This window comes from Plectrocnemia conspersa, unplaced genomic scaffold (assembly GCF_051122295.1).
Source record: "Plectrocnemia conspersa isolate PC_06_02 unplaced genomic scaffold, ASM5112229v1 ptg000002l, whole genome shotgun sequence".
In the NCBI taxonomy this organism is placed as follows: domain Eukaryota; kingdom Metazoa; phylum Arthropoda; class Insecta; order Trichoptera; family Polycentropodidae; genus Plectrocnemia; species Plectrocnemia conspersa.
In genome coordinates this window covers 26,573,055-26,645,143 of record NW_028277166.1, presented here as the reverse complement: position 1 = coordinate 26,645,143, position 72,089 = coordinate 26,573,055, and the positions used below count along the sequence as shown (strand labels likewise).

Below are 72,089 nucleotides of genomic sequence, written 5' to 3'. Positions count from 1 at the left end.
TAATTTAAATAAATCGTGCTTCTCATTTTAATTTTATATTATAAAGTTGATGGATTTTTGCTAAAAGCAAGAGTTGTCCCTTTTATAAGTATGTACTTAATATAATATTTCACTTTTTAATGTATTTTTTATATAATACTTTGTACCAAAAATATATTGAAAATGCTTATTGGAACTCGGAATTTTCTGGTTTATAAATTAATTCACAAAGTAATTAATTTCTTACTTTGCCATTTATTCATGTCCTTTTTTATCTCCTATAATATATTTACACTTAATCAAATTCTAAGTCTTTCTAGTATTTTTTAAATAAAAGTTAATACCTGGCACGTTCTTTATTGTTTTTTCACAAAATATTTCATAAGATAATTTGTAAAATATTTTATAAAATAATTTTCAAAATATTTCATAAGATAATTCGCAAAATATTGCATTAAAAATTACTATTAGGTATTCCAAAAGGAATGTCATTTTAAAAAAAATATTTTTAATATCTGTATTTAGTATCAACACAGATATGATTTTCTTAATGCAAAGGAATTTGCATTAAGAAACTCTTAAACTTGGCTAAACAAATAACAGCAATCTTATTTTGTTATCAGCTTGATAACTTGCACAAGAACACAAAATCTCTCTCGGTAAAATCAAGGTACTTGGCTGAAATGTTTTATTTAACCACCATACTCTCTAAACCTTGCTCCTTCGACTACCATTTATTTTGGTCGATGCACTTCCTAGACGAAAAAAAATGCAGACTATATGAAAAGGGGGCTATCAGAATATTGAATGCAATTAATAAATGACTGGAAGGTGAGGAAAGGTTATGTTAATAAAAAGAAATTATATTTCGAATCATTAAAATAAAATTTATATTTTAAAGTGTACTTAGTAAAATATCATTAAAATTTAATTATAGGATGTACATATATTGCTGTTTAAATCAACTTCAATAAAGCTATTTAAGATAATTAAGATAAAATTAACGATATCCTCAAACTAACGATATAAAAACTTATATATTTTTATTATTCCTATAAATATACATTAAATATTCATTTTTTCTTTATATATTAAAATGTGACAGAAAATTATTAAAATAAACAATATTAATATTATTTTAATGTTTAAAAATTGTTCAATACATATATAAAAAAATATATATTTTAATTTAATAAATAAAATGAATGAATTTAAGATAATATTTGTTTTTTTTTAAATCACTAGTATTTATTACTTACAGTAAACTCAGTTAAAATTTAAGTTATTGAATTAATGATTGTTTTAAATCTATTAATTATATTGTAGAAAGTCTTAAATATTTTTAATTAGATTAAATTTGATTTTATGTTGATTTAATTTATTTTTTTTACATTTTAATTTTATGTAAAACTTTTAATATGTTATATTTTTTTTATTAATTAGTAATACGTATTATGTTACTACAAATTTATAATTTTAATAGTATTGCATTATACTTTGTAAAGTTGTTATATAATTTATTTAATATAATTATCACGTGCTATTTTACAATCAATTAACACTTTCTCAACAATTCCACAAAAAATCTTATATAATTACATTTTTTCAGAATCTTCTGTTTCATCTTTGCCAGACCGCTAACACATAGGTAATAATTGCAAGTCTATTGTGTGGTTAATTGAAGACGTTTCACCTGCGTTCATTAGCCGACGTGTCGGATTTGCGAAATTTGCACAAACACTGATTGACAGCCTAATCGGCTCCTGGGGCGATTCTCTAATGAAAATGTCAAATATGCAGAACCTTGGGCGTCGTGAAATAAAATATAAAATAATTACGAGATTTATTGATTTTTGTGCGGAGTCAATTTTGCATAACAAACGACTTTATAATTGCTGTAATCGTTACTTATTTACGAATAATCGCCATAATCTACCGGCGATATGACAAGCCTTCAATTTGGAATGTGATTTATTGAGCCTCTGGGCCAGTTCCGTCTTCTTCTGGGGTTTAAAACCATTAAATTGAGAAAAAAAATGTATAAATAATATTTACTCAAATTCAGCAATTGTAAAAATGACTTAATTGCAGTATTTACAGTTATTAAAATATTTTATTAAATACGAATAGCCTTAATAAATTTTACAGTATTTTTTACTGAATTATTTTAATAATTTAGCTATGCAAAATACTGTCGTAAATAATAAGCTTTGTACTATTTTATTAAAAAATTAAACAGTTTTAAAATGTAGATTTACGAATTTATCAATTTTTACTACATTATCATATAATACTTAACATAAGTCTAAAATGCCTATTTAGGATTGGAATTCTCTGGCTAAATAAAAGCGTTAGTTGTTGTACAATCCGAAAAATAAAACTATAAAAAAATATATAATCAAACTATTTTAAATAATTGATTCATTGTTATATAGTATTTGAAATTAAAATTATACATTAATGTATATTTGTAATGCACCGCAAAAAACTTGATTTTTGACGAATTAACAATTCATTATAACAAATTAGCGGTACTCCATTCCCTAGTACGCTCACTTCTGAGTACCTATTAATTAAAAAAAAAACTTGCCTACTAAATATAATAAAAAATAAAACTATAAAAAATATTAGTGATATTTTTTTTTCTATAAAAACCACAAGTATGGGTTTCGCGCTATAGTGCGTCGATATCTAATCCCTACAATGATCATAAATTTAAAGTTTTAAAATATTTTATGACAAGATTTTAGTATTTTATATTTGAAATTTATAAAATATTTTAACTACTTTATATAATTACTTGTATTGATACTTAAAAATATAATTTATATTATGTTAATAATTTAAAATATACATATATTTATTTATAATGAAAAAAATATAAAATGTATTTTTTTTAGAATTTTTTTTTTACATTGATACAAAAATTGAATCACCTTATAGCTAACCAATTAATTCACGTAATAAAGGGTACAGTTTATACATAAGTTAATTAAGTTCTCACATCAGCAATAATATTTTAAAAACCCGTTAAATAAAATTTGGTTTTATTTATACACACATGTTTTTTATATTCATGTAATGTATCGGAAAATCCCGATATAATAAATTTCTTGGAAATTTACTCCTCCTTCGAGTATTAAAAATGCCTTCATTTGTATTCAATGCACAAAGAGAACTGCTTCTTAATATATTTTTTGTGATAATAAAATAAATACTACATTCTGCGTATATAAAACAATAAACTATTTTTAATAATTTAATAAATTATAGACCCATATCTGAAATACAAGGGAACAACTGGGTCAGACGTTGAATAAGTTATATTGGATGATATACCACTGTTCAAAACTTTCACTATGGAATAAATCACTGATTTAAAAATCAAATAATAACATTGCTACACTGGAAGAAGTATTATACAAAAAAATAATAAATGGAATGCCATAATCTTATTATAACATTAATTAGATCGTTAAATCGCAGTAAATTGTAATCATTTATGCAATAGTTGTATATAATCGCATTTATTACTAAGTAGTTTTACGATCTGGCATTTTTCTTTAGGCCAAGTTTATTCTAATGTAAAATATTGACGTCTTTACTATGCTATCATCAATATGTTTAATTATTTATGCCTTAAGACGAATATCTAATCGTTAAGATTAAGAATGGATTACGGATTTTTCCGTCGTTTAAGTGATAAGTGATGTCTATTTTTAATCTATACATAAATCTATCCGAATATCGAATCATTGCTGTGTATATTTTATTTATATAATTTTATGTGCATTTTTTCCGCTTTCCTCCACCGTTCGCCGGTGAATCAACGACGTCTTTATTCGGCTATAAATTTCGTACGCTTGTTAAAATTCTACTGAGCACGCATTGTAATGTAATGTAAAAATTTACATATATTCCACAAACTGTGGGATAATTTGAATAAAGTGTTTTATTATCGGCGGCGCTTAGAATGCATTGGGCTTAATAAAAGTTAGGCGCAAAAAACTAAACAATACAATTCGGCTATATTTATATAGGGAAAAAACAGGTTTTGGAAATGAATGACTTTAAATTTATTTTCAATTGTATAAAAGTAACAGGATAGCTTTTAAATTTGCTTTTCGAACAATGAACTAAGCAGTTCTTTGAATGAATTTTAAATATGTATTTGTATACAATTCCCAATTACTTAAGATTCATAAATATTTTTTACACATATTCTTATTTAACTAAAGTATGACTCTTAAGCCTCAATGTACTGATTGAATGAAGTCTCTATTTATGTTTCACTCTTTGGAATTTTTGATTACTAACATGGTCCGAATATTTTTCTCTTAAACCTCTCGAGACGTTGCTTATTTCTAATAAACATTTTTCATTCTATAAGTATAATTTAAATTTTATATGTACAAATTGTATGTCAAACATGAGAAATTAAACTTAATAGATAAGTTTATTGCACTCTTACAATCACACTTGATTGTTCTATAACCGCTAAAATCTATACTATTAAATAATTCACAACAAATATAATTTATTTTGCATTCTTTGGGTTAAAATTGAGTTTTTTTTAATGAATGAATTTTTAACTTTTAAGAATCTATAGTGAGGTATGAATTTATATACATATACTAAATCTTGCTGCGTTGAACAAACATGATAATACCAATTTGTTGTTTTCAACAATGTTTTTATTTTTAAGTTTTTCACTCTGACTTTGCATTTAAAATAGACACTGAAAAAGCAGGAATAGATTATTTAATAAACATATACAAATTACCACATACATACATATAGAAAAATGTAGGTACAGCTATCAAGCGGTGGAGTTAAATTGGCAGGTCTTGGAAGTCGGAACGTCTTTATGGAATGTCGAGTTGAATTATTGTTTGCTTGTGATCCGTAGTTTTTATGGGTACTTATGAGTGATTAGCGTTATTGATTAATGGATGTACTATTAGGTGGTCTATGAAATATTTTCAATAATTAACGCAATAGTTTAGTCACGAGATCTCTCTTCTATTTTTGCCTTTCTTTCATATTTTATAATGGTCATTAAAATTACCTCAATTTTTTTACAAATTGTACAGATGCTTAAAACTCACATGTGGTTAATTTTATTTTAATAAAATACCTTTAATTATAACTCAAATACATTAAAAATTATTTAGATTATTTTTTAAGTATTTTTACCATATAACTATGTATTTGTATTATAAATTTTAAAATTACTGTCAATTTATAATGGATAAATATTACATTTATGGCAGTTTTTCTTTGTGTTTTATTAATTATTTTTATTTCAATAGCAAACCATTACATAGTGCTTTTTTAATTTTTATAACTATTAGGTATTTTTTTTATTAAGAATGAATTTTATTTTTAATCCAAAATACATCCTAAATTTCAAGCAATAAACGTATCCATAAAAAAATACCTCAGGGCATTTTAATGAATAAGTTGTCTGTAAATATGTAAATGTAAAATTCGTGTTAAATCATATTTAACAAACAGCATTAGATATTGTTAAAATTTGTATTAAATAAAATCTAAGGTCTTTAAAGTAAATATGAACTTTTTACTAATAGGTTTATAATTGCAATCAAATTCTTTAAACTGGTAATGCAAAATGTGTATTGCAATACCAATAAGAATATTGTTAATAAAGTTTATTGTAATCAAAATGGTTAATTTTGCACTAAAAAGTAGCCTAAAGAAGTCGTGTATTTTTTTAATTAACGCTTTTATATGCTTGTTGTTTAAGTTTATATAATATTAAGAGCGTCTACATTATATTAATTGGCAATAAGAGTATCATTTAAAAATGTTTAAAAATGCAAGAATTTATCTAATAAACGTCGTTTTATGAATTTCTGCTTTAAATTGAGATTTCATAATAATAAAATATATTTTAATGCGATGTTTCCTTTTTCTGATATCAGCAATCGTGAATTACAATGGTCAACCTTTTTAAAGATTTCGCATAAAATCTCCTTGTCGTACCCTTTAAAAATCTTATATCGCTTTTTTATTATTTTATTTTAAATTCTAAAAAATATATTAAATGTAATTAACAATTATTATTTCATTCTTAAAAAATGCATAAAATATAAAGTTCTAATGAAAAATATTTAAGGAAATTTCAACTTTGAATTTAGAAAATTTTTGCCTTACAAACATGAAAGGTCCATAGAAATTTTATACCTATCGCTTAAGCACATTCGTAGCATAGCCCTAATTTTTACCCTTAACCAAATATATCTCACCCATATCTCAATTATTTAAAAAAATATCTTAAACTGATAATTAGAACCAAAATCAAAGCGATAGATACAATAAAATTTATATATTAACTTCTAATTTTTAAGTTTCTTAACCCTTTGAACGCGGAAATCGACTAAAGTCGCCCAATTTTTTATCTCTTTACGCAAAAATCAGTAAAAAAAATGTTTTTCAAGAAAAAACTTTTTTGTGAATAAACATAAAATATCATTTTAAATAAATAAAAATTAAAAAATCAGAACATTTAAACAAAGTATCAATGTTTTAAGCACTGTCATTTTTAATAATAAAATTCATTTAAAAAATATTTCACCAAAATAGTTTTAAAAACAACTGACAATTTTCAAAAGCTTTTAATTTGAACTTGAGGCAAAAATCTTGTTTTATGGTGTAATTTTAAATTTAACAATTTTATAGTTATCCTTTTTTTGCTCAGAAATACATTGTATTCGAAAACCACTAACTACTGTCATTGTTTTTCCTTCACCTGTATTGATATTATGCAATTATTTAAAAGTTCATTATTTTTATTTTTACATTTCTGCCCTTGTATCTGCATTATGCAACTATTTTTATATATTTGATATACAACAACTTTTGACAATGAAACCGCAATACATAGTAGTCAAGTTATCCGTCAGTTATAACATCGATCGGTTAAAAGAAAACCTCTTTTACTGCTCAGCGATGTATTCAATCCATCAAGACGTTGATATATGGTTATGTAACTAGTCTTTGAATACGAAACGAGATGATCTCGGATGCCAATTGTGGGTAAAGTTTGATTGATTGTACAAAACGAACTGTGGAGGTTATCGACAACAATGATGATGATATGGGTCATGAGGGAAAGTGTATGCTTATTGCATTGTTCGATTTTGAACGATCGTAAACATGTGCTAAGATTATTATTTGTGATCGTAAAATGTAATATAAACATTATACATTGTATTTACATGATTATGTAAGACGAATATTTGATGATTATTGTTTTGCTCGTTAAATTTATAGTTTATGTATAAATTGTCAATTTTGTTTTATGATACAATAAAAGTAAAGCTATCGTAATAGCGATTTATTAAAAAATAACAGTAATTTGCTAGTAAATAATTTTAATGTAAATTTAATGGCATAATAAATGCGATTTATTTAAAAATAATAATATCATTTCTGGTATTTAATTATATGAATGAGTTAAGGGGTTAAATTAAACGGTTTCGAATCAACTATCCTCTTCGTCGTTTCTTCTTCTTCTTCTCATCCAAAGCAACATTACCGAGAGAGACTCGGAGAAGAAAATAAAAGCATTAAACTTCTCACAGGCACGTTGGTATGTGACGCATGCTCAGACATTCCTGAAGCATATCAGAGCCGTGGCGTCCTTCTGTTGCTGTTCAGCAATCTTCTTCTACTGTTCTCTTGGTCAATCACAGTAGAAGATGATGGGAAGCGGATAAGTGACACGTGTAAATTTTATGCGAGACATGTACTCGTACGGGTCGTAAAATGCAACAATGACACTTTTACAGTTAGCGTTTCCTTTGACGGAGCAAAACTTTTTATTTTATCATTTCTTAAATGATCTGCTTAATATTATATATTTTAAAATATTAAAAATGTGTATATGTACTAGTAATTATAACTAAGTTAATTAATAACAAATTAAGATTGTTTCTATTATACTTTAAAGAGCCTTATAAAAATATTTTAGGTTGTAATAGGGTTTTAAAAAATACGTATGAAACATATGCCGAGAATCAATGAATCAGTATATAGCTTAAGAAGTTTTATAGCCTTATATTTATTTAGGTTGTGGAGAAAAAATATTGAACTAAATGTTAAACGAATTTTTGACTTTGAATTATTTTCTCTAAGTTAAAGTGTTAAATAAAATAAATTAAAAATACTAATGACATCGCTAAAATCAGAATATAATTTAAGATGTAAATAATCATCTTATTCTTTATAGCAAAAACTTGTTGAACATTTTAATCATATATCTTAGAATGTTTCTTACATTTTAAATTTACACTTAGGACTGGTCAAATTTTATTCGAATAATTTCTTAATTGCGTCTTAAACTTTATTTAATACTAATATTGTTATTATTTTTTTATTTTCAAAATCCAGGTATTTCTTAAAAAAATATTTATTTATTATTAAAATCAAATTTCTTAAGTAAATTAATTTTTTAAATTAAGACATTATAAAAAAATAATGTAATTTAAGATGTATATAATCATCTTATTCCTTTAGGCAAAAACCTTATTAAGCATTGAAAGTATATGTTTCAGAATGTTTCTTAAATGTTTAATAGAAGAGTGCACTTATATCTGACAAAGTTTTATTCAAATTATTCAACATATTCTATGGCGGCCACATGTGCCACACGAACAAAAAATTCACTGAAATTCCAATGATGCGGCGAGATAAGGGATTGCTCATAGATGCAAGCTTTGCTAAATTCAGAAAATTAGGGATAGGAAATAATGATCTTACGACCCACACGTTGCCGAAGATGGATGTATGAGTCGCGCACTACCACAGAAAGCACTCTATCGACATCCCCACATACTGCAGCCTTTAGTACTGCATCGCAGGGACTAGGCCGATAAAGTGCCTGCGCCCTCCATACGATGACGTCACTTAAACACCCCCAGTAAACGCAGAATCTTAATAGCACGACTCCAAAAAGCTTATATATTTTTTATGTATAAATGTATATCTAATGTAACGTAACCTATAAAAAAAATTTTGCGCTTTGATATAGTTGAATATCATTTGGCACGCCCCACATTAGATCCTATAAGTACTTGAGTTCATATATATGCTACTTTAAACACATTTTTATAATATAATGTCGTCAAAAACTGTTGTTTAATTAACTATTTTTTTTTGCGGATTTGATAATGACGAAATAAATATAAAAAAAATGTTGCATTGGTCCACATGCTAACAGGGTTTTTGAATTTTGTGGTATCTTTTTACGTCGTGAACTCCTCAGTCACTATTAAAAGTTGTAGTGGCAACACATTCATAAACCTACTTTAAACCAACCGCACACCAATTAAGCTGCGCTCGCTCATCGCCCGACCAACCCTTTCGACTCGGCGGCCTCGAGGTCGAAATTTATAACCGCCGGTCGGCCTCCGAGGGTCACACGGACCCCGTGAAAATATTTCAATTATATCCGAATGTCGGATCGACAATTACCCACCAAAGGCCGGGCGCCCCGCTGGGAATCCGTTTCAGGCGCGGCCAGTGGTCAAACTTTGGCCACGGCTTCTCCTACCACACACCATATAATAAATCCCCACTAAGTCAAAAAAGTAAAAAAAAAATACATACAAGAGAAGCGGGTCCAAGATTAATTTGACCCCGGCTGCTGACCTTTGTTCTACGGCACCGGTGGCGGCCGCTTGAGGAAATTTCGTTACGAGAGTAGATGTGGCCAGATCAATTTGTACCATAAATAGAGAAAAAAATGTGGATAAATAAATAAAAACAATGGAAGGCATGTTTTCGTTGTATGGTTGGTAGAGGTTAGGGTAAAAATAGAATTTTAACTTAATAAATATATGGGCGTGGACTAACAGCTTAACACTAATGCGCTTTGAACATATTGTAATAACAACCTTAAACTAGGAAATATACATATAAATAAAATACAATATATATTATTAAAAATAAAACCTAACACTTGGCTCGCGAGCCGCATTCGGCTCAAAAATTATCTTATTCACTGAATTTTTTACGCTTGATTATTAAGTTTTATTTTTTAACACATCTGAAAATAATTTACACAATTTCTTAGCGTTTTTAAAACATTTTAACGCACGCTTGCTTGGTGTGGAGTAACATCAGTAACACAAATTTAAAAAATATTGTTTATACTACTCTCAGGAAATCAGATACAAACGTTTAAAAAACTGTTATACTTACCATAGAAAATAATAGAAAAAATATTTAGCGTAATCAAACTAATCCAAATTCATTAAAAACAACTTAAAAATAAATTTCATTTTTTTAAATTCAGAAGCATACATTTCATTGGTTTCATATATTTAGTTAAATATATTTAAATTAGTATTTATTAATTTGTTTCTTATTTTACTTTTTTTCTCCAACTCAAATTGTAATGCGTATTTTGCCTTAAATTGTAATCAGTAAAATAATATTTTTATATTTTATTAAAATATTTTGTAATAAAATAATAACAGGTGTTCCATCTAATAGTATCTTTGTAAATTTAATCATAAAAATAAACATTAAATAAAAATAAAATAAAATATAAATTGCGTTTTAATTAAAAATATATATGTAAATAATAAGATAAAAAATACTTCGATCGATTTTTCAACTTTCGTAAATTTCTCTAGAACTTATCTGAAACATTTTTGCATAGTAAAATATTCATATTGTGAAAAATACTCTCTTTACTATTATCTGTTTATTTTAAACCAATAAACTGAATTGTTACTACTATAACTTTTTAAGTAGCAATAATTGTTTGTATCATTGTTAAAATATAAATTGGTTCATTACCTATTTATAATATTCCATATACCCTTTAACAACATCAATGTTTTTATTTTTTGATTGATTTAATTACTATATATGTATATATTGGCGGACTGCAGTTTATTGAAAGGGTTTAAAATTAGTTACATATTATCGATTGTATAAGATATATGCAAGATATGCATCTCTGCAGATGTCTCGTTCAAGAATCGAATGACTATCGCTAAATTAATATATCATACACGAGCTTGTTTTCTGAGACAAATCACTGTTTGAGAAGAATAGAAGGAAAATATGTGATGCCCCAATTAAATAATCATAACTTAAATAAGTATTTATATACAAAATTTAATCGTATCTTTTAAGCATTAATATAAAGTATAAAATACAAGTGTGAATACATTATTCAGGTACCACAAATTTCACATGCCAAATCACGGTATCTTTGACTGATTTTTATAGATATTTAAACAAACCAAATGTTACATCTTAAAACATGGGAAAATATGGCAGGGTTATTACATTACATTTATCAGTGGTGAACGGTAAACGATTTATTGAATTTAAAACATCTTGTAGATGCAAAGAATCATTAATTTATGCAGACCGTAGAATCATTTAGTAGCTCTATGTATTCTTTCTTAATTGTCATCGATAAGGGTTGTTCCTAAATCATATACATATATGTAATTAATACATTTATGACCGATTTTTAGGGACTTTTCTGGGTGTGCTATAGGTCGAGAAAAAATTCGACACTGATTATAGGCTGGAACGTGGGATTCGAGGTGAAAAAAATGGTAGTAGTAGATTGTGCAACTGGCGAGACGGCGAGATTGCTTCTGCGGTCGTCCAATAAATAGCGTGTGTATCATCATCACATGAAGATCGTGATGAAATGTTCAATTAAAATTTTATCGCACGAAGTATGTGTGGATGTCTAATGGAGGTTCGTTTACGATTCACAACTGGGCGTTTCGGAAAAGTGTGCTGAACGAAAAGCCTTAATTAAGAGCTGTGTTTCGGTTTTGAGGTCTCTGTGTGGGGTCACATGGGAATGAGTGATAAGTCACATTGTACGACTACTGTGTCAATGGTATAAAATGAGTTGAGTCCCTTGACTTCGTACAAAGACATAACTCGATTCATGTATAATTTTTTTTTTATATTTTCTAAAATAAAATATAGCTTTCGCCAAAATTTTAATATGTCATTCTTTTAGTAATTCAATATATTTTGTATGCTACAGGTATAAACGTGTGCAGACGGCATATTAGGTGGAAATTGACCGAGTTGATTGACACTGATTTCGGCAGCGCAGGTGTATTGTGCAAGACCGTCTCTCTCTGCCAGAATGCAAAATGTTGCGGCTGAGTCACGTTCATGGGAAAGCGGTCAGCGAGTCACGATGGTGGTTGTCAACATGTAAATACCCATGTCAACCGTGTGTTTTCGTACTTGACATTAGCGACGGAGAACCGATGATTTTTTTAAGTTGTGCGGGAATTTATGTCATTGTGAGTAAATAAAAACGCTAATTTCTATTTGTTTTTGCTTCGAAAGTTTGAGAACCAGAGAGTTCAAAAGATCGTGAATTGAAGGATTATTTACAGTTGAACTAGATTATTTAAGCGAAAGCTTATTAAAACGTACACGATAATATTTAAGTATTTTTATAGTAGCTATGTATTGTTAAAATTAAACATAATAATAAAAATATGTAATTCGTATTTTTTAAATATGTATATCGTTATTTTAGTTTTTTCAGAAGCACGTCAGTAATGCCTGCACTACACTATCTGGAAGTTGCTTATTCTAATACATTTTGCGAGCGCTTCCGAACATTGTCGGCAAAAGGACCGGAGTTGGAACTGCTCTTTCGAGCGCAAGCGGTGAGGTACTTCCCCTTTCGCTCTCTCGCGTGTTAAGTGACGACAGTGAGAGAGATAATGATATGTTGTTTCGCAAACTGTGATAGAACGAGTAACTCGGTTCAATTTCAGTATGCGCGTAGGTGTCCTATGGTCAACACGCATGACGAGCGCTGCATCGTAGTCACGTGGTTAAATTATAATACCACATGCTTATCGCGTACTTAAACAGACTCTTACTGACATATTTGAATATTTTATGGGCACCAAAAGGGATTAATTATATTTTTAATAGTATATTCTTCTAACAGATATCGTCATTATATTTTTTTTATATAAAATTAAATAATTAAAAAATAATTAGTGGTACTTGATTTTGTTAAAAAAAATCGTTTTGGATATCCTTATGTATTATTCTAGATCGGTTTATATAAATGTCACATCATAACGAATTCTTATTTAGAATCGATGGCGACAAATTCTAGGATAGTCACAGATGTGGTGTTTGTATTCTGAAGTATCATTTTTATGCCTTATGGCATTTTGCAAAAGCCGACAAAAATTTTGCGTAAATTGAGTATTTACGACCGAAAAGTTTTCACTGATATTGTATTGGTGAGGGCCCACACAAACTTTTATAATTATCAGTAGCGTAATTTTAATAATATGACAATTCAAAAATTGCGATTATTTGGCACATTTTTCGATCGCGCGCAAATATGCCGGCTGTACGTGACAGAAGCCGCCGTCCGGACGTCATTCACGCCTACCGTCCGGACAACATATGAAATGCAGCAGTGACATCTATTGATTATAAATTATGTAGAAAAAAAAATTTATAATTATTAATATAGATGTCATCGATTACCAGACTTTCAGTCTGGTGATTAATACTTACATATAGGTATTCATTATGTCTGATTGATTATTTAGTACATATTTGCCCATTGTAACGCATTGGGCTTATGCCTATTAGGTTACAACGGAAAATTTTATAAAAATAAATAAAAAATAACATATACATACATATTAGATGCGGGCGGTAAGATACTTTACTTCTCGGTCGCTCGCGTGTTAAGTGACGAGTGTGAGTGAGAGATAAGACATGCGGACAGCATGCCTTTTAACCCGACTGCTTTTTTGCATTATTCCTTAGGACACTGATACTTCCTTATAACACAGAAAATTTTCCACCCTACTCTTATTAAATAAATACGTATTGTACTATCTATAAATCACTCATTAGTTAAGCAAGACCGGTTAAAATAATAAATGGACTAAAGAATCTTAATTTTTGAAGAGCAATAGTACTGACACAAATAGCAAAATAGTGTACACTGAAAAGCGTTGGGTATTAGAAGTATTTTATAGAAAGTAAAGATTAATGTTGCCAAATTAGACTTTACCTAATGTTGCCAAATTTACATAATCCTAAATGAACAATGACTACTTCAATAGGCTTAAAAATATGATAGGATGTGTATTAGACAAAAATCAAGATTATAGTATCGCCTCGAATCATCTTTATTAGTCAAAGGATATAGGATAATACTAAAGTGACATTAAACTTCTCACCATATATTCAATATAAATTTATTTACTTCTATTCGGAACCATACTTCCAGATTTCCACTTAAACTAGTACTTTGCTTTTGATTTTAAACATACGAGGATTTAGCTCAAATTTGTGTTTATATATATATTCACAATAAATATATAGAAAAATTATAATAAATTATTATTAGCTTTACATAAATGTTGGGAACATAACTATTTTTTGCAATTAAAAAACTTTATTGCTTACTTATATGGAAAATAAGTAAACGTTTAACCATTGATGTGCCTTTTGACTTTTTGCATAGGAACGCAAAATTTTATGCTTTCCTTAAAAGCTAATAAAAATTGAATGGTTATTTTATTCTTTCTAAGAAATGTGCAAATTATAAACGAAGATTTTCATAACTTATATTTTTATAAATGTTTTGTGTTTGAAAGAGCTTATCAAACACCTCTGATTAGTTTATTATAATCTAACGAATAAATATAGCAGTTGATTAACAAGAGTTTCGGTGGGGTGATATGGTTTATCAAATAATAGAATACAATACAATTAATAAATAAAAAAAGCATAGATCCATGTGTAAAACATGAAGTGGGTTGTACGTAAAATAATAAAGTTCAGATCTTCATAGATGACTATATACATTGATTAGATTCAAAACAGTTTGTTTCTATAAAATACAACAATAATAACGTGTGCCTAGAATCAACACAGATACATATTCAATACATGTAAATTAAGATATGTATATTTGCTCATTTCTCTAGTGTTATTTTGGTGTATTTACGTGAAATATTGTGGAAAGATAAGACTAATTCAATGTGATTCTCACACTTCTTGCGACTCGGTTGGCGAAAGGAAGCGGAAGACATTTTTCGAGTACGATGAACTCAAAAATGTATTTGTGTGTGTGGTTCTAACCATCGAAAGCAACATTAACGAATTAATGAGTTTGATTTTAAGGCGTTCAAGGTTGTGCGTTTGTGTCTATTATTTCTGTACACACGTGTAAAAATATATAAGGTAAGCGAGATTCATTCTGGAACAATTCTAAGTAATCAGTGAATCGAGAATATCGTTTAAATGAACTTTAAGGCGATAATTTAAGCTTTTGCAATATAAGGTATTATTTTATAGATTCATTACACTCATTACAGCAATGTTCTATAGATTATCATATATTAAATTAAATTAGAAAAATATTTTATTGTAAGTTTATAAGGTTTGTAAATTAATAAAATCACGTAGTTCTGAAACTTTTTATTTGCGACCTACTTTTTCGGTAGTTAAATAATATTGACGTTTTTTTTAGTGACTGACACGAAATATATATTATTTATTTTGTTAATATTTAATCAGGATACTAACATAAAATAAAATTACATTTAATTTAACTTACACTTCGTAGTGCATTTAAATTTTGAGTACCTCTTTAAAAATTCAGTGAATCATATCCAAATGCTTCTGAATTTTATTAAAATATTCAGATTAAAAATATTCGTATTTCTTTAATACAAAACAACATTGAATTGAATTGTCAATCTATTTTTTTTCATTTAAATTATATATCAATATTCTAATCAATGTACATTTATTTATTATACTGTTTTTTCATAGCTTTATTACAGCAATTTTTTATATATCAAATTAATTAAGATCATATTTTTTCCTCAAATTCAGGCATTAACTTCACAAAAAAAACATCCTAAAATAACAACCAGCATCTTCGGAATCGTATCAATTAATCTAAAAATACTCATTTTTTGCGCTACTCCAAAACTATAATTTTCGTGGAATGAAGATGGTCGGATAAGCCCCCGAAAGGAATAAAACAACACAATGGCAAAAACACATATCCATCATTAAACGGCATGATTGTGATATATTGTGTCCGACACGAGATGCCACTTCTGCGATGTCAAGCTACCGATTTCTAGGTAGACAATAGAACCTTTTTTTAGTACCGATCCTGACCCGTTTCCTTTTTTGCTATCCCACAATCAATTGTTCAAATTAAATGGACACCTATAATTATTTTCACCCGATCATGCACCACGGAGTTCCTTCCCACTTGGGATTGGCACCAGTGGCGGCACATGAACAATAGATCCGATACAGACTACTTAAATATATATATTTAAAAAAAAACGCAAAAAAAAATATTTTACTTAACGTACCTAATTAATTTTATTATGTACTATCAGATCAAAATACACAATATATTTTTTAGATCAAATACTGTTTATAAAATTTATTTTATTTGCTACGCCACTGGAGAGCCAATATGAGAGAAGCACTGTTATTGGGAGTCTGGTTTAGGCAGTAGGAATAGATAAGCTGGACCTATAATTTCGGGTTATTGTTTTTATGGCCATTATTTGTTATTATTAGCTATTAAGGTGCACGTCGGTAACCGAACTTCTTGGGGTCCCACATTCGAACCTCGGCCTCGGAGGTCACTCGTTTTAATTTCGAAAAGTATCCATAGGTATACTTGATAATATAGGTACAAGCAGACAATTTCTAGATGTGTATAACGTGATTTGTATACAAACGTTTACCGGCGGCTCGTTTCTTATTACTGTTTTTCTTCTCGGTCGTGTTCTTATTATTTGAACGTACAAATTTAATATGATCATGTAACATTGTTAACTCCTTATCAGCTTGAAAAATTACAATATATCAGTAGGTGTTCCTACAATATTAATTTAAAGTCGTAGGTTGCAAAAAATAATGTAAAAACGTTTATATCGCAATAAGGGCCATTTAAATTGCAATTTACATTATACATTTGTATATATAAAACAAAAAATAACAGTTTTAAAACACGCAACAGGTGACACAGTTTCATAGCACATTATCTGGAGCCACAGACCATTGGCGACGCGCCATCTAGTGCCGTTAATGTACGGTTGATCAAGGATGAAAGTTGCTGGTCCGATGCAGTGATGGCCTGCTATGAAGCGCAACGTTTTAAATAAACTCTAGAGTCAAAATAAAAAAGTAATTTACTATTTTTCTAGGAGGGTTAGGGCAAAAATTGGCCTGTCAGTGGTCGTTTTTTAATATTTAAATTTAATTAAAACTTTTATTCATTTTTCTGCAAGTTCAAGAGAGAGAATTTACCTCCCCCCCCCTAATGACATCCCTGTTTCTAATCCACGTCAAAAGTAATAAAATCGTGTTGGCGCGTCACCACTGCAACGGCGCCAACAAAAGTTTATTGCTTTTGACGTGAAATTTTGACTTCTGAGAAGTGATTATTGTTTTTTTGTCTTCCTATTTTCTTCATGCATTTTTCTGGTCAAATTCAAGGGGGAGAGGCAAATGCCCCTCTCCATAAATGACGTTGCCGACCCAAGATCAACCATCTGGCGTAGCTCAAAACTGCACTACACTACAAGGACGGAAAATAATGATGAGATACTTCCCCTTTCGCTCTCTCGCGTGTTAAGTGACGACAGTGAGAGAAATAATGATATGGTTTTTCGCAAATTGAGATAGAACGAGTAACTCGGTTCAATTTCAGTATGCGCGTAGGCATCCTATGGTCAACACGCATGTCGAGCGCTGCATCGTAGTCACGTGGTCAAGTTATAATACCACATGCTTATAGGGGACTTCAACAGACTCCTACTGAATATTTTAGGGCACCAAAAGGGATTAATTATATTTTTGATAGTATATTCTTCCAACAGATATCGTTATTATATTTTTTTTCATATAAAATTAAATAATTAAAAAATAATTCGTGGTACTTGATTTTGTTAAAAAAAATCGTTTTGAATATCCTTATGTATTATTCTAGATCGGTTTATATAAATGTCACATCTAGGGATTCCAATCCCGGGATCCCGGGATCCCGAACGATTTTCAATACCCGATGAGTCCCGGGATTATAAAACATAATCCCGATTTTTTCGGATTGATTGATTTATCAAGCACAATCGAATTATTATTGACAACATCGTTATATTTCGTGCACAAACTTGCGCGAGTTGCACGTGTCATCTGTGAATCTTTGAGGCTGTGAGTCTGAACGTGCTTTTTCAGCAGCAGGCTGCTTAGGAACCAAAATCAGATCAAGGCTTAATGATAAAACACTTAAAGCTTTGATGTTACTTCGTGAGTTTTATTCAAAATAATGTTTTCAATTAATTGTGTCTATGAATGTACATATGTACATACATTGTCAAAAGTTCATTTTTTTCTTCTCAAATAAATATTTAAGAACTTCCCTTTTTTATTTTTATTATATTATTTTCTATTTTAAGCCCAATACTAAAATTATACGTACTTTATACATTGTACGTTATAAAAAACAGATGTAAAAATATATTGTATTATTCATTTTTAATTATTTTTATCGATAAAATAACATGAAAATTGGAATCCCTAGTCACATCATAACGAATTCTTATTTAGAATCGACGGCGACAAATTCTAGGATAGTCACAGATGTGGTGTTCGTATTCTGAAGTATCATTTTTATGCCTTATGGAATTTTGCAAAAGCCAACAAAGATTTTGCGTAAATTGAATATTTACGAACGAAAAGTTTTCACTGATATTGTATTGGTGAATGCCCACACAAATTTTTATAAATATCAGTAGCGTAATTTTAATAATATGATAATTTAAAAATTGCGATTACTTGGCACATTTTTCGATCGCGTGCTGTACGTGACAGAAGCCGCCGTCCGGACGGCCTATGAAATTTGCGACAGCGTGGTCGTTTACTCGAAGTCGTAGGTCTCGGTCGACTTCAGTTGTAACTTCGGTAGTGCAGGCATAACATCTGGTAAAAATGGGAGATGCTTTTGGAAGCACCCATAAATCTGTGATAAGTCAACGATTTTTATTTTATTCCGAGAAACGTTGTGTTTCCCGAGCGGTCGATACAGAATTTTTATATAATAAATATCGTAGAGAATATATCCTATATTCCATTATGTGCTTAAATGAGCATTGCGTTTTATATGAGTAGTGTATTAGTTGTTTAAAAAGAAATCGCGGCACGCGACCAAATTAGCCCGACACGTTAATATTTAACCAGCGAAATATCTATACATACACTTTCTTTATTTTTTTCTTTATTTAGTGTGAACAAAAGATTAGCATAAAATCCATTTTTTAAATCAAAAACCCAGGAATTTGCTAAAATGTGTGTTATTTAAATAATAAAAATACTTTATATAAATGTTGAGGTAGACACATATTGGAACATAAAAATGATTTAAAAAAAATATACATTTAAAAGTGCAAACAAAAAATCTAAAAAAAATATTTCACAAGCTTTTTATTTAGAATCTAAAATAAAAATAATATAATTTATAATCCTAAAAAATGTATGTTATTTTAAAATAGTATAGTATTGCCCTACTCTATATAATATTTTTAAGTTTGTTAAATATTAATCAAAACCAATTGTTAGTTAAGTTAGAAGGGTAAAATATATTTTTAAGAAATAAACCTGAATTTTAAGTAGTTGCTATGACAAATTATAATTTAAAATACAATCTTAAATATTTGGTTATATACTATTGAAATTATATATAAATCAGACTTTCGGCAAATATCGTTAGCTATAACTTTGTGATTATTTTAGCATTTATCTATAAAAAGCACAATTTTAGATAGTCTGTATGATATTGATACACGTTCATATGAACTTCGATAAATTCTTTAATAAAAATAGCTATTTATGATTATAATATACGTAATGCTGTTTATAGGCATAATTAAAATTTCTCGCTGCAGAACAATAATGCATCTTCACACTTTCTCAAGAAAATTGCAGATTATTTATAAAGCATCCAACAATTTCACACTGCTGCAAATACATTAAAATTTCTTCAAGTACATTTAAAGTTTTAAATACAATAGCAAAAAAAAACATTTTTTTTATTTTTGTTACAAAATAAATTTTTGTACATATAAATGTACATAAAAAAATTAGAAAAAAAAACAAATTTTACGATAAAATGTGATTTTGATTTAAGAATAAAATAATTTTTCATTCAATCTGGAGATCAACAATTTTTAGACGAAGATTATTCAATTCAATTTCATCGAAATATTGATGATCTAATTTCCTTCAAAATTAATGCCACTTTATTCACTTTTTTCGGTATAAAAAATTCATAATAATTCAAAATAAAAATAAAATAAGAATCTGACTTTATGGAATCGGCTTTTTAAAATTTGAATAAGATTATTTGCATGGTTAATAAGATGGGAATCGCAAAAGCTCTTCGCTTGTGAAATGCTGATATAATAATAATTATTATTGGCAAAAATACCAATTATTGTTCATTAGAGATTATTTAAATTCAACAATAACCATACAAACACGCACACCCATAAAACTTGTATACATCTCAACCCAAAAACCCTTTGTCCGAAAAATTTCGGATGCGGTTCCCACCGTCAGGCGAGGACAGGTGTAATGGTCCCGCGCCACACACACACCTCGTCCCACGTATCCGCCATTGTCCAAAGATCGGAGGACCTCCGCCGACAAACGGCTGGACAAACAAACAAACGGGCCACAAAAGAGGACCAGTCAACCTCTTCATTCCGCCTGACGTATTCATTCTCGAGACACTACCTCATCATTAGACGCCGGACCTCTTGTCATAAACTAGCCCCGCCCCTTTTGATATTAAGATAACTGCTTGAATTAACCTTTGGCGATAATACGTTTCACTGAGTATGTGATTAAATATTTATGTAAGGTATTGAGACGCCAAGGACATCATATCACGTTTTTTCCTGGGAGAGGCAAAAGTTGGTCAGTCTATTTCATTAAAAATTATAGTATGTATTTCATTAAATTTAATAATCTACGTCAAAAGCAGTAAAAACGCATGGTTATAACAATATTATGATTTATAATAAGTGAGAATCGGATAAAGCATATCTAAACCGAATTTTGCCTAATAGGAGAGCGCAAAAAACAATTATCCCTTCTCAGAAGTCAAAAATCCACGTCAAAAGCAATAAAATCATGTCGGCGCCGTCGCAGTGGGAACGCTCGTTACCGAGCGTTCCCACTGCGACGGTGCCGACACAATTTTATTGCTTTTGACGTGAATTTTTGACTTCTGAGAAGTGATAATTGTTTTTGCGCCCTCCTATTAACCAAAATTCTGTTTGAATATACTTTGATCAATGCTCTTATATTAGAAGTCCATAATAATATCGGTAAGGATAGCTATTATATTTTTAAAACATAGTGTAATATTGAAATGCAGACAAACTATGGAGCAATATGTGAAATGCGATATCTGTCTGTATTCTTTCGCTTATTTTACACTCAAAGATGAGTTGGCTTAGTTTGTTTTTTGGACTTGACTTATGAAAGTTCTAAAGCTCTAATTAGTTTTATAACCTTCATAGGGTTAGGTTTAGGTTTGAACAGCAAATGGACGTTTCGCAACTGTCAAATTCAGTTTCAAAGACATTATAAACAAGCACATAATAGTTAAATTATATTTTTGCTAGTATCTACTGGTGAAATGTATTTGAACTTCATTAGTGAAAATACACTTTCACTGAAAAATACACATTCACTGTAACATTTATACATTGCATGTAAATAAATAATGATTAGTATGTATAATAAATATATATATCTTACTTCAAAATTTAAAAATATATATCTACCGGTGAAAATATATTCCGATATGATTTCACTGAAATGGCGTATTTTAAAAAATATTTTCCGGTTAGATCCGAGACTGTTTTTTATATATTTTCTTTGAGGGATAACCCGAAAATTTCTGGTTTAGAATCAGGGACGTCATTTCAGATTATTTAAATATTTTTCTGGCTAAATTCAAGGGGGAGCAAATGCCCCAGTGGAAGGATAAAGCTCAAGAATCTCGTCCAGGTGGTCTTTAGCGCCACACGTTGTTTTAAAACCTACAGTGTGTACTCGTCATCCCACGCATCATCCGGATTGGATTAATCGCGCTGTAATTCGAGGCGGTTATTACGGCGGCGAAAACAGTTAGCTTGTATGTATGTAAATATGTCTCTCGTTCACCCACTGAACAACAAAACGTCTCGAGTGTGATCGAGAGCCTTTGACCAAATGGGTTGCTTTTTAACAGAGCGGCGGATGTTGCGTCAACGCGTCCAAACTGTTAATTCGAGTTGTACATATTTATTGTAGTGATTTGAGAACGGGAAAACTGACGCGTGTTCATGTTGTAGTTGATTGATAAGTGGTGCTGTGGGTGTGGATTTGAGTGGATTCTTGGTGATTTATTATTGTAAAAGATTCTGCATTTTATATAAGCACAAAATAATTCCATTTTCATAGATCAGAGTATAACAAATAATAAATTAATATATTTTGTACCGATACTTATTAACCTATTATAAATTTCTACTTCGCCAATTTTTCATTAAATATGATTATTTAAATGTTGAGAAAATACATGTAAGATATGTTTATCTTAAAATATTATGTATGTTGTTAAAATAAAATGTATCAGGGGAACACAGAAGAAAGAACTTTTTTTTAATTAAAAATATTTTTCCAATAACAAATTTTGTAATATTTTCCAATAAAAATATTATTCTACAGAATAATCTACATCGACAGACACAACCTTCTTTATCGATCAGGCAATTTTAGTCCCACATTTGTAAAAACTGTCTGGCTGTGAGTTAAAATATTCAGAAAGAAATGTTTTAACTTCACTTACACACTATTAATTTTTTACAATCTAAAGAATGTAATGTGATGGTGCTATATCGGAAGAATATGGAGGGTGAGCAACAGTTTTCCATCTTAGACCATTAATTTTTGTGTGCGTGATTCTCGCAGTATGAGGCAGGCGCGTCGCCTTGTTCTCGTCGCACGGTGGGGTATTTGCTCGATCTGGGCGGCCAAAAGTCGATTATGAAAATTTAAGCGCAGGTAAAAAAAAAGCTGATAATTTTGCTCATAATAATCAACAATTCCCCCACTCCTTGTATAACGCTAGCGCCCCCACGATCGGTCGGAAGTCAATCATCCCTTCGACTGCACGCATCGTTTTCTCGGCGTCGATTGCATACTCGTACATTGGACAATTATTATTATTTTATTTGGTTACAGTTAACAATTCAAACCCCTAATTGTGATAAAGCAGGTAAGTGTTTCTACGTTTCATAGCTTTTTGTTGTAGTTGCTGTCATATTAAACACACAATATTGTTTTGAATAAGTACCACTTTTTAGTACTTTTACCTATTTTTTTTTTAATTTTGAGTTCATTAGTTATATTTCCCATCACTTTTTAATATAGATTTTATATATAATATAAATCTTAGGTCTTTCTCTTTATGATACATGTAAAATTGGCTGCGGATTTTTGCGGTTTTTAACACATTGCATACCATTATTCTTAAAAATGGGACGGGGCTTAGTCGCGAAAGTTAGGACCTAAACGTTTTATATATAATATATTATAACTTTTTAATTAGGTGACGTGTTAACGTCAAATTTAAAATACAGTTTTATAATGATTGTGATTTTTTAATAATATGATTACCATGGTAAAATCAGTAAACCTTAAATTGTGGATCGCGTACTAATAAAATAAAATAAAAATTTGTTTAGAATCACCAAATATAGACATATTTAAAAATGAAAACGATACCGAGTATGATAAAATTCTAGTCAAATACTTTTTCTTGGTAAAAAAACAGCAAATATCAAACTTTGTGACATATACAATTTATTTTTATTTTTAACACTTGACGCGGCGAAATTCGCACGACCGTTCAACACGGAATTCCTCTTCCTCGGGCCTACAATTTAAGAAATACTTTAAATACTTATTAAAATAAAATTGCATGAATTTTTTTCATGAAAAATAAAAAGAAAAGTTTTTTTCTATAATGTATTTTTTAACACTTATAATATTATATATTTTACTAAGAGCACTTATGGAATCAACTAAAGTGGAGAAATAATTTTGGCCGCCCAGATCGGGAAAATACCCCACAGTGCGTTGCTTAGCGCGTACGGAACACCCACGCCTTCCCAATATTTTTTTTAACTTATTTAAATGTTAGACCATGTCAATCATGTAAAAAATATATAAAATGCCATTTTTGTCATGAGCCGTCCTCAGCGGCTTAGGCCACCTCTGTTCTCGACCTAAGCCGTCACGATCAACGACTGCCGCCGGGCTTGATTATGTAAGTAAGAACAAGAAAAACACAGCTACCCGATTTTTTAACCATCTGTCTGGTGGTTCAAAAAACTCGCAGTTGGTGAACGCATTGTGATCTATCCATTATTGTATATAATTTAATGTAATTGTTTCTGTGAATATATTATTTTAATCTATTTTATTCATACAAAGTGCTCTTTTTCTGTGAAGAGTGCATTGGGATAAAGCTGTTCTTCCTTACACATGTATTAAAATAAATAATTTAATAGTTTATATATAAGTATCGTGCCACACCGTATCAAAATATTTCTTAAATCGAACATTAGTATAACTATATTACATGCTAGATTATCATAGCGATCTTTGTATATAATAGTTGCTTATTTATATAAGATAATATTGCTAATTCAAACCTAAATTAGCATTTCATCTGATTCTATTATACAATCTATATTAAAAATCTGTTTAATCTAATCTAGCGAAACATACACCGAAATTCATTCTCAACTCTTATCTGATCTTCTGACCTCAACTGGCGCCAAACCAAAATCGAAGAATCGGCAAATAATAAATAGGTCTGCATTAGCATACACATCCGATATAGAGCCGAGTTAATTAGAATCGGGTCGTTAGCACACCGATGACTGGTAGCTTATGCAAGCATAGCAAACCTGTTGCATTATCACCTCGGGCAGGTGCGTCGTTTTTGTGGCACAGTGCGGCTCCCAGCGAACTGGTTTTACATCCAGAATCCCCTCTTCTGGCGAGGAGGAGAGGAATTTGCCGTGACAGACGCGCTTAACCCCTTCGATGCCACAATCGAACACAGCGCGCTTAATTGCGACGATGACGTCGAGATGATCACGATCGTAGCTCAATACTATGGCAAGGCGTTCACACCCACCGTTGGGTGCTTCTTGGTCCATAAATCATGCATGTGGTATGCAATGGAGATATTTTAATTATTTTATTGGAGATGCATGTTGGATTATTAAAGAACATAAAAATTTATGATAGTTTTACCGTATTCTGTTTTTAATTTAGCTCTGTGACAAATTTAGTTGATCGAGTAATTATTAGCATGAATCAATTCTCACGGGTTAAATGCAAACTGTGAACGCGTCTTCGCATATTTAACATTGTAATATTTGCTCTTGCTAGGCAAGAAGAATATAATTTCACTGTACTTACTTTGTAAAATCAACCTAAATTAATCGCTACTCATAATTAGATATTTAGTGTCGAGACTAGGGCTTCCAAACTGGTTAAAACCAAAACCGGTTAACCGGTTTTTCAGCCATTTAAAAAAATTGAAAACCGGTTTTTTGCCTTGGTTAACCGTTTTTTTAAGATTACTTTCAAATTAAATAAAAACTATTTTTTTCGCAAAAATGATAAATAACGCACAAAATTGATGAATAAATTCCTAAGCAGAGTGACTGAGTTAAAACTCATTGCTTCAATAAAAGTATATCATCCATTTCAATTACAAAAAGATTTAAAATTATTTGAATATATTAAACAGCGCACTATAAATCTCCAAAAAATATATATAATTATTTATTTACAATTAAACCAACGTAACGTGTTTTTGGGGTTGCAAATAATTTTTGTACAAAAATTCGAGGTTGAATGCATCATGATACGTTTTATGCATTAGTATTTTTAATTTATTTTTTTAATAAATGATTTGAAATATGTATCATATAATTTTTTTAAATTTTATTGTCGTTTAATTGATATTTTTGTATTTTTGATATTTTTTTTATTTTTGTTACTTTAGATATTTTTAAATATATTTCCTTCAAATTTTGGTTAACTATAAAATAATAATCCATTTGTATTTTACTTGTCAATAAATTTGATTTTGTCGTAATTATTTTTGTGCATATACTATTAACTATGCAAACAAAAATATAAAATAATTAATTTATGTATTATATATTTTCAAGTATAATACATACTTTTTTTATGCAATTTATTACCTATTTCTGGTTATTTTACTATCAATCCTATATTTTTTAAGTAATAAAATTATAATTTTTTATGCCAAATTTGAAACAAATATTTACATATTTAAAAAAAAAAAAAAATTTAAGCATATTAAATATCTTAATTTTTCGAAGACGGTTAAAACCAGTCAACCAGTTTTTTTATTTTTTATAAGCCAAAAACGGTTTTTTGGAAGCTCTAATCGAGATAACTGGGGAATTCCTTGCTCTTGTTTTTTGGTCCTGAACTTACTTAAATAAATTAAATATATAAGACTTTCTGATTTTCTACTTTAAACAAAACTTTATCACTAGAAACGTTCACAGCGCTGAAATCAAAAATAAAAGAAAATGTAGGCTACAAAACAATGTATTTAAATGAATTAAAATTTTTGCAACGAACCGAAAAATGGATTAAAAATTGAAATATTTTCTAAAAAATGGTGGATGTTTTGAACACTAGTGTATAGCGGTGCGGTGATGTTACTCCCAACATATAAATCATTATTTTAGAAACAAGTATTTTAAGCAATTCGCGGTAGATGCTAATATAATAAGATATGCATATAGATGTTAAAATTGTTTTTGAGAAAATTAAATATGTTTAACCCATTACGAGACTTTTTAAGCTCATTTCAAGACATATTTTTTCGAAAGAAATAACATATTTGAAGCTCACTTAAATTTTGCATGAACAAAGTATGGACATATTCTACTTTAGAAAGCTAAAATGTGATATAGAAACAATAATTTGCGAAAAATGTGAATCAATGTGCTTTTAATGTAAAAAAATACTTACATAGTGACGCACTTGAGCTTCCATCTGGTCCATGGCTATCAGAGCAAAGTTTCATCTTGAGCTTCTGACGTGACGGAGTCTTCCAACTCAACTTCTACTTCAATAATATTATTGTTGTTTGTATGCTTTGTCGCCCAGAAATGGCGACCTAGAAGTTCCGGAGACGGAGCCAAGCAATAATCCGATTGGTCCTAAATTAGCTTTCTCTCCCATTTTCGACCAACGAAACAACATATGTTCGGTGAACATTCACTGCTTCTCAATACTAGTCAAAGAACCAGAGATCAGAGAGAAACGCCATTTCATTCGGTACGAAATAATACATATATTTGTTTGCAATAAACTGTATATCAAACAGCTCTTCCTGCTAAGTTAAAAAATATAATTAGGAAGAAAAAATCTCGCTGCGCTACAAATTAAATTAAGTTGGTGTTCGCTTTCACTCGTATCGCATCAAATAATATTAACATTTATTTAGCACTACTCAAATTATTTCTCTATGAGTGACATTATGAGTAGTAGTACTAATAGATCTCTAGGCACGATCATCTTCTATCTTCAGAATCGATGAAGGGTTATCTGTATAGATATTGATTTATACTTCGAATTGTATTTCAGCTTTCATTAGTCAGTCAACCAAAATACTTTCCCATAAATCCTTGGAAAAATCAAAACACATTGAAATTATTTCTTAATAATGCACTTCTTTCACTTTCCAATAATCTTCTATGCTTTGTTAGACATAGTATTCCTTCTTGCTTGTCATTCTACCACTTTTCAGTTAAAATGCTCCATTCTCCAATTTAGCAAATTGTTCTAGCAGACACGCTTTTTGTTTTAATTGCAATTTATTCACTTTAACAGGCGTATTCATTTTTTTGCATTGTTACAACGTAGAAACAAGTATGATTCATCTATGGTATTTCAAGGATCTGATGCATTCAGTTCTTTAAAAAGAATTTAATTCCAGTAAAACCTAATATTTAAAATAAATTACAACAAAAGGATTGCGAAATTGTAGCGAAGCACATACTTACATTTTTTGCTCATCATGACAGCATCCTCGGAAGGTGAGCGAGATTTATAGACTCGACTTGCATGGGAAAAAATAGCACCAGGATAAAAAAGTAAAGACTGGCTTCAATAAACAATCGTTTTTTTTATTAACATTTTGCCGCACAGATCCAGAATTATTATAATATATAATGAAGTCACATTCCGAATCGGAAACAATCACATAGTGTCCGCGGTCCGGAGGCCCAAAACCGAAAACTGGTGTCGGATCGGACCTCTAGGCCGCGAGTAGCCCTTATTCGATCCTTTCAACCCTTCCAAAGCATTGCCAATTCGAGTCAATGATTTTTATGATTTAATAATATGAAAATATTACATAAAATAATAATAATAATAATAATAACAATAACAATGTGAAAATGCAATAATAATAATATAAAAACAGCAGTCAATGGTGGTCAAATGTGATTTTGCGAATTGGCACGAATGAAGTGGAAGGTTTTATATTGCAATACAAATAAGAGCTCTTTGAAAATAGTCTTACATTCACAACTTTGGAATCGAGATTCTTGTCTACGTAAAAAAAGAACAAATTAATTTAACATGATGTCGATTAATAGAACATTATTACAAACACTATCATTATTAATTTCAATTTGACGACAATGTGTCGGAATTTTTATGTACACGATTAATACAACAAAAAAATAACATATACTGTAAAAAATCAAGAGCATTTCGATAGATTCTCGTTTTAATGATACATTTTTAATTTAATATCTGGCCGTTTTTGCATCGATTCAACTATACAATATAATGTACAAAAGTACAAATTTGCTCGTTCGTACACGGTATACCATTATTTTAATATAATATATATCATATGTATATAAACGATCAGTTCACAACTTCGGGCGCACCCTGTACATGGAAAAATCTTAAATTTATACTTTATACTCGACATTGTGCATTGTTGACTCTCAAAAACAATCATGATATAAAATATATATATTATAATGGAATAATTTGTACAGTGCGGTTCAAATTTATCGTCCTTTTTAAGTACAAAAATTACAATGCGAATGATCCAATTTGAGCACACAGAAACTGAAACGTCCGATCGGTATTGTTCTTTCATTATATATAAATAAGATTCTAGATCGGGCGCCACAGTTTGAGCATAGCTATTACACAATATATAATAATATATATTTTTTAAATTTTATAATGACTTAGTTTTCATTACCTTACCTAATCGTATTTAAGTTACCTAATTAATTATTTATTTTTTTAATATAAAAAACAGGAACATGGTATCTCGATAACAATCTACTACAAAACCAACATCATTGTCTTCTAAGGAAAATTACGAAAGACAGAAGTATATAAATTATTCATATATATATATATATATATAAAAGAAAAATATAAATCAAGAATTTTTTTAAGTATCGTTTTATAAAAAAAATAATATTAAATAGTCTTTAGATAAATTCTAGCGGCGCATTAAGTAGTACAAGAACTAAAAAATAATTTAGAAAATGTATAAAAAACTCTTTGAAAAAATACTTTTTTTATAATGATATCGTAAAAAAACAGTACATCAGTCAATATGTGTATCAATATAAATTAGGAGGGGCGGCGGCGACGCCTCGTTCTTTGACTTAGTATTACTTTTTAATTAAATTTTCTTTAATATATATTTGCTCAATATATACACATATATGTGTACATATTCAGCTTCTGAGGGTCGCGAGGGCGTGGGACTAGGCGGAGCCGCAGCCCTCAGGCTCTGGGGGCCCCCGGAGGACCCCGAACCGTCTGAGATCAAAACGCATAGGACGCCCCTGGCTCCTATCGTTCCAAAAGTCGAACAATTAAAAGTAGTTACGTATAAAAATAATATATACGTATAAAATTGACGAATAAAAATGTACGAAACGTCGTAGTTAGGACCTTACATATCCATCTTGAGGGTCCCAAATAAAGATTTACTTTGCGGTTAATATACAATGATGCATTGTATCGCAGCGGACGACTGCGGGACTTCGCCGTCTAGCAGCGCACAACTGCGGAACTTCGATGTCTCGCAGCGCATAACTGCGAAACTTCGCCGTCTCGCAATGCACAACTGCGGAACTTCGCCGTCTCGCAGCGCACGACTGCGGTACTTCGCCAGTTTCAAATATATATTTTAACTGTAAAGAGAACCGCGCATGCATGATATTAAAATTGGAGATTGGATATTTTTTAAAGTCCTAAATAAGTCGTTTCATTTTTTTGGTGTCATCTAAACGTTCGACGTTTGGAGCCGGAGAGGGCACAGCGCTAAAATGGGGAGTCGCCGCCGCGGGCCCCCTTTCCGAGGGGGCCCGGCCTCGGAGTCATATTTACACGCGTATTTACACGAGGCCGCACAGCCCTGGTTTCAATATATTACAAAAAATCTTAAACGTCTAAAACGTCGCGTGAAAACTTACAATACAATAATAATAATATAATAATAATAATAACAAGCGAATAAATTAATTTTCACTAATCCTAGGCGGCTGTTCGAAGTCCGTAGGGTCCCGTCGGACCGTCGTTTCGTTCACTGTACACGTATTTATATATCTTCATTATTTACACGTATTTATCACGATCGCTATATATACACATATATATTTACATTATATCTATAATTTCGTATATGTATATATTTATTATAAATTTGTGTTTAGGTTGGCGAATTTTTTAATATAAAATGTCTTTTCGTCGATTTGTTTAAGTCCTAATTTTTTAGCGATCGCTACACTTGCGTCGCAAAGGTCCCGGGGTCCGGCCTGAGGTAGTGGTCTTCTATCACGTAAACACTGGGAGTCTTCTCTCCGCCGCTGGGCGGCCTTTTCACTAGTGAAGCGTCACTGTAACAAAAAAAAACAGGAACATGAGCCATTTGCTGATTTCATTTGCAATATACAGCAATATTTTTGCCACAAAGATTATAAAGACAAATTATTCAGAAAATATATTTATGTAAGAAAATACTTTATAAATATTTTTTGGAAAAAAAAACAGATTTTAAAAATTGATTTCTAAAATAAAATATTCGATATCATACTGCTACATATAATTGCATTTTTATTAGTAATTTTGTTATTTTTTCAAGCATATGCATTTTTCTTTTCGTTTCTTTCGTTTTTTAATTATGCACAACGGGATTTCACCCCGAGCAATTTATTAAAAATTATGTAATTGGCATTGTATTTTATTACTATTTTTAATACATCACGATAACGTTTTTTATGTAATATATAGATATAATATGATGCTTACCTAGCTGTGCAAGAGCCGTCGGAGAGCAGACTGAGTCTCGCGGAGAGCAATCTCGCAGCGCTCTCCGTGTTTAGCTGCTTGTGACTCCGCGCCCTCGAGAGCGCGCCGCCCTTGATGGAGCACTCCGACTCCGCTACGCTCACGTTGTGAGCGTTCTGGCACTCGGAAAGTTCGGAATGGCTGTTGGAAGCCGCCACATTGTTCACACACTTGCCCCACGTGTTTTTGATCACGTGGGAGTCCCTCTTGTGAGACGCTTGCGCGTTTCGCTCGTTCTGCAGCCGCGCTTCCCTATCCGCTTGCTCCATCCGCCTCTTGCGCCTTCGCTGCAGCAACGCCGCTGCCACGAGGGCTATCACCAAAAGCGCCGGAAGACCCCCAGCTAGAGCGGCGATGGCTGCAACGTGCTGGGCGGAGAGTCCGCCCTCCGAGCCGTCGCCGCTCTCGCTGTCCACTAGTCCGTTCCCCACTCTCCGCGATAAACTACCCGTCGATTCGGCGAGCACTCCTTCTGCGGTTCGTTCGCACCTTCTCCCGCTCCTCCCGGGAACGCACGCACACGTGTAATTGTTCACTCTGTTTATGCAAGTGCCGCCGTGCAGACACGGCGACGAATGGCACTCGTCCACGTCGATGCTGCAGTCTTTGCCGGCGAATCCGGGCCGGCAATTACACCGATAATCGTTGTCTAGATCTACGCACTCGCCTCCGTTGGCGCACGGTAGCGTCAGACACAAATTAACTTTAGTTTGACACAATTGACCGATGTAACCCGGCACGCATCTACATCTAAACTGATTGGCACCGTCGACGCAGGTGCCTCCGTTCAAGCAGGGATCGCCTCTGCAATCGTCTTCATCCACTTCGCAGCTGTCTCCCGAGAAACCGAGAGGGCATAAGCACGCCCTTCCACCTCCTGGCATTCTGCTGCAGCTCCCTCCGTTTTTGCAGGGATCTCCTAGGCACTCGTCGGCGTCGCGTTCGCAGTCAGTACCCGTATGTCCCGGAGGACACGCGCAGGAGTAACCACCTGGTTTTTCGCGACAGGTTCCACCGTGCCGGCAAGGATTATCGCCGCACGTTCTAGCTGGAGTCTCGCAGTGAGTCCCTCGCCATCCTTCTGGACATTCGCAGGAGTACGTCGATCCGCTCTCTTTGCACGTTCCTGCATTGGCGCACGGTTGTTTGGAGCAGCCGTCGACTTTGATGTCGCAGTCTGTACCAGTGAAGCCTGCCGGACACGAGCACGTGTACGAGCCTCTGCCTGTGTTGAAGCACGTTCCGTTGTTATTGCACGGTCTATGATTGGTGCAGTAGTTGAGGTCCTGGTTGCAGAAAAGGCCACCCCAGCCTTCGTCGCAGAGGCACTCCCAGGACTTGCGACACGTGCCGTGCACGCAACCTGGATGGCGCTCGCATTCGCCGCATAGGCGTCCCACCCAGCCAGTGTGGCATCTGCGAAAAGAAAAGAGACAGTCAAAAATGGGATAGAGGCGCGCGACCTATAAATAAGAGAAGCGGAGAGACTGCTGATAATTTAGCATTCCTCGCGAGCGCGAGAGGGACGGCCTCCGCTGCGTTCCCACGCCGGGCCGGGGTCAAGGCGAGGCCGAACTCGACGTCGATCGCCGATCGGCCAGAGCCGCACTCGGAGATTCGCTTTCGAACGGCGACTTTTCAACTCGAGAAAGGAGCGAAGAGCGCAGATAGGGGCGGAAGTCGCGAGCGGCGGAGCGGAACGGAAACAATAGCCGCGGGGTACGTGTCGTACCGTCTATGAGAGACAGCGGACCACTTAGCGGATTCCTGCCAAACGGGTCCTTCTCGACTGAATAAATTTTTTTAAAAGGCTTTTAGAATTTTTAACATTTTCGAGCGCTCGTAGATGCATACAAATGTGTATGTGTATGCGCCATTCGTTGTGTTGCAGAAGTTGTACGGCGAGAGGGCCCGGTGCATGTGCAACGGACTATTGCAACACCGCGAGAAGCGAGCGGAAAAAATAATGGCGACCGATACGAACAAGAATTGCGTTACAGTAAAACCTCGATTTAGTGAGACGGTTCTTTAAAATTATTACCACCATATAATTTTCTTTCCTCTTAAATTTTTTTTACATCTTAAAGATTTTCCTTGTTTCAAACATTACTTAGTAGTAAAGATAAATAGATGCAATATTCGCCAAAAAGGCGAAATAGTTGCGAAAATTGCAAAAAATGTAAGATAACCAGATATTGAAAATATCAAAGGACACTAAAAATAAAAAAGGCATTTCTAAAATTTTGCTATGGGAGCTACAAAAGTAATTTTGTAAATTTTAAATTTTTGTTCAAAAGCTTTTTTGAAGACAGATTGCTGCGTGAGCTTAAAAAATGTCATTCGGAAATTTTGCATCGTATCCTAATAAGCCCATTTTACAGTTAAAGGATCAACTGTGGCTGATTGTACTGAACGAAGATTTTTTTCTATTTAATTTTCTATAATTTCAGCGATTAATGAGTGATATTTAGCTCTCAACACGTTGTTAAATAGACGAGGATACAAACACAAATGAATTATTCGCAAAAAATATTTTTTTTATTTTTAATAACAAGCAATTAAAAGTTTGGGGTCAGCCGGTCGTAAAATGTATTTTTTCGTACAATTTTAAAGAAAGTCCCTTAACTCATAAAAAACCATAGATTGACTACTCTTATGTTTTAAACAGACGTGTTGTTCGACAACAAGAAAAAAGCATTTGGTAATAAAAACCCGAGATGCTGTGATGTTATTATTTAAGTAATCAGGTGGTCCAAAACTTTTGCACAGTACATTTGAAATTGAACTATGCTAAAATTCGTTATTTTATTTACTCCAAAATACTAAATTAACGATAAGTATCTCAACTTTTATGTGATCTTTTTACAGATATTCACAAGTATGGCTTATCATATTTTTTTATGTAATCAGATTTTGTAAATACTCACATGCATTCATCGGGTTTGTTGCACATCCCGTGTTCCGAATCGCACCCGGGCAAGCAGCGGGCTGTTGACAAAACAAACAAAAAAACACAATTAAAAACAAATACAACAACAAAAACAAATCAACATAAATAACCCAGACGGTTTAAATTTGTTGCGCGCGTGGGGCAATAATGCATTCGGAAATTGCTAAAAATAATATCGCGCATTTCGCAACGTGCTAAAGCGAGTATTTCGAATTATGCACGCGCCGCGACAAAGAACTGCACCGTTGAGAGCAAAAAACAAAAAAAAAACAATAAAAAATGTAGCATGCACATATCGACATCAAAGAGGGCACTGTTCTCACATATATTTACATGTACATGTACTTAAACATTAGAAGCGAAACGTCTCAAGCGCCATTTCTTTATCGATATTCAAAGCGCGTGCTGCGATTTTGGTTAACATCACAACAGCGTCTGGGTTAAAATTCCGCGAAGTGTCTAGGCTCGCTTTATATGTAAATAATAAATATATATAGATCTGTTTATTCGTAGAGTAACAGAAAAAAGTTCGTTCACACCTGTATGGTCAGTAACGATCGGCGCTCAGACGAGCCGATGATTGAACTAAAGACCGTTTCTAAATACTGCTTCCAATACGGCACACGTAAATGTTTGCTTTTCAGCTTATCGTTCCAATACGCACGAATACAGAAATAACGGTCGCGATAACGCGAAAAAACCGTTATGGAATATGTTCGAGTCTCCCCTTGCTGAAGCCCAAGGGGGTTGCCCTAGCTCGGAGGGTCATTGTGTCATCGTACCCGAGCATAATCCGCATCGTAACTTTGCTTCTTATGTGCTTTTATATTAATCTTAGAATTGATATTTGCTATGAACTATATGGAAGCGATGCATATGTCTCTATAACGAGCAAGCAGGAGGTCGCTAGACCAGAACGCACATCTGCCCCTAACTAACCCTTCCAGTGGACGCTCAGCCATCATATGGGTAACCATTGTTTCATGTAAAAATGGGGGACACGTGTGCGGGGCGTGACGTCACATTCAAACACACCCAAAGAAGACCCCCCTCAAGCGACAAGTGCTGACTGCAAAAAGTTCCAAATCGCCACGTTGGTATCGCATAGTTCGAACCGGGATCATCGATGAAGATTTTTTTCTTAATGGGTTCTTATGAGAAACACTGCGGTGTGCGCCGGAATGAACGGAGTGTCTAAAATTAACCGGCGCAGTCAGAGTTTTACAAGACAAAAACCAAAACAACCAATTAAGATTTACGACTTGGGAGGGAAGGGAAGACGATCAGGTACGGCACACACCGAAATCCACCGGATGGAGGGTCTCTGTCCTTTTTTGAGTGCGAGCGTATGAGTGTGCCCTTAGATATTTGATTATTATTTCATATTTGCTGTAATGAACGACTGTATTATAAAAATCGGTAGGAACAACAATGACAATCCAAAAGATTTGCGGAACTGCTCCTCCCATGTTTAGACACAAAACAATGCTAACTGAGAAGCGAGACGCGCAGTTCGCAGATGATTGACGCTATCCAATTAGATCTGAGAGATAAAAATCACTATGATTTACTACAGCACGTTTGAGAGATGAGAGAGAGCATCGTTTTTTGTGCAGTTCCTCAGGTAGCGACCTTCCCACGCCGCCAGTCTTTTGTATTGCACCAGGACCCATTCACCTCGCATGCATCAGATTGATGCACCAATACAGATCTTGCGGCCGATTTTTTTGGCTCAGATGTTTACGCTGCTGCGCTCCGGGCTAGATTTATTCATATGAGCCGCTTCCTTCGTGAATTTCCGATTTTTATTATATAAATATTAATATGTGTATCATGATTGCATGCGAAATCTTTCGCACGAAACGAAAACAAACAGGGTAGGTGGACTTTTTAATGCGATCGTATCACGCCAAAGAGCGGCGCTGAGCCGAGATCGAAAGCGCTGCGTCTTCTTTTTTTTACTTCTTAAAAGGCTTGGATCATTTTCAGAAAATGGTCTTTAGTAATAACAGGAGGAGCCGCGGTCAGTTTGCGGCTCGGGCGGGTGTAATCGCTACTTAATGGCCACAACCGGAGTGTGGGAACCGACCTCGGATCTGGTCCCTCCCGGAGGACCGGTCGATATCGCTTCTGAAGGACTAAGGGTCACACCGGTACGGTAGGCAAAGAATCGGAAGTTTATTTTCTGTGAGAACTGGCAAAAAAATGTCGGTATCTATGCGCGTAACCTTCGTGCGACCGGGCGAGCAAATGTCGGCAACGTGAAATGCTTTCTAATCTGCACAACGAATCTCACATGTTGCATAAACGTTATGATCTGATTGCTGGAGGCATCCGACTGCTCGCTTGGAGCGTAACGTTTTGATTCGCTTAACGGCGATTGAAAGTACATAATATGTGAGATGAATTTAAAAAATATCCTATATACGACGGAACACGCGAGCGCATGATAAAAGCTCGCTCAATTAATGAGGAAAATTAATTTCACATTTATTTTGGATAAAAATAATGATTTGTTTTGAATAAATTAAAAAACGTCAATGCTCGATTTATTCCATGATAATCTGAGAGAAATGATTTGTTTTGATTTAATTAAAAATCATCAATGCTCGATTTATTCCATGATAATATTAATGTGAGAGAGAAATGATTTGTTTTGATTTAATTAATTCATGAGTTTAAAAAATATCCTATATATGACGAATACGCGAGCGCATAATGAAAGCGCTCAGTTAATGAGGAAGAGAAATTAAAAATGTTCACACGATCGCGTCAATTTGCGGCCGGAATTCATTATACCCAATGCCCTAGTTATGCATAGAGTTCAACTTACGTTTCGTGCAATAGTCGCCCTGCCACCCCGAATGGCATATTCGATCGCCCGACGGTGAACACGAAAAGTGGCCGAAGTTATCGTCTCTGGGCCTGCACAGGTTTTCGCAACCCTGGCCGTAGTAGTGAGCGTCGCAGGTCACTCTGTACTCGTACTCCAAAATTTTGCGACCCTCTCCCGATTGGTCGTTTTCTGTGTGGTTGCCGGCGTGCCATTGCTCAGACACAGCAAGCCAAGACTGCTTGCTCATTCTGTATATCAACACGTCGCTCGGACCACCTGTAAACAAAAAAAAAGTAATAATCAGATTTTGCTCTAATGTGCAGGAGCGTTTCCCACGAGCGGCACCGGAAGTAAAACTAGATTTTTTGCACTTGACATGTTGCGATGCAGATTGAGATGCAAAATGCATCCATCTGCAATCGACGTTCGGTTTAAATATATTGCCTAGGAGTCGAAAGGGGCGACTGTGGGAGCGGACATCGACGGTCGGATGTGGACGTCGGATGGTTATCTTTCTAGACTTGCCGATAAATTGATTCGCTCAATGAGACATCCTTGGGAATAAATAACCTTCGATCTATATATTTTTTGCTCCGGTAAATCATAAGCGCATATTTGCGCAAGACTGTGGGATAATCGGCAATTACGAGAAATCCATATTGGAATTCAACATTACTTATTTCATAATCGTCAATGCTCAATTAATTCCATGATAATACTGAGAGAAATGATTTGTTTTGATTTAATAAAAAATCAATGCTCAATTAATCCAGAGATTAAAATTTTGTTTTGATTCAATTAAAAATCGTCAAGGCTTGATTTATTACATGATAATAATAATGTGAGAGAAGTGATTTGTTTTAGTTCAATTAAAAATCGTCAATGCCCGATTAATTCAGTGATAATAATAATTTGTTTTGATTGAATCAAGACTGTAAAGTCAGAGTCGCGGAGTCGTGGCATTTTAGGAGTCTTCGACTCTCTTATATTATATAATTTTCTTTAACACTTTTGAGTGCGCTGAAGAGCGTTTATTTTCCGCACTTAAATTAATCAAATCTGATTTAAGGGCTTCCATAAACGCTGACTTATTCTAGAAGCAATTATTTTTTTAAGATCTAATTCAGTTTAAATCACGGATGGAAAAGATTAAATTAAGATTTAGTATTATTAAAGATTTAAGATTAGATTTAGTGAATCTGACAAAATAAAACCAACGAAACAAGCTTTTTTCCTTGCAAGTATAATTATTAAATTTATTTTATTTTAATGTATCGTTTTATTAAATATAAATATTTTTTATTTAACGTGTATTATGTATCTTTTTTTATTAAATTTATTTTTTGTGCTTACTTTTTTAACGTTGCGTAATGATTTTTTAAATCCTTTTATTTTAATATAATTTTAATTGCTATCAATTATATGCTGGCAAAAAAAATATTATTAAATAAATGTTAAAATCGGAGTGGGTAAAATTTGAAATGATCCACGAATTAAATAAAAAAGTGTCGAGGCTCGATTTATTAAATAATAATAATAATAATTCGAGAAAAAAATTGTTTTGATTTTGTTTTGATCAAATTAAAAATCGTCGAGGTTCGATTTATTAAATAATAATATGAGAGAAATGGTTTGTTTTGATTTAATTAAAAATCGTCAAAGTTGGATTTATTACGTGATAATAATAATGTGAGAGAGAAACGAATTGTTTTGATTGAATTAAAAGTCGTCAATGCTCGATTTATTTCATGATAATAATTTGTTTTGATTTATTTAAAAATCGTCAATGCTCAATTTATTTCATGATATTGACAATGTGAGAGAGAAATGATTTGTTTTGATTTAATTAAAAATCATCAATGCTCGATTTATTTTATGATAATAATGTTTTGTTTTTATTGATTTAAAATAGTCGCTTTACATAAATAATTCGCGATTCGAATAAAAAAAAAACGAATCTCTCAAAGCCCAATTTCCGAGTTTGTACCCCAGGGCCGAATAGCCACTGCTACCGATTGCGTGTACCTTTTCGTCGGAGAGATAATTTAGTCGGAGTGGTTCCTCTGGCCCGGGGCGTCCGGGCCACACGACCCGGACTCTGTGTCGGCCTTCCTGATCCCACACGCAACGGTATTGTTTGTGTTCACCGTTTTCGGATCGACTATTAGAGACATTACAGCCCAGGGCGCTACATCCGATTTTCTTAGGCCCATTTTCATTTTCATTCACGCACAATTGGAAATAATGCGAGTTCGTCTACCCGGCGATTCGATTACCGCCATATAGACGTCAGACGAAATATAATTGACATCTGAGGTAGCTCAGGTTGTATTATGGAAGGAGTGATATATGTTTAAATGATTACGGGTTGCGGTCGTCCCAGGGCGATAATTCATTACAGCGTTTTTGGAACCAATTAAAACAAAATCTCAAAAACGCATTGTATTAAAAGAGGAGGATAATTAAGAATTCCTGGGATCGGTGGAGCATGGGCGGCGTTGGAAGTTCGAGGGGCGGGTCTGGGAAGGCTCAGATGCTGCCGGAGCAGTATATATTTTTTTTGAGTTATATTACATTTTAGAAACTCGGACTATAATGAGCTGACCGCAATCGGCGCAGTTTCGCCGATCATTATCGGGACGGAGAGAAAAAATCTGCGGTAGACATTGGCAATGAACCGATTCGTAGCGATTCGTAACAGATGGCACCAGAGCGATTTTGACATTGTCAGCAATTGTGCAATCCATAGAAAATCTTCTCAAATATTATCATAAAGGCAGAAGTCTCTCGCTGGAATTTCTTTGTTGTCGGACACATCTTGCACAAATGCAGCGCACAACACCTGGCTTGCATCCAGCGAGCGAAACCAGTCCTAGCACCCATAGCCCTTAGAGCTCGATTTCGCTCATGAAGGTCCAGGATCGAAGGTACCGAGCGTCTTGTAAGGCACGCGGCCTTAAAAACCAAGCGTGCAATAATGCCGCGGCAGATGCACGAAATCTTTTACACAATGCCTAGTCGATAAATCAAAAATAAACACGGGGCTCCTGAGTTGGCTAGTTAAATTTATATTCCTGAGCTTAATTAATATGATAGTGGGCCGACCACGTGTGCTGGAAGAGTAAATAAAAGGGAAGTTCGAATGCTCCCGGAAGGACCGGTGACAGATGCAAGACACATGGTCTATTAAAAGAGGAAGCTTATGATTTTTTTGTAATGCACTAGCAAAAGCGTTAACGATATGCATCGATCCGTACGAAAGTAGATGCAGAACAAACACACACCACAAGGAGGCGATCCGCTGAATACTAAACGAGCAAAACCGTGTGACCGGTGTGAACGCTCATATGAAAGGACAATGGCGGTTCCAGCTACCCGCGTGGCATCCTTTATAAGGACATAGTGGAAGGACGAGACTCGAATGCCGAGGCGTCCGCTTCATTCACAGTTCCTCTCCGGCTCTGTGACGCAAGAAGACCTCGAGGAAGCTCATTCAAGGACCGCACTTCCGATCGATAGTAAAAATTCGGTTACGCGCGACGAGAAAAAGACATGAGTCGAGAGATACGCGTGTGTTTTTTATCTATACTACGTTGTATGTATGCTTGAAGACTTACCGCCGGTTCGTGAGGTCTCGTTGGAGTCGTGCCAGGCCTCCACGATGAAAGAAAATGTACCCTGTGGAAGAAGAACAGAGACGAGACGTTAGCTGGGTCAGTGGGGTTAAGAAGTGTCGGTGTACAGCAAGAAATGCAGCCGAGTCGCGATCGCTTAATATGATCGATCGCGACTCGGAACTGGTTTTCGACTCGGTACGTAGTCTTTAAAAATAGACGCGGTCCGAGTTCCGATCGATTTTCATAAAAAAAAACGCGCACGAATAAGATTCAGAGGAGGATATCCAACCCTTCCAAACCAATGAGGAACCTCCCATGTAACCATTATAATTTGCTCAATTAAAGTATGCGTATGAGATGTACTTCCATTTCAATAATCAGAAATTATTCAGAAAAAAATATTCTATACATTTGAGGACAATTTAAATGAGCAATATATAAAAAAAATGTTCCATAAAACGAACTTTTTGTGCATTACTATTGGACTCAATACATCTCTGCAACGAATCATTCACCTTACATAAATGCACATATATATTTTAAAATAATTCCCCGTTAAATCGCACCCTATACATGTTTGTAAAAAAAACTTTTTTTGTGAACTGTGCTTCTAAAACCATACATTATTTTTCACTCAAAATTTAATTTGGACTATATGAAAGTAATTTAAAATTGTATCGATTGTTTTTAAATACGAATCATATTTTAAGAAGAAAAGCATATGATCTTATGACGGTAAAGTCAGTGTTTAAGAAAATGGCAACACGACTACTCGAAAATCCTCTCATTGAAGTCGTCCATCAATCCGACTGTATAAAACCATGGCTCCGATCGATTTTGTCCAGAATCGTGCGTCAATAAGATTCCAACGCCACACAGAGCGGCCAATCTAATAATAACACAATTAAAAATACGGCCGCGCATTTTTAGAAGCGTCACGATTTTCGAAGCGGCGCTCATCTCGCATGCGACCTGCGATTCTCTATTCGCCGTCAATCAAAGGAGAAAGTCTCCACTTGCATCGACTACATATATACACACCGGAGAAAGATCTCACGGTGTTTTTTTTTCAGGCGCTGAAATTTCGCGCAAAAGATGGAGACGGGCGATGACATCATCGCGGGCAAACATTTCGAAAGCACACAAGTTTGGACAAACAAGAGTGGTATTTAGAAGGAGAAGAAAAAGAAAACACACCGATATTTACATATCTCGCGTGGATAAATAGATGCATCTCGAGCGAGAGAGAGCCTCATCTCGTCTATTTTCAATTATATGTTTGCTCACGCGCCTCGAGTGGTACTAGCGTACAAATGATATGTAGACGTTTAGTAATATATACATAAATGATACTTTTTTTGGTATCAAAAGTAACAAAAACATCGCGAAATCTCTTTTTTTAAATCATCTCAATAACAGATATCAAAAAATATTATTAGTGCATTTAATGTAGCGGATTGCTCGGGACTGAACCCTGTGGGGCAATATTTTTTTTTGTTACAATCGATTCAATCACTTCGTATATATGAATTAGAAGGGAGACTATGCCCATGCCATGATGTTACGAAGCTGAGGATATACCCGGTCACTTAATGCCTTGGACGTGCAGTTATGATGGCCGTTCAGGGAATCGGACGGTGCGAAAGTTGCAGGATCTAAACAATGAGCAGGCGTCCGATAAAGCGCCAAAGTTTATTCAAGTGAGCGTGCGGCCCGCGGACGCGGCCGGAATGCGCCGACGAGTTCCCACCGCGGCGAATTTCAGCCGAACGAAATTTCAATTGGAATTAATACGTTAATCGAATATGGAGGACGCATTCCGCGGCAGCTTCCCACGGCAATGACTATTATGCGCGCGATAAACGAGAGATGAAATAAATAAAAAAGGAAAAAAAGAACGGCGCGTCTGCGGCAGAGGTGGGCCGCACAATGAGAACCGCTGATCTATGACGATGCGACCGAGAGAGGCGGGGCGGAATCGGATGCTGCGGTGTTGATCAACAACGATGCTGTTATGCAAATTTGATGATCTGTACGATCAACATCATAAGATGATATGTGCAATCGACATCGAAAGATGACGTGCAGATTTAAACGACATATAAAGACGAACTCAAATCAAATAAGTGAGTGAAATATTTTTTAAACATATTTAGAATTATATCATATATCTGTAATGACAGAGAATAAATGCAACACAGAGATTCGAAATGAACGTCATCGGAAATGAAAGTTCTGAGATATCCAGGCTACTTTTAAATGCACAAACATCACTTCCTGAGTTCATGCATATTTATTAAATGGCATCACTACACGTGCTACTGAGAGGAATCGTATATCATCAGTTCTAAAAATGATCTTTCATCAGTATTTGTGATATAGTACGCTAGTTATATTATCTTATGTGCATTAGCGAGTATCGAATTCTCGGACGTAATTCGACGAATTCGCTTATTGCGGTATTTCGAGACGCTGGGAATCAGTTTTTCATTGAAGAAAAAACCCAGTCACTAATAAATAACTCGACCAAACATTCGAAGAGAGCAGACAGACGAAGTGCGAGCGAGTCTCTAAATAAAAAAAATAGAAGACACGCGTGAAGAATATTTATCTTTATATACTATGTGTAAAAATAAACACTTCGAAGCGAGCCGAGAATGATTTGCTAAAGATGAGCTGAACCCGCCCACTCGTTGCATCATTGTGAAGTCGAAAATCTGATATCGATCGGTCGTTCACCGGAGGGAATCCCTTCTATAATATATCGAAAAAGCGCCGGGATTCGAAAAGTTGTCCCGAGATACATACACGGGCGGCAGGTGGACGCGAGATAAGTACTCGTTTCGGAAACCAGTCTCCGCTAAAAAGACGTCCGGTGCTTGTGGCGAGTTGCGGAAATGTTGACACGCAAAGAAGACCTATCGCTAATCGGATTTATAAACAATCTAATAAAGACAGACCTTATTGAGATTCGTGGAAACTAATAAAAGAGCAAGTCGCATAGATCATGGTGAATTAGTAGCCACTCCATGACTTTTCCAGAAAATGCCATTGATCAAATTATTATAGAAGTAATGAATGCTACCGGGTGGAAATGGATGCACTACCTGGAAATCAATAATCCGCATCGAATTCGCTTCATTGTCTGAACTGATTTACGAACGTTCATAAAGTCATCATTCAGCCCTTTTGTCATGGTTTACAAGGTCTTCTTCGCAAGCTACCGTTAGCAAACAATGCCACCTCCTAATGCCTCATTTATTATTTTACGGCCTTCGCGCAAATTTTCTATGAACGGGTCGTAAATTTAACGCTCGACGACAGCTTCCCACTAAAAGCTTGTCCTTTTTGTTTCGTCTGGAGAGGACAGTGCAGGACAAAAAATGTGTATCGAGAGACAATGGCCGGCGGGGCATTGCGAATCATCATTGGACTACGGTAGTTTAGCACAGGTAATAACTGGCTGCGGTTTTCGACTCTTGCGAGTCATTATAACGAGTGAATTCGCGAATGTGAGCCCAGGCGATGACTCGGGCTTTTCATGGCCAGTTTCGAACCTCTTCTCCCGAGTGAATTTAGTGACGCACGTCCACTACGCCACCGCAGCAGAGCAGCCTGTGTGACACAGTCAAAAGAGACGGCGGCTGCACAGTCGTGACCGACCGTGTGAAAGTGGCTTTTTTGCGGCCTTCGCCGCTCCGAGAATCGTGTGTTTCAGACGATCGATTATTAAACGTGGACAATCGGGCTACTTTTAGATGCGCCAACGTTAAAATCTTCCTCAACAATCATTTCATTATAAATAATATCTGGATCCAAAAGACAATTCAAAATCCACATTGACTGACTGCTAAATAAATCTATTGAATATCGTATCAAAGCAAAAGCATCGACAAATCTATACTTTATGCAAAAAATTGTTGTATTGTATACAATGTTATTGTTCACAAAAATATTTAGCAACACAGTGAACGACAATTTATGGCCCTCGGTATAGTCATTGTTCCTTCCTAGCCCACCTACAGCAAAAGATAAGATAGCAAGAGGACAAACGCCTGAACGATAATGGCATATCAATCATATAATTGCAACAATCAATTCATTCATGAACGTGGCACTATAATTTATACACTGTGGGTAGAGTTAATCAAAACAAATAACCGATCGGTTAAACTTAACCGTTTCACAGTGCACAATTTGCACACAATCGTGCGAATAACTTGGGCGTTATGTTACACATTATGAAAATTAACCGTTTGAGAGCGCATCAACGTCTACCGCTTTGCAAACAAGTGGCAATTAACATTACATGTAGGGTGTGAAGCTGGTGTATTATAATACTCGAGGACTACGATTTTTTGCGTGTGTACGTTGTGCGCACATAAAAGGTCCTGTTTTGAGACGAGCGCCATATGCTACGGAAGATGCTCAGGTATATATCCGCATCTCCGTGAAAACCATCTGTTGCGTTTCCTTCCCATGAGAACTTTCTCGCGGAGCAACAACTACGTATATATATACATAGGTATACAAAAAAAAGTGATATTTACCGGCCACGCGAAGTTGAAGTGGAATCGTATCGGGTTTACGAATCCGTCGACCGGCGAGTCGATCATGTCGAGGGAGTTTCCTCCCAAGACGGGGGTGGTGACGTCGCCGAAGGTGCACGGCGATGTGTGGTCGACGTTCACTTGATAGTGTTTCAGACAGACGCGAAACCGTGTCCGGCACGGCATCAGGCAAGGGGCCGGCGACGATCCGGGCACGCAGCATCCTCCGTTCCGGCCCCTGCCTAGCTCGTTGGTGAATGTCTTCAGCCGCAGCTCGAACAGGCCTGATGCTGAAACCTGAAACAAAGCAAAAAACAATTAAAATTGGACTATTAAGCGGCGGAGACAATTTCTACGAAAAAAAAATTAACTGTATTGAGAACCACTGATTTGATTGACACATGATCAAATATAGATGCATATATATATGACCGTAAAATTTGGTTGAAATAGATTGCATAGTTTTCGAGTTACTAATTTTATGATGTACATACAGACAAATGTACATTTATAAAAAATAGTACCTATGATACGTATACATCATTAAAAGTATGTTTCTTGTATGGAAATTATTTATATATATTAAAAAAAGCAGTAACAATATCACTATCTATATTTTTTGTCAAAAAATTGTATAAAAAACTAACGCAGAATCAAATGTTTTGTGACGCCTAAACACAGACACGACGCGAACAAGAGGTGAAAATGTTAAAAAACAATTCAAAAGCAACACAAGGGGTGGTGGTAGTCGCGGAGTAGCGTAAACCTGTGCACACATCCGCTCAAAACAGAACACCCCCATGAGAGAAACAAACAAGATAGAGCAATGTATAAACAAACTTACTCGGGATTATAAAATGGGTGCATGCGGCACCTACTTCCATGAGTATACAAAAACACCGCACAATATACACACAAGTGCGAAACGAAGTTTTATTCTCTTTTCGCGGGGGCGGAAAACCCCATTGTTTAAACATAGGGAGGGTTGTAAAGCATACATTGGACAGTTGTTCGACAGCCCTCTTGTGTGAACGCACATACGTATAGATACATTTTAATGCGGCAATGTGTTAATTGCGGACGAGAGGGCGCGCGGTTGCGTATCTATTGGGAGACATTATGGCCAAATGTTAGTGAATGATCACACATGACAACGTATGAGGAAGTAGGATGCCTTAAAAGTTAAAAACGAGCCGTTTTTCATCTAAAAAATAGATAAAACCATATAGTCTCTAATATGCATCGAATTCACTGAAGCAAATGCAGCGTTCCAAGCATTGGAAATCTGCTGGAGAGCGTTCCCTCAGAAACAGCTGACGCCACACTATCTAGTGGGTCGAAAATAAGTAATACCGCATAGTTCAGACTTTGCGTGAAGCGTGATTTGGCGAATTTTCACCAAAAAGTAAATCAATATACTTTTAGTTGCAAATATGGGTTAATCGTCGGAAGCTGCCCTCGGCTCTCACGCAATTAATCTCAACGAGCGCATTTCCCACGTTACAAGAACAGGGTGTTCGAAAAAGTATAACTGCATCTAATTTCGGTTAGCCGAACGCTTAATTAAACGCGCACCGTTGCTCGCAGGTGGAGCGTTACTCGCCGACGTCGAACGAGCTTACGATACGTTTATTCAAATGATCTGCGATCATCTCGCGGGAATATCTCGTGCATAACAGAGCGTGAGCTTTTAATCCAATTTGCGATAAGATTCAGAGTCTCGGAATCGCTCGCACACATTCAATACTACGTTCGTCACCGTCGAATCGTCACTCTGAAAGTCTAGTGACCTCATGCGCGAAAACCGGTACGCGTCCCGATTGGCTCTATTCAAAGGATGAATGGAAAGGATCGCGAGAGGCGAGGACAAAGGGGGCGACGTAACTCGCATGAGAAAGAAAGGACTAAGCGCAAAAACTGGTCATTACTTCCGTCGGAGGAGAGCGCAATAATAACGCATCGGAGATGCCGAGACGCATACATCACTTTTGTACGTCGCATAACTGCGTGTATGTATGTGTGTGTGTGTGTGTGTGATGAAATCCTCGAAAGGCAACTCAGTAATCGGATTTGTCTTTATAACGTGTGAGAAAAGTTAGCATCGGAATTTGAGAGCGATTTTGTTTTGTTTTTCAAAGGAAAAGTTGCGCGCGTACAGTAACGAATCAGCTAAGTTTGCAATCGGATTTGAGTCGGGGATTATCCCAAGATTGTTTTGTTTCCAATAACAAAAGTTACAGTTTAGGATTATCGCGACTTTGTTTTTGTATTAAGTAATAATATTGGATTATTGCGGAATTGAGTAATGTCACATTCGAGATTATATCATGAAATCGTAAATGTGTCACGAATTAGCGAACCGAATATAATAGCGAGATTATTATTTTTATGTGATATTATTAGTTTTTGTAGTATTGGCGAAATTGAATTACGCGACACCGGAAGATGTATTTTTGTGACAAAATCGTCGAAAATTACGATTGTGATATTTTTCATTATTATATTATATAACATTAGTACCTTCTGATTTTAAAACGAGTGTATTCGCGTTGATAAGAAAAATCAAATTTTTCTATAACGGATGTATTAGGAATATTGCAACTATTCATAGGAATAATATTTAAATTTGTGAAATAGGCGATTTTGTGCCAAAATGGACTCGCTGATATTTACGACTCGATTGTACAATTCCGTTATTGATAATTCATTTTTTTAAATTACGAAAAATTGGAATATTTGTTTTTTAATAACTACCAGAATTATGCAAATTATGCACGTGAAAGTATATTTGAAATTTGAATATGCTATAGAATTTTCTGTACTTTTTTCTCCAGGATATTTTAAGCAGTTTATGTATATATTTTATATACATAATTTAAACAACTAAAAGCCGCTGTTTTGAAACAATCTGGAGAGAGATATATACATATTTTGACTGAATGTAGTTTTGTATATTTTGGTGATAGATCTGTGAAATTAGACAGATTTTTTTAAATTTTCTCTGCAACTCTTACTAGGAATAATTTTATAACTATTGATAGGAATATATAACAAGACTTTTGAATTGATAAATTATAGATTTTATATAGTCATATTGTGAGAAAATAGACTCGCTATAGCGGATATATGTATATGATTCGTATCGGAAAATCGAAATCATAATCGTGAATAAAATACATATTCAGAATAAACGTATTTTGTACAATTTTGCAGTTTTGAAACGAGTGATATTTTGTTTTGATCATAATCGTCTCCGATTTTGAAAATTAAAATTGAATTTGGGTAACGAATTAGTTATTGATTATTATCGTCGCCGATTTGAGTTTTTCGATGTTTTTGGATGTTTTTGGATTCACAAAGTTTTCACCCACACACGCACATACACACACACGTACACCACTGAAGTGTCGCACTCAGTGCGCGCGCACAGGTGACTCCTGGCGGCGACGTTATTCGCAACGGTCGCAGGATAATCATTGCGATGATTGCGATCTGTGCGATCGCGCGATCGGGAAGAGCGACCTTGACCTTCCGGGCGCGTGCCGGCGTTCGGGAGCGGGTGGGGGGCGGACCGCCTACTTCCGGCGCGCGGCGGGCGCGCGAATTCAAAAAAGTTGCAAGTCTCGCGTACCTGCAGAGTGCACGCAGCCAGCGCGTACAGGACGCACGCGGCCACCGTCAGAGCGGCGCGCGCCTCGCAGATCCTAGCCGGCGACATGGCTGACGACGACACTGACACTTCGTTTAAAAACGACTATAACAGATGTATGGTATGGTACGTATTCGAAATCACTATCGCTCCATGGCTTCGGCACAACAACACTCGTGTCACACTCCGCGCTCGTACTCGTACTCGTATTCTTGAGCAGTGCACGCGTACGGCCCGCGCGGCCGCCGGCGACGAACTGCGCGCGAGGCCCCGCGGCCGAACCGAGAACTATTCGAGCGCGGCGGCCGTCAGGGGCGCCACCGTCGCCCGACCGAGCGCCGAACGCCGGCGTGACGTCACACGTAAACACGCCGGCTATCGGCTATTGGATATACCATATTCCATATACCAACCCACAAACATAACACATAAAATGCACAATTCTTCTACTTTTTTATTACATATACATTCCTGCTTAATCATAAACGATATAATTTGCTTTATTGTTTGGAGTACAAACTCAAAACTAATAAATATTATTATTTAATCTATACATAAATGATCTAACCCTATGTAAACTCGCAGGAGGATTCAATTGTATGCTAATGATACAGTTCTAACTTTAACTCTAAAACATACAAAGATATGCAAAGAAACATGCAGAGTGATTTGATCCACATTAGTGAATTAATGAGATTAAACAAAACAAATTAACAATTAAAGAAAAAGCTACATGACATTTAATGATAATTTTGATATCACAATCACTGTAAATAATTCTCTAATTACAAAAAGTGATAATATAAAATACTTAGGTCCACTTTTAGATAAAAATAATAATTTTATGCCCATATTGATTATATAATATATTTTTTTACCAATTTCAAAAATTTTATTCTGGTTAGAGAAACTTCCACTAAAGATATCTAAATCACTTTTGAAAGCTGATGGAGGTTTCTCTCGACGCGTAGGCAACGTCTGCGAAAAATCTTTGTTACGAGGAATGCGTATCATTTATTCGTGTCATCTATGAGACTTTAATTCGCAACATTCTCACATCAGAATCTATAGCTTAAAACCCTGAAAAACTACATATTAATCCATCTTAATTAAAAAGTTTGAAAAAGGTTCTTGAGATACATTTATACAGTGGAGTAGCTAGGGGGGGGGGGGCGACCGCCTTGAGCGGCACATGCTTGGGGCGGCATTTTCGCGATGGAAGGCCCATTAGTGTAGTGTGGTTTTTAAACTGATGTTAGGTATATATGGTTACTAACTTTAATATGTTATTAAGACAATAGTAAATATATGATAATAATAATAAATTAATATCAGTTTTATATCATTGCATTAAAAATGTTGTATCAACGTTGGAAAAAATATATATTCATTACATTACACAGTTGCCATTAATAATATTTATAAAATTCTCAAATACTTAACTTAAATAAAAATGTTGAATTTAACAACTTTTAAGTCATTCAAAGAAATATAATTAGAAAAAATGTTGTGTAAAGATTTTACATAAAAGTATATATGTAACACTAATTGACATGTTTATCATATTCTAAAATCATTTAATGTTGCAATGTGGGAAATTTACCAATTTCTAGCAAAATATAGTATAAGAATCGAATCATTGAATATATATAAATAATATTTTAATTTACATGTTTAGGCCGAATTAAAAAAAATCATCAATCATATTGACATTTTATTCATTAATTGACTTATAAACAATCGACTAATGATCATTAAGTAATTACAATATCATTAATATTGAACACGTAAGTATTGAAATAAGTAAATTAATAACAAAAATATTAATCAATCATTAATCAAAGCGCTTGACAGCGCCCATCTTGTCATTCATAATCAATTTGACGTTTGTGGCCATAACGCTTGTATAGTCGTCCTTGGTTACCACAACAAAATAAAATACATTTAAATTAATCAATTATGCGTTTACGTAAAAAAAAGTGCATCCCTTACCATCCATTATTGCGCAATATTTATAAACAGCTCATACGAAATGCGCTCGCATGATTTGTGCAGCGGAGCGCGTTTATAACGCAATCGTAAATTTCGGCGGCGCTTCCGCGTTGCGCGGAAGTTAGCTCTTCCCCCTTCCGGACAGCGCTCCTCCTGCGCTATCGCGGGCGCTAAAGACAAGATCGCTAATTGATCGGAGAGGATGAAGAGGCGATTTTGGATTTTCGTGGATGTTTGACGTCGTTTGCGGGTCGCGCGTCCGAGAGCAGGTGATGGAGTTTCGGAGGCAGCTGCCGCAAGAGGAAGGTGCACCGAGCGCGAAACGCGACCGTACGACGCAGGTACAAAAATGCGCACGCGCGTGCGTCGAGTATAGTGAAAAGTTGTAATTAAGGTGTTGGAATCGTTACATTTTTACAGCATCAGATTTCTGAAAAAAGAAGCATCAGCTATAACAAATAAAATCATATTTTTACTTACGTTATAAAATAATTTTAATAGTAAAAGTAAAAACAAATTATTAATAAAATATACAATAATTAGTGAATGGAGAATACGACGTAAGTAAAAAACTTGTTTATCATATGAATGCAATAATATTAAAAATTTAATTTGTAAATCGCAATTTTCATCTCAATCTGAATAATCAGCTAGATATTAGGTAAAAAGGCAGGAATATATTTTTATTTCTCTTATGCGTTAATTGTGGTAATCCGTTGAAAATCACTTTAATAATACAAAAATATTCTCACTGCGCAATCAAAAAAACATTAAATATATATTTTAATAAATAGGAAATTTATGATTTAATATAATAAAATATACTTTTTTAATTAAATGGCAGTTGATATAAAATATAATCTATATCTTCACTGTTAAATAAAAACATATTGTATTTTAGTTAAACAACTTATATTTTTACGCTGCACGGCTAATTAGGTCGATTAATTGCATTTTATTCAAAAGAAATAACAGATTATAAATAAAAATTGTGGGTATTTAATTGTATACATATTAACATTTATTTACGGAAAATAGCAGTTTAAAGCAAAATATCTTAGAAAAATATTTACAACACATTTGCAACACATGAACCAAATGATTTGTTTGGACAAATGCTTTAACAAGATATATGATGTAACTTACATAAAAACGCGGGCGACTATAAATAGTTTCGCGGTCGACTGGTCGATCGCAATCGACGCACTGGTCACCACCGTTTTATAGTAAATTCTAGATGTTTTCCAAGGCTTATGTTCGCTGTTTCACATAATTAACATAAGTTCCGCCAATAAGTAGACCGCTCGCGATATTTTAAAGATCAAATAGACCGCAGACCGCTTATAGAAAAAATATATACTTACACATATACAAGAAATGAAAATGTTAATGTGCACATTTCACAGCATAATACGTTTTCTGTAGAATGAATTGAATTCGAATCGATATACCGCCATGTAAGTGATTGTATATTTTTTTGAAACAGATAAGTGACACTGCTTTCGTAGAACATTTCACTTTAAACAGTCTATCAAGTGTGCCATACGAACGACCTTGTTTTATTTTTTTTAATATTATTCATTTATGCCGATTTTTCGCTCGAGATTCACAATTTCTCGAAAGTACTGTCTATATTTATCATCTCCGGCGGTTCTCAAACCATCAGTGCGTTTTACATTTAGGGCACAATTACTGTGCGCATCCGCTGCAACTGCAATAATTCATTAAGCTTATGCAAATCGACCGACAAATGGGACGAGATATGGAGATTAATGAAATGTACAATACAACCAACCGCTGTCGTTTATTATGCAACACCATCTAGGCTATATCCACAAACACATGGAATAATCTGTATTATGTAATATAATGATAAATAGTTTATATGTGTATATGTGGGTATATTAATATTATTCGCGCACGGTGATTTAATTTCTAATCATATTTTTGCACTTCTACGATGAAGAGGTCATAGCATTTTAAGCTCTATAAATATTTTGCAGTTTTGTATATAAAACACTATTATCACATGATATGTATAACCTAAAAAATAAATTGACTGCAATGTGTGTTGATTTTTTTGGAGTTTATCTTATCAAAGCCGGGTGTTCCGCTTTGCATGGTAACTGCAATTGCAATCTGCGCTTTCTATGCAGATGCTAACAGAAACGAACACAATGGTTCTTGAAATCTTCGAGATATTGTAGCCGCTCTATACGATGGAAAAAAGAAGAGCAGATGTTAATCGATCGAAGAAGCTCTGATAACCGACAAAAAAGAGCTCTATTTATATAATGGCGCGTGCTCGGTTCTTAGACCAGAGGTCGTCAACAACCGGTGTTTACGGGAGTCGAAGTATACACCTTGATTTTTTTGCACAAATAGATATTTTTCCTTACTTTTATGTGTGACGGCTTGCAGGTATATCTACATATCTTGATATTTGATGATAACATACTGTGATAAAGCATGGTGTGTGAATAAAGATTTTTAAATAAGATATGTATTTATGTAAAATAAAATTCTACATGTTTACTTTCAATAGAACACTTTGAACGATATAAATCACATTTTTCATAATTGTTTAACCCTTTGAGGAGTATCGCCGTACATGTACGGTGGTCGATCTTTCACTCTTTTGAGGTGCCCCAGATAGTTCTATATTTACATATGTATATAACTGAAGAAATAATAAAGAAAACACTCCGAGTGTATTGTTTATTATTTCTCCGAGCAGTGGTGGAGAAGTTAGCGCAGGGATGATGTCCGTGGAAGATCCTCAGGTGATCCTCAGAATCTTAATTTTTTAATAGTATCTTAATTTTTTTGCTTTATTTCAAAGGTCAAAAATATTTTAATACAACGTGTAAGAGGATAATTCTATCAGGTTTATCAATTAAAGACTGAGGGATTAAATCGGCAGGTCAAAAAGTTTTTAGCAAAATTGACAGACATAATATATATTATTAAATTCAATTAAATAATATGTTATTAAATCATCAACATCAGTGACAAAGCTAGTCTTGGCATTTAATATACAAAAACATGTTTTAAACGTCTAAGACAAAAAGAGGCTTCATTATTAAAATGGAACACATTGGAAAAAAAAAATTTCAGTAAAAAATAAAAGTACTAGCAATAAATCATAAAAAATAAAAGTATTCGTCGCAAATGCCTTGCAAAAGAATAACACGTGCATTCAGAATTTCCATCTAAACAGGCGTTTGTTATCTATTTCAAAAGTCGCCGCCCTTTTGCAATTGACCGTTCCACCGAAAGGGGCGGAAAATATTTTTTTTTATGAAGGGAAATATAACTACCCTATTCGGTCATATCTTTGCTTAGGTGAACTAAATATTACATTAATAATCAGATAATAAGAAATTGCTTTGCGTTTAAATCAGCATATTGCAAAAATGTATGGTGACTTTCCACAAAATTATGCTATAAAAATTTTCTGGACTATACATTACATATATTTTTTATTTATCAAAATTTCTAGAGAATTCTTATTTATGCCCATCTATGATTATATCAGGAATAAATGTGGGAAAAATGACTTGCTTGGATGTGATCCTATGATAAATCTAGTGGCCGAATAAAGAAACTGACAACAATCATTAGAACGTATTTTTCTCATTATACAATACAAAAACTTTTCATGAACAACTATTTTATATAGACATAATGCACGTTTGTTTTAAGGTTAAACGTTACGCAACAGACAATCCATTTCGATTATTTTCGGATGGAAATGTTCCGCTCCATTCTCAACCTTCGCAGCATTTTAAAAATAAATAAAAAAATTGTTTTTTATCCGCTATTTTGATTATAAAACGAAATATTTGTAAACCGAAATAGCGTGCAGATTTTTGGCTAACTTTATAATACATTTACATTTTAAAACAACAATAGTTTGTTTTGCGTTTTTTTCAGGGCTGTGGAGTCGTTAAAAAAAAACACGACTCCGACTCCGACTCCGATTCCGATATTTACCAACAACACGACTCCACTCCGACTCCGACTCCGACTTCGACTCCGACTCAAAAAAGTTTAATTTTATTAGGTATTTTTGGTGTTTTTCTACACGTTTAATATTCATTATTACGCAATTAAAAAATCATAAATTTCATAATTTAAAAAAATGCTCGCAGTCGCTCATTTTTCACGACTCCGACTCCGACTCCAACTCCGGCCAAAACACCACGACTCCACGACTCCAACTCCGACTCCGACTCCGACTCCACAGCCCTGGTTTTTTTATCAAAAATTAACACAATTTAAATATTACATAAAATTTAAATCCGAAATAAAGACTAAAATAAAAAAATAAAATAAATAGCAAAATTCCGCAAAGATCAATCAATCTCGTAATATTGTTGACAGTCACCAACTGCTCTTCAACATTTTTATAAATTTGTATAAAAGCACAAAAAAGTGTATAAACACATCATAATTTTGGAAGCACGCCATTGTGCAATTGGATCTACAGTAGAACCATGCGTAATTCAAGTATCACTTGTTCATCAAAGTCCAAAGGCCAGGTTGGACACGTGGACCATTTGAATGGCTTCTCGCAATGTGTACAGCCGTGATATCGGAGTAGGCTGTAAGAAAAAAAGCACAGCATTGGCCCACTGAGCTCTGCCTCACCTGCCATTTTTTGGGCTTAATAAACCCGGGCAACCTGGCCTCTCTTTGGGTTTGACAAGGTGTTTGGCGCTGCTTCGTGCCGAATGCAAAACAGTACTTCTCCCACATGCCAACTTAAAAAATAACATCATCACTGTAGCGCCGTCACGCTCTCCGGACTCTTAGAGGTTTGTAATTCTGTGTTCTGTAAGTAGTTGCAGTAGGAAGTGCAGCTGCTTCTCGTGCTTTATGCTTCTCTCGAACGTAGTACTTTCAAATTCAACCCCTTATCGGTGGGCAGGTGTTTTTTGTATCGGAACTTTTTGTATCATCACGAACGCCGTGTTGTTTGAGTTTATTACTTGGCGAGAGAAAAGATTCAATGGGGTGTGAAATCAAAGACGGTAGTGAGTAAAAAGTTAATTAAACGCATACATGTTTCTTAGTTTTATTTAATGGCAGGTGTGTTTCTATCGTTATTACTTTTTTATCTACTGGTTTATGAGTAAAATATCTCATTACGCCGCTAAAAGAATAAGTAATAAAAATAATAAATATAAATACTAATTAGTATTAAACTTAATAGGATTTCCAATTTTGTCTTGAAAAATAATCACTTAGACCGAATTAATAAACTATATTTGTTATATGAATCTTCTGTTCTAACCTGACAGGCGTAAGCATAAGCCCGATGCGTTACAACGGAGTAAATCTATATCACAACTGGGTAAGTCAATCGGACATAATGAATACATTCAAATAAGTATTAACCATCGGACTGAAAGTCTGGAAATCAGCGACATATAATATATAATTAATAATATTTTTTGTGTATTATAATATATAATCAATAGATGTTAGTGTATGTTATAATATATATGATATATACACAAGGAATATATTGGGATTAATTTATAATGTCCTTCTAACATTCTTATATATTTATTATTTTTTGCGTACTATAATAATACTATGTATTGTTTTCTTATCACCGTGATACATTGGTTTTTTAAGTCACAATGATCTTAATTCAATTTAAATAAATAAATAATAAAAAATATGCACTCCTTTTTGGCACCTAGCGCGTGCAGAATTTTTAATAGCTTAGTCTCTCGGTGACCATTTCATAAAATTTATTATTTATCAGCACGAAACTGATTTTTGTTGGGAGATATAAATTAGTGGTTATTATATAATTATACTTTCAACCGATCATTTCAGATTATGTGTTCTTAGATTTTTCTAATCTTACGGATGAAAGTCGTGAAGAATATTTAAAAATAAAATCGACGTAGGTCTTGCATAGTGACATATTTTAATTATGTTCTCACTACTTACTTGTAGGTGTTGTTTGTGTTTACATTGAAAAAAATACAATACTTAAATAAATATAGTAATACTTCTTGACATTAAATGTCTGTCAAAAAAAAAACACCACGATAACACTTTTTCACTTATTTTTGAAAATTAAATTAAATACAAATAAAACAAATCATTTTTTTCTTATCACCACATGCTTCACGTTGATTGTGTCTAGTTATAAAGAAGTGATGATTTGGTTTAACCAATTATTTGAGGATGACTAGTCATGCTGTTACTTCTCTCCATTTTTTTTCCTTCTTAATCCGATTTGGGCAGTCCCTTCAAGGGTAATTTCGTTATTCATCAAATTTTATCGTCAGGATGGACTAATTCAAGACTAACGAGGATCAATTGCGCGTCATTAAGACCTTCTTGGCACCTAATAAACAACGGAAATTGATAATTAATGCGGATCGTCAGAGGTCCAGAAGCATCTGGCTCGACCCCCAGATGCTCTTTCACTCTCGCAAATCCCTGTGACCCAACAATTAAAACCAATTTAAACGTTTTATATATAGAAACGGAGTTTTTTAGCAAAAAATATATAATATCCACAATTCGAAGCAGCTGTGGAAGCAGATTTTCATGAAGTATCGGGAAGTCGTTTGGTTTTATGAAGTCATTTTGCATAATCAAAGATTTTCGGAGAGCATGTGTCGCTTGGTTTTGTGTTTTTTTTTTGGACTAAATAAAGGGCATGTGCCAGGAAATAGATCTTAGCACCTTTCGTCTCGTGCACCTTTAAACTGATACGGACGATCAATAGATCAATAGCTTGTATAAATAAAAACATGAATAGAAACAGTTTAATGAAAAGAATCAGGTAGCGACGCTTAAGGTGCGACTATCTAGCGACGATCAGGGTTGTATTATTATATTTTAAGAAAACCCATGAAAAACTTACCCCAAATACAATCATCCTTAACCGATTTAAAAATCTTTCTAATCCTACTAAGCAGATATCCTAATTTAATTGGGAAAACCATGCAGCTACGTGGGAATTGAATTTTATCAATTCGTTAAAGAACTTTAGCAAATAAATTTATATTATACAGTTTCTTTGGGTAGCCCTAGTTCTTAGCATATAAGATGTGCGACAATCACACATGTCCGATCGCAAGGATAACGGTATTGTGGCAGGCCTTGTCAGCAAACACTGACTGCTGTTTACCGAAAGGATAGATCTCATTGTTTGAATCGGCAGATGTTAAAAGATGAACTACTTCAAAGGATTAAACGGTAGCAATACTCACAATGGAAGGTCACGTCGCAGAATGTAATTAAATTTCTACAATTGCAAAAAGTACCACTTCTTGTGGTTTGTTTCTTTTATTTTGAACACGCTTTGGCACACTTTTCTCACGATCGACAAACATCACTTTTGACCTTGGAGTCTACCCTTTTGAAAATTGTTGAGGGACCCCACGACTGAAAAAGGGAAGTCTAATTAACCTGATTATTTTCACCTTGATCTTGGCAAAGATAAGTCAGACCATCGCATGTTTGCGAGTTGTTATTAAAAATGAGAGCTTCCTAGTAATTATGCTGATATATATGAATATTTTAAATATTTTTTATGCAAAAATACTATTCGAATTGCATAATATTTGCATTTTCAGTTATGCGAGCATTTATGTATTTTAACGAAATATTCGGGATTTTCCTCTTTGGCGTTTCTCCAAGGTCTTCCGATAGAGGAAAAAAGTAAGAGAAATATTAAAATGGCACAGTTACAGGTTATGGTTTATTTTTATCGACTTTTAATTGCCCTCGAGGGTTCATATCTAAAATTTAAAAACATATGGCCCTTATTTTAAGAATTTAATCTGATGTCAATAAATTATTTAAGCAATTGAAACACACCATTGATAAAAATATATTATATATGATGCAATATATAACTCTTGAACTGACTGCGTTAACGCAAATAGAGTATAGATGTCTCCTAAATGTTTATACTAAAAGTCAGATACCACTCGCAAATTAATTGCAATAAAACATATCACTCATTATTTTTATTCAGTTACGATTATCCAAAAGAACCTTATAAAAATTGTGAATATGTTTGTTTAAAATGCGACATATATTTTTAAAAAACTTTGATTATTGTGATTAATTGAGGTGTGATTTATTATTAATATTTAATTTTAATTATTGCACACTTAATATTTATTTTAGAATATCGCAATATTATTTATTTTCGAAAGATTTATCTCTCATATATTTATTTATTTCTACTCATGTTAAAAGTAACATTAATTAAATTTAAGTTATAAATGTAAATATTACAAAATAATAAATACGTAAATACTGCATATGTCCCAGATAATTTGAATTAATTTTTATTTTATAAATAATGTTTTAAAAATTTGCAACTTTTTGTGTACTCTCAATGATACAAGGTAATAAAAAGTAGAATAAAAAAGCTACATTTTTCAAATTTATTGACTTATTTTATTTAAAAAAAAAACGTATATTTCGAGCAAATTGTTTAAATATATTTTTTTTTATTTAAATTATTGAGACTTACTTATTGATAATATTTATTACCAATGTTTAGTGAAACATTATTTGGCTAAAATATGTCTGAATGGAGATAAAATAACAGTAAAAATATTTTTTTGTATGCAATACCTGCTTTTGTTTTCACTTCGCCAGCCATCCTTATCATAAAAAAAAGAAAGGACAGGCCGAGGCGGCACGGTTTTTATCTGTTACATTACTTAATTTTCTCTTGTACATAACATAATTATTGGGAGCTGTTATGTACCGTTAGACGTGCCTGAGATTAATCAAATGTATGCTGCCATTCGCATATCGTACACAAATATCGGCCGGAGGGATTTTTGCATATTTAGGGGTGATTCTCAGGGTTCTTGTAACTGTCTGCAGCGAGTGTCTGCATTATTATTAAATGCTGCAAAAGTTCGATAAGACGTATGTAAAAGCCATTATTTTTAAAATCAACAGATAGCACTAAATACCATTTTTTGAGTTTAGGTACTATTGGTGCTCATAAATGACTGAATTAATTGCTCAATTACGCAAAATAAGTTTCATTAGCAAAATTAAATAGTATCTGAGCTATTAAAATTTGACTAACGTTCTAAATATAGTACTTCAACCACTGTATACAATTTTCATAAATATTTGATCCAACTTGATATCGATGTTGTAGTGCATAATTTAATAATTAAAAAATGAGTGGTATTGTATAACTCCCCATTACCACGTGTTAAGTCAGGTTATGTGAGTGCACTCGAACCATTTCATAACTGTCCGATCCGGAAGATGTTAGTAAGTAGGCAATGTTACGTTTAAAAGCGACACACATAATTAATATGCATGCTCTTGTGATAGCTCATCTGGGTGCTAATCTGCGTCCTTGCTCTTTATCTCTAGATACCAGTAACTCTCCCGTGTTTTTGCCTCACTATCGAAAGTAAATGGTAGGCAGCGGCAGCAGGTTCCTCGACCCGAGCTCTGGCCATCTTGGTGAATGGCTTCTCGGGCGGGGAGTCTTCAGCCGCCGTGACGAGCAGCGTTCCGTTGAAAGGACGCGCCTGACGCCACACCAGGGAGCCGAATGGACACGAACTACGTCTTCATAACACACACTCTTCGTGTGCACACTACAAATATCAAGTTGGTTTCGAATGGTTAGAAAAAGTTAAAACTTGAAATCGGAAAATTAGTACTTTGGGTCGATGGAATATCTTATAGAAATGCACCAATAAGGAGAATATAAGATATTTGATAGCTCCGATCATAGTTATATGTAGTGTTTCTGATTTAAATGTTATTCATTTTTAATGAAATACATTTGCTTTCTTTTTCGGCACCTAACGCGTGCAGAATTTCATGTATTATTTTTTTTAATATTATTTTGGAATAAATTTATCAGCAACATAAAATGACCTACCACTCCTTTTCCATCATGCACGGCGCTTCTTCTTTAAATTTAAATTTTACAGGAACAATTTTCTTATTCATAACATCATTGCTATGAACAGCAACAGTCCTATAAAAGATTGCAGTTAAGGTTCTCAATCGAATTTTTTATTATTCGTATTATTTGCCTGATTTTCAAATTTATGAATATTCATAAAATATTCATTTATATTATCTTGATTGAATAGAATGTTTTCAGTTGTATCTATTCTGACCGAACTTCGCAGAATTCGTTCGTTACACGAAACAAAATCTTGGAAAGGTCACAAGTTGTTTCAAAACGCGAGGATTTTATTTCAAGAAGTTCAATAATTCGATAGTAATTAATGTATTTATAGTTATTTAATTTATATGAAAATCATCACAGAATAGGTTGAACTAGATTTTCACGGATTAATATCGTGATGAAATATACACTTTTATAAGTGCAATGAATACTTATTTTGCATATGATTCATGAGCAGCATTAGTACATACATATATCAACTAGATTCATAAGCTCCTAACAATGAAACGTGAATCTGGACATTAAAGACGCAATGATGACTCCAGCTCACAGTTACATAAAAATGTATAATTTATGTTGTCCACATTAAAAATTCGTTTCGACTCGGAACAACCGAGTCTTCCGCTTGCAATTATACTTCGTAATCACCGCATGAATTATAGCAACAACTTCAAAGAACAACAGTTTCAGCCCTATACGTCCATCTCAAAATCAGCATTGTTTTCCGCTTGTTGAACCGATACTTTCTCCAGATCCGGCCCTGAATTCAATACCGTGTGCCATCTTCTCAACATAGAACGTTCAAGAATATTTATAAAAAAATCATTATGCCATAATTGAGCTTGCGCGATCGACTAATGTTAAAACAATTGCTCGCGGGTGTAAAAAGTCGCAAGCGCCGTAATTGGCGTCGACACGCGCCCGAACTGTGCCGAGCAGAGCCGAACGCGACCGAACCGGTCCCGGGATCCTCGGAGCGTGTCGGGACACCGGGACACATGTGCCGTGACCGAAGAATACGGTGACCACATAACGCAAATCTAAAATAAAAAGCCTACTTCAAATAAAGCAATGATAAGCAGCTTGAATAAAATCGAAAATAATATTGTTTTAGCCCTATGACTTTCGAAAGCTATCAGTAACACACAAAATATTTTTTTGTAAGCTTTGAAAATCGTCTATAAAATATACATTGAACTAATAATCACTTTTTGGATTATCCTGTGTAATTATCGAACGGTTTCAGAACGTTAGTGGTGAAGCTGAAATCAGGGGCTCTTAATTTGCCTCATTTTATAATTGACAAGCTTCTTCGAAGGATCATTATTATATATGTAACACTATGTCCCATCACCAATCGAATCATCGACGACTACAACGAATACTCTTGAACTGACAATCAAGAGCGTTTAACTGGCTACAAAAAGCACAGCATTCAATTAAAAAATTATAATATTTATGAAACTATAATAATATTTTAATATGGTTTTATAAATTCCATATTTTTTTAATGTTCCATATTTGCAATATTGTACTGAATTTTTTTATTTGCAATATTGTATTTTTCCTTATTATATATATAGAAATATTTTTTTCGGTGATAAATAAAATTAAAGATAAGAAGTTTAAATGCGATTTATTACATATAAAATGTTATTTAATTGGAAACAATATATTAAAATATTTTATTAAGCTTACAATAAATTTAAATATTTTGCGTAAATTAAATGCTGCGATTGTGTTATATATGATTGTGTTTAAAAGATTGGCTAGTAATTCAATTGTTAATCGGCTATCAAGCGCGCGGTCAGAATCGGCACTATCTTTATCAAACCCGCTTAACCCTTTCACCGCGGACTGCTTCGACAGTACTCATTGGGTGTGCCATTAACCTTAGAGCTTAATAATATGGTTATTTAGTTTAATTTAATTCTTTAAATTACTTGAATTTATTGAACCATAATATTTTTTAAAATATGGCATGAATAGCTTCCTCCATATATTAACAAATCTCACTTAATTTTAAATCCCATAATAATAGTTTCTCAGATAATGTGATTTATGAATATTTTATATGATTCACTGTCTTCTTATAAAAATGTTTTAATTTATCGAGAGGCAGTAAGCAATTTCTTTTTATATTTTTTGAGCTCTATTTTTTGCCTCTTAACACACTTGTACGTTGTAAAATGTAACTATATTTTTCATAAAACAATACATATAGGCCGGGTGTTTGATAGTTCACAACGTAGATCCAAATCTGGGGTTTTAATCTTAACTTTATACGCCATAGAGGCTTTTTTCATTACATGCTTTTTTGTACCACTGCTCGTCGTCGTGCTGCAACATCGAATATTATTGTTGGATAAAAAATAGATTACATTATCATCAAAAATAAATGTTTCGTAATTGAATCAGCTAAAATAATACATATTGTCACAAAAAAATATGGTCACCGTCTTAAAGAATCACTCTGATTCTACACACGTCGGTGATTCTGAAGTGGTACTGCAAGAACTGATTCGGTATTGCACTGCCCATCGAATGATCCAAATAGTGAACATTGTGGTGCGAAAGTGACGCCTTCTCCAGCTTAAAAGTCACGGTTGGATTGTGATGCATGACATTATATATTACTAACTTTTATTCGTGCATATGAAGAGGTTATTGTAACGGCATTTATACCTTTCGCTTGCGTGTGGTATTAGCATTGATAATTTTTTGCCATTATTCGATTTCGATAAAAGAGTATCATTTATGCAGGTTGCTTCCGTTGATTTAATTTCAAAATATAGCTTTCGCTTTTTAAAAGTATTTGTATTTTTATCTACGGTACCCTTTCCGCTCGTAAGGTGCGCGAGACGCACCATCGCTTGGCTCTATATTATACGTAAGGTGCGTCAGGCGCACCATTTCAATTAATGAAATATAACGTCGATTTTTGGGTATTTCCTGAGCATGTTTTGAATGGCGTTTTTGCAGTGTTGTAAACAAGAGTTTCAAAAAGCATATCTTATCAAAAAAATATCATTTTTACTTGAATCAAGCCGGGGAGAGCTCATTTATCGCGATAAGTCGGGGTTTTTTTGATGACTAAATTTAAACGCAGATGTGCCGTAGATTTCTCCGATTTCTCCGATTATTTTAAGGATGTTGTAATGAAAACGAGACGCGACTCATGTCAATATTAATAATCAAAAGCTTGTTCTAAAAAAAATGAATTACTGACTGCTGTTAAAAATGTTATTTTAACATCTAAACCCTGGAAATAATAATCGAATATATATGCCAATTAAAAACCGTGATTATGGCATGAGTATACTTGCCGAAACGTTTGTATATATATGTGATTAATTGCAATTTTTAAACGAATATTTTACCGTTCAAAATGTTTCTTAAAATTTGTGTATGTAATAATTTATAATAATAATATTGTTAGCTGTTAAAATTCTGCGGTTAAGCTAGTTTTCTGGTGATATATCAACGGATTTTACAATACATATTCACAAACTCCAATTAATTCCACACAGATGTTGTTCGACACCAGCACGTGATTTATCGGTAATTGGTTACAATTTAGAATTTCAATTCGATCGCCCCACATGCGGATTATTAAAGTCTTGTAATCGATTAACCGCTTTCGGCTACCGTGCAGCATCTCTATGCCTCTGTACCATTTATCTCGCGACACGCAATAGCTCCGAGCCATACGGCCTCATGATCGATCTTAGATCTTAGAATGATTTACGGCCCATGATCCGGATAATATGTATACATTTGTACCGCGCCACCCTTTATTCTGACCAATAATTGATCCCGTTGCTTCCATGGTTTCGATTATATCGTGATGTAGTATCATCACGCCATTATCGTGGCGTGTTCTCAGATGCCCGATATGAATGATGAATCAAATTTTAATATAATATATATTATGCTAATCGAGATGTTGTGCTGCACGGAACATATGAGTTAATTTAAAAAAAAAACAAGATATTTGGGTGTAAAAGATTTGAATGAAAGCATAAAAATAATCTGTATAAATAACTACTATTGATTACTTCAATTTAGGAGTCATTATCATGAACAAGTAGCATGTACTATAAAACATATGCATCGGCGTATGATATGATATTAATCAAATCATATTGTTATATAAAATATATAAATTGCAAAAGGAACGTCATTGGGGGGGGGGGGGGCAGGTAGGGTCATTTTTTATAGTATTATTTATTATTGATTTTTTTTATATTTTTTTCTCTTGGTACTAAGCATTTTTCATATTTTTTGTCCAATTTTCAAGAATTAAAGAAGGCTTGGAACGCTCTGGTTTTTTGACATATACATACATAATGCTTGACGATCATCTTACAATTTGAGATCTACGTTTATAAATATATAATATTTAAAAAAAATAATTTATTTATTTTGCTAAATAAAATTATTTAATGTGTATAAAACCCTAGAGATGGTTAGCTGTAGATTTGCTATGTTTCTTTATTTTACATAGTGCATTGTTCAGATTCGTTGATTTTTTAACTTATAAAAATAACTATTGCCTAATAAAAATTAATATAAAAAATAGTGTAAAAAATAAAATATATTGTTTTAATATTTATTGAATAAAAAAATGGTTTTGGACTTTTTTTAATGTGCTACATTAAAATAAATGCATAACTTTTTGTTTACTGTTTTTTAACTGGTACTCTGATAGCTATCTTTGAAGGTATGAAAAAGCAGTATAACAAATACCATATTTTTTTTTTGAACGTCCTTGCAAGTCAGCATCCAAATTATCTTTCTGAATGAAAATGTATAATTTTGCATTATCTAAAGCGACGGTCTTCAACCTTGAATTTTAAAGTATGAAAACGAAACAAACAACTCGACAATATTTATATGAAGACTATCTAGTATTTAGTACAAAAAAAGAGATTTACTTCAATTACTTGAATGAAATATTCAACGAGTGACTCATTAGTTATGCAACGCTTTAAAAACGAGTGCAAAAAACGTTACTCAGTGGCGGCGCGTTGTCGTTCTATATTTTCCGGAAAAATATCAGTAATTTGGATCGCGTGCTGAATGCCGGGAAATTTCGACGAAAAGTGTGGCTGGGTGCCAAAAATCTCGTTTATTTATTTATGTTTTTTTTCACTTCATTTACACTTTTACACACTATGTGAGTTCAATTCCTAGTAAGTCAGAGTTCGAACGACACAGGACATATTTTAAATTCTTAGATGACTAAAAGTTTCTGCTGATTTATTTAATGGAAGATTCTGAGATAAAATTCTGCAAAGTTAACGCATGACTAGTTTTTCTTGGGAATAAATATTTGGCCAAAAATAGATTGACAACATTATAAAAATATATATATTTTACCATCTTAAGGATTAGATTTATTTATAATGTTTTACTGTCATTGTCAAAATAAAAATACTTTTATATAAGGATTAATAATAAAAAAACATATTGAAAATAATATTTCACCCAAATATTACAATTAAAAATACAACTCAACGTTCTTCGATAATAAATAAATAAAAGATTAATGCAAAGCTAACCCAACTCTTAGGAGAAAATAAGCGGAATAAGTATAGACAGACGTCACATCTTACATGTTGTTCCATAGTTTATCTGTACTATGTTTTAAAAATATCATAGCTATCCTTACCGATATTACTACAGATTTCTGATATAAGAGCATTAATCAAAGTATATTCAAACCGAATTTTGGTCAATAGGAGTGCGCAAAAACAATTATCACTTCTCAGAAGTCAAAAATTCACGTCAAAAGCAATAAAATCGTGTTGGCGCTGTCGTAGTGGGAACGCTCGGTAACGAGCGTTCCCACTGCGACGGCGCCGATACGATTTTATTGCTTTTGACGTGGATTTTTGACTTCTGAGAAGGGATAATTGTTTTTTGCGCTCTTCTATTGGTCAAAATTCGGTTTAGATGTACCTCATTTTATTCTTATTTATTGTAAGTTGTATTATTATTATAATTTTTTTTAATATTTACGCTAAATAACTGAGTATTTCAATTGTGACAGCGACGGCACGATTTTAGTGCTTTTGACGTAGATTCTAAACAAGCTTGAATTTGGCTAAAAAATGCATGTAATGCATATTATGATTTTTTATGAAATTGCAATATCAAAAAAAAGATCAATTTTGGCCCCCGTTGTAAAATGCTGAAATGACGTCACTGGTTTAAAATGTATCAATAGTCTAAATATTTTGTGAAAAATTAATCGTTTTTACTCATACGTAAATTGTATATGTTTTACTACAAATTACAAAAGGTGAATATTTTATAATTTGTTGTAATGTTTCTGTTACTATAATAATGAAAATAATCTATTACTATAAATATTTTTGCTAATCATATTTAAATCATTAATAACGATATATTTTTTCTTTGATAAAATTCCTTGTTTTTGTAATTTTTTTATTACTTTTTTTTGTGTATTATGTAGTATTTAGATTAGTCACGTAGTTGGTAGTTAAGACCAAGTTGTAAGTATGACTGTTAATGCCGAGAAATGGAGATTAACGGCAAATTAGCTCGCGTATAAGCAACTATATAATAAATATTTAAGCGACGTTATTAGCTCTAATTATATTGCCTTTTAAAGCTAATCCTGTAAATTCAACAAGTATACTTTATATATAAATATTACAAAAAAAAAGAACATTGCTCTTGTATTGCCCAACCGGGCGTCATTGCCGAGCAAATAATTTAATCATGCTGCGACACGATAGCACAAATTGTTTTTCTGGAATCAAACTGGATTACAATTTTTTGCCACAATATGCAATAACTTGCTATTATATGTTTTACCTATAACCCTTTGAGAATATGTTAGTATATAGATATGTTAGTATACACATTGAAGTAAGTTAATTTTACGTATAATTCCATAAGTATTTCCGTTGTTATTTATTTACTATTATATTTTTTGCTTTATTTATTTTACTACTTTTTCGTATTAGTAGTCTATTATTCAATTTTGTTTTTTTCCTATTTATTATAATATATATTATTCGACTTTTGTGGATTTTTTTATATCAATACAGAGGCTTTCAATATTTTTTATAAATTTAATATAAAATATTTTCGCTACATTATTTTCTTTCGTACTATTTAATTTATTGGTATTATTTTCTAAAGAAATCATTTACAAAAAATAATATTTTTTTTAATTATAATATTTTTTCAGTTATATATGTAAATATATAGCAATTATATTATATGTAAATATATAACTATCTAAGGTACCTCAAAACAGAGAAAGATCGATCGCCGTACATGTACGGCGATACTCCTCAAAGGATAAATGGTTTAAAATTAGTCTTTTGTTTCAATAAATATTAACAAAAAAATTGATATTTTTGCTATGTAATAAAAATTTGAGTTAGAAGGCATAAAATATATTATTACAGAAAAAATAGTCATACTATTTAGCATATTCTATTAAAATTAAACATAAAAAAGTAATTATATATTTTTATATATTTTGCTAAGCAAAATGGCCGATTTTTCATAAAATCTGAAACTTTGTAACAGAAGTGTGAAATATTTTTGTATTGATCAAGATAGATTGAAGTATTATCATGTTTCACTAATATTATTTTTTTTATTAAAATTCAATATGCCAAAATTGTTTATTGATCTAATTATATTTTATATGTATGTATAATATATTTTAGAATCATTTGATATACTTATATAGCTAAAACTATAATTTATAATGTACATTCATTAGAAATGAGAAACAATGTAACACCACAGGAGGTTTTACCTTACTAGTTGATTAAGACGTGAAATATAAATACAAAACATAATTTTTTCAACACATGAAGGTAAAAGCGATAAAAAAAAGCTCAATAAATTAACAGTTTTTTTGCTCGTAATTTCCAAACGTATTTTCATACCATATCTAATGTAAATATTTCACATACATTATTCAAACGCTCCAAATAAATAATTATAAAAATAACGTAAAATTACACAATTTCAATAAAATATTTAACCTTTGCAACTATTCATTCTCACAGTCGCACACAAAAAAAATTGACAGCACAATGGTGAATTGCCTCATATTAACATATCAGATTTTATTGAGTTCCATAACTATTTTTTTAATTGAGCGAATATGAAAAAATGCTAACAATCACAGCGAAAGTTTTTTTTAACAGCACATCGTAAAACGGTGAGCGTTTTATAACGTTAACCTTTCACACTCGCGAGGCACTCTGTTAGCACACAATTAACTGTTTTGAGTGCTTTAATTAGTTTTTATTTCTTATCTGTAAACGTATCTGAAAAATCGTTTTTTCTGACATTTCAACAAAAGAGGCGGAAAATAATCGATGCCTTTCAGATGAGATATTGCATTATATATATCAAAAATAAATAATCTAAATAACATTTAATAACTTAAGAGCATATACTGAATGATGCGTTATCAGGAGAGATTATGACTAATACATATGGAAATCTATTACTTAGTGAGCCTGTGAAATATCAGGAAATATGATGGATCATGATGATCTTCAATATCTTCGTTATCTAAGTTAATTCAAGCAATTTCTATACTCAATTTAAAAATATAACCCGAGGCCGAGAAAATGTATGCAAATACGATCGGTTCAATTTCTTGTTCCCTCCTTCTGTTCCTTTTTTTGCGGTAACACGCGATAAGAATTTGCATATCGGTCGTATGGAGGGCGCAGCAATTTGTCAATCTGACCCCTGAACGATGAAAAGGCAAACTTTGGAATTGTAATTTTTCATTTGGGCCACTTCGGAGACAGGGTCAAGGTCGGGTGAACTGATTACGATCGGAAGTTCATGTGAAAATTAATGGAATATTTGCGATAAGCTATGTAGGAGAAATTGTACGAAAGGTAATTGAAACGACGCGAAAAATGATTGATCTTATAATTATCATATCGTATAAAAAAATATTGTAGATTACAATTTAAAATACATATTAATATAAGAAGTGTAATTCATGAATATTTTTCTGATTTTACATAAGTTCTCCCAAATATTTAATTCTGAAAACAAATTTGTACTGCAATTAGTTTCATTTATAGAGCGAGATAAATTATTTAAATCAATAATTTTTGGTTTTAAAATGAGATTGATAGTGATTAAGAAATTATAAAAAAATTGCATACACCTTTAAACACAAAAATAAAAAAAATCAGTTGTTTATATTATTACCAGATTATTGGAAAGTCCCAAGAGTGGTCTAATCCTAATCCTTTACAAAATAATTTAGATAAGGGCCAAACGTTTATTTCTCTTGGGATTTCCTACAAAACTTCCCAAGCATTTTATCAGCTATATATTTATCCCTCACTTAGCACACCAATATAGATAAATAATTATATATAAATATATGAATATCATTTTTTTTATGTATTTTTAGATATAAAATTCTATCGTATATATAAAATAATATTAAATTTTTGATTAAATTTTATAACGATTGAATAAAATATATTTTTTACCAATTATTTAATTGAGTACCTTATATCATTGTTGTCTTTATAGCGCATTATATTCCGATCGTTCTTTGTGTTGTCCAGGCGTTCCCAAACTGCGTTGCACAATCGTATGCAAAAATGGCGGAAATGATATAATGACAAAATTTCCCACAATATACGACTCCTTAATTGGCCGAAAAATACGAATACACGAGTTTTACTGTTGTATGCCTCTATATTTTGCCGATTCTGCCTTAACAATGTGAAGTGCGTTAGAAAATGTCACAACAGTGTGACACATGACGCGAAACAAAGTGTCACCTGTCTACTTGAAATGCGAAAATGTTGAAATTGTAATTAAATCGTGTCGTTTATTGCCGATAATTATATTTTTTTAAGTGTTGGAAAATGTTTCGGACGTGGGAACAATAAAGGATTAACGGTGAAGTGTTAAAAAAAGAACTACAGCGAGTCATGACAAGAACTCGTGGCGCCTGTGTTTGTCTGATGGACATCTGTGTTTATCGCAACTCCTTTGGGAATGATCTCAGAAATGTCACTGATGTTTTTCTTAAAATGTACAATGAAGTGCGTGGCAGAAGCGAGCATTCTTGGATTATGTTAAATAAGTTACACTTAATTCAAGTTCACAAATGCGTGAGATTAAAGTATGCCGACGATAATGTAATATTGATTAATTTAGTTTATTTTAATTTCAAAATTAATAGATAATAAATTAACTATAAATAAATAAAGATTCCGGTGCTCTTCAATATTATTCATAATAATTAATTGCTACAAAAAAAATATAAATTAATCAACATGTAAAATTAAACTCGATTTACGTTGTCCTTTGATAAATTAATTAAAATATATGTTTTTAGTTGATTGCAATAGACTATGAAATTGTTGTACTAAATAAATATATTTTTATTGTAGTGATTTATAGTCTATAAAACTTTTTATAGTACTTAAGTACTGTCATTAGTTTTTTCTTGCATTTACATATATTATTTTTATCGTTTAAAGAATTACACATGATATAAGAAAAGCTATAACAATTTTCAAATTACCGTATAATTTAATATAAAAATAAGAATACTAAATCTTTGGGAAATAAGGTATGTATTTGAAGTGATACATGTAGCCGAAAAAAATACTAAAATTGTCTATAATAAATAACAAAAAAAGTTATTTATTATTATAGAATATTTTTGACCTCTACTTTTCTTTAGGATTTATTTTAATTTAATTTCTATTTCTAAACATTTTATCTGAGATATTTTTTTATCAATATATGTATAGCCGCTATTTAAGAACAAGATTGAGCAACAAACTTATCTGAGAGAATAATTTTTAGAACAAGTATTATTACGATGTGAATTAAGATATGGCAGTTTTCGTGTCCTCAAATTTTGTTATATGGGATATAAAAAATAAAATAAAAACATTTTTTATATTTATATTTAATTTGATTTATATTTAAAAAGGA

General features: G+C 33.1%; 1 protein-coding gene across 2 annotated transcripts; it reads right to left on the bottom strand.

Moving 5' to 3' along the window:
- Window positions 1-29,880: 29,880 nt before the first annotated feature.
- Delta (neurogenic locus protein delta) lies at window positions 29,881-49,408 on the bottom strand. Of its 2 annotated transcripts, XM_088206166.1 has the most exons (7): window positions 49,133-49,408; window positions 45,502-45,798; window positions 40,952-41,012; window positions 37,332-37,610; window positions 34,476-34,536; window positions 31,510-32,964; window positions 29,881-31,097 (listed from the first exon to the last, which is right to left on the bottom strand). In XM_088206166.1, the coding sequence occupies exons 1-7, from the start codon at window positions 49,217-49,219 to the stop codon at window positions 30,983-30,985; spliced, it is 2,355 nt and encodes a 784-aa protein (XP_088062292.1). In that variant the 5' UTR covers window positions 49,220-49,408; the 3' UTR covers window positions 29,881-30,982. The 2 variants fall into 2 exon arrangements, with proteins under 2 accessions (XP_088062292.1, XP_088062293.1); XM_088206167.1 differs by lacking the exons at window positions 40,952-41,012; window positions 49,133-49,408 and having other exon boundaries at window positions 45,502-45,635.
- Between the last annotated feature and the right edge of the window lie 22,681 nt (window positions 49,409-72,089).

What these genes read in the sequence shown, in the direction of transcription:
- Delta (XM_088206166.1), bottom strand. Translation starts at nt 49,219, where the DNA reads ATGTCGCCGGCTAGGATCTGCGAGGCGCGCGCCGCTCTGACGGTGGCC. An exon ending in TGGCTGCGTGCACTCTGCAG is followed by an intron (nt 45,799 to 49,132) that starts GTACGCGAGACT and finishes GCTTTGTTTCAG; the next exon opens with GTTTCAGCATCAGGCCTGTT. An exon ending in GACGGCTCTTGCACAGCTAG is followed by an intron (nt 31,098 to 31,509) that starts GTAAGCATCATA and finishes TTTTTGTTACAG; the next exon opens with TGACGCTTCACTAGTGAAAA.